This window comes from Mesoplodon densirostris, chromosome 3 (assembly GCF_025265405.1).
Source record: "Mesoplodon densirostris isolate mMesDen1 chromosome 3, mMesDen1 primary haplotype, whole genome shotgun sequence".
Taxonomy (NCBI): domain Eukaryota; kingdom Metazoa; phylum Chordata; class Mammalia; order Artiodactyla; family Ziphiidae; genus Mesoplodon; species Mesoplodon densirostris.
The window spans coordinates 157,149,253-157,204,907 of NC_082663.1; the positions used below are offsets into that span (position 1 = coordinate 157,149,253).

The following is a 55,655-nucleotide window of genomic DNA, read 5'->3' on the forward strand; positions in this document are numbered from 1 at the left end:
TGAGGCACTCAAGTATCTTGAATTCTTAGAATGCTCTGAGCCTTCTGGGCATGCAGAAGTAGCCTACTCTTCCCTGTAAAAGGCCAGTGCTGCCCACCATGCTTGAAGATACTGAGACTTCTGCTTCACAAGTCAGCATGCGCCTTACTCAGGGTCCTCCCACACCTCCCCTCAGGTGACCAACAACTAACCTGGCCAGGGAAGTCCTAGGCCTGTTAAGTGAAGAAAGGGACTGTGGGAAAAATAAGCTCCAGGACCTTGCCAACAAATACTGGTGAGAGCTGAAAGAGTATATATGGACCTGGATCCTCCAGGTACTAGATAAAGAGGCCAGGGTGAGCAGGTCGGTGAAACAGAAGCTTGGAAGAGGGAGAGTTTATCAATATGGGAGAACTCACCTGTGACACAGGATTTTAATATCCTGGCAAGGACCCTGAGAAGCAAAGCTAGTATGCTTCTAGAATTGTTCTTAGAAGCTTAGAAAAAGTGCCATTCACACTATGTAAAGTACAAATGCTGGAAATGCTGTGGAAAATGGTAGAGGAAGGAATCAAAAGACCCAGAAGTGGGCATGCTAGAGGGAACATATTCTATAAGACCATAAAACTCATCAGCTGACTACGTGTTGTAGGAGGGCCTGGAGGATGCTGCCTTTACTAAAGTGATAAGAGAAGTGCTATTGAGAGGGTCACCAGCATCACCAAGAAGCTCAGTGGTGAATATCCTCCAGTGACAGCACTGCCATAGAAGAAGTTATTCAGAAATGGAGCTCAGAGCAGGAAATGGCTATGTAGTAGGTCTAGGCTTCGGTGTACACAGCCCTGCCACTTGGGCTATCCAAGCTGGCTGACCTATTGGTATTAGAGGTATCTGTGGTGGGGAAAAATATGCTATGAGGGGAATTTGTGCTCTATTTCCCCACAACTCTATGCTCCGTTGTTCCAGAGGTCTTCATTCTCAGAGGGAGAGTGCTCCCACATGGACACAGAAAGAGTCCCATAAAACTTTAAGCTACGACTGCTGCCCATTCCCTTTGTGCTGCTTGTGCCAAAGTCAGAATACTGACCCCGACCATTAGGAGGAGGCAGGATTGCTGTTACACGATGGAGACAAGAAGAACATGTTAGACACTGAGATGATCCACTTGGTGTTCCTGGGACTCTATTTTCCAGTCTTGACAGTAAATGGACAAGTATAACAGCGATGACCTGAGAAGGACACAGTGACTAGGGGCTCAGACCACACAGGGTTGAAGGTCTGACTTACTTCACCAGGTGAGTCACCAAGATCAGTAAAGAAGCTAGCCAAAGACGAAGAGAATCTTTCTTTTCCCCTTGGTGAAATCTCTATTTTCCTACCTGGTATGTGAACAATGTGAACATGAGTCATAAAAGTCAGCTGCACTGAAACACTTCAGCCAGTTGTGGAGGAAGGAGAACATGGTTACCAGCTGTGACCTGGGAACCAGCTGTAGTGGAAGGTGCTATATATACTTCATCCCACTAGCCTACCTCTATTCCTCAGGAGAAGAGAACAACCAGAATCCTGGAAGAGTTGTTCTGGATGGAGTGGATTTATATGAAGGAGGTGGATCTGAGTAGTAGAAGAGGATAGAGTGCTACCCAGATCCCACTTCAGGACCAAGGCACTCGTTCCTCCAGCTGCTAGAAAGTCTGGGCTTTGCTGGCTTATAACTCATTCACTCTCCAGAAAACGCCTTCAGCCAAAAGAAGCTTCTTATCTGAAGTTACATGCTTTCCCTGGTGTCAGCCTACTTCTAATGGCTAGTCAATGTGTGAACATAAATATCTGGACTCAACTGGGACAACTGTGAAAGGTGACTTCAGATCTAGATTTCCTAAGAGGATCAGCTGGAGATCACCTCCACCCAACCCTGCTTCTCTTACATTTTTAGAGGTGTTATGCCCCAAAACATTCCTTAATAAACTTCTTGCCACAAATCTCAGCGTCTCGGGGTCTGTTTCCTGGGGGACCCAACGTATAGATTTCTGTTTCTGGGCTCTCTATTCTGTTCCATTGGTTTACCTACCTTTGTGCCAATACCATACTCTGTTAATGACTATAGACTTACTATAATATTAGAATATGTCCCCTACCTTATTCTCCTTCAAGTCACTTGGCTATTTGGGCCCTTTGTAGTTTCATAGATCTTTTAGAATCAGCTTGTCAGTGTACAAAAAAAGTCTCATTCTGATGTTGCTTGTGACTGCTTTGAACCTAATGGGTCAATGTTTAAAGAACTGGCAGTTTTTTAAAAAAAATTGAGTCCTTCACCCAGTGAATTTGGTATATCTTTATTTAGGTCTTTCAAAGGTATCTTAGTAAAGTTTTTATCATTTTTGCCATAGAGGTTTTATGCATATTGTGTTAAGTTTACTCTCAGCTATCTGACTTTTTAAAAATATTTACTTATTTTATTTATTTAGGCTGCGCCGGGTCTTGGTTGCGGCATGCAGGATCTTTAGTTGTGGCATTCAGACTTCTTAGTTGTGACAGCATGCGACTCGTAGTTGCAGCATGCGGACTCAGTTGTGGCAGGCATGTGTAATCTAGTGCCCCAACCAGGGATCAAACCTGGGCCCCCTGCATTGGGAGCATGAGGTCTTACCCACTGGACCACCAGGAAGTCCCTCAGCTACCTGATTTTTTATGTTAATGAAAATGGCATCCTTCAAATTTAACTTTCCAACAATTTGTTACTTGCATATAGAAATATTTGATTTTTTTTACATGATTTTACATCCATCCGACTTGTTCATAATTTATAGGTTATATGCATTTTCTACATATATACACTAACATCCACAATTATGATAGTTTGTTTCTTCCTTTGAAATTCATTTATTTCTTTTTCTTGCTTTGATGTGCTAGGATCTCCAGAAAAATACTGAGTAGTGTTGAAAAAAGCTTAAGGCAATGGAGAATAGCATAAGATGCAGCCAGATTTTGTAAAGCCTTATAGGTCATAGTAATGAATTTGGATTTGTTTTTAATTAAAATTTAAAATTATTGATAGCCTTATATAGAGTAATCAGTTTAATATTTTTCAAAGATTACTAGAACTTCTGTGTGGATAATGAATTAAAGGAGAGTAGAGAGAGACCCAATTTATTTCATGGACACAGATACAAAAATCCTTTTAAAAAAAGTTTGCAAACAACCACAATGACCAAAATGTATAGATATGAAAGTTTTATCAGAAATGCAAAGGTAGCTTAAGTTAGAGAATATCTAAATATAATTTTTATGTTACTATAAAAAGCATATGACCATGTCAAAAGAAGCATAAAGAGCAAATTAAATGCCTACGAAGAATGTGTGTGTGTGTTTGTAAATTAAGCAAATTAGAAATAGAAGGCAACCACCTTAATCTAGTGAAAAGTTGCTACCAAAAACCTGTTATACATATCTATCTTAATGGCAAAATCTTAGAAATATTTCCTGTAAAATCAGACAGGACAGTGTTGCCCACTATTACTGCTTCTATTTATAACTGTCTTAGACATCACAGGAACAGAAGAAAAATAAGTGGTGTAATGGTTGGAACAGGTGAACCAAGTCCATTATTATTTGCAGATGATATGGTCTTATATATAGAAAATCTAAAAGAATCCAAAGACAGAAAATTAGACATAACAAGAGAGTTTAACAAAGTGACCAGACATAAGATTGATATTAAAAATCAATTGCTTTTCTCTACTCTAACAAATGTTAGAGCTGCATGCTCAGTATAGTAGCCCCTAGCCAATATGCTATTAGACACTTAAATTGTGACTAATCCAAATTAAGATGAGCTGTAAGTGTAAAATATATATCAGATTGCAAAGACAGTATTTTAAAAAATGTAATGTATTTTATTAATAATATTTATATAACCAAGTCAACATACAAAACTCAGTTGCATTTCTATACACTAGCAATAAACTAGCTAAAAATAATCAAATAAAACACTCCCATTTACAATAGCATCAAAAACAATAACATATTGGGAATTCCCTGGTAGTCCAGTGGTTAGCAGTCTGTGCTTTCACTGCCGAGGGTGCGAGTTCAATCCCTGGTTTGGGAGCTAAGATCCCACAAGCCACGAGGCACAGCCAAAATAAATAAATAAATAAATAAATAAATACTTAGAAATAAATTTAACCAAGGAGGTGAAAGATAGCTACACTGAAAACTATAAGACAGTGATGAAAGAAATTGAAGAGAACACAAATAAATGTAAGAATATCCCATGTTCATGGATCAGAAGAATTAATATTGTTAAAATGTCCATACTACCTAAAGCCATATAGATTTGATGCAATTTCTATCAAAATTTCAATAGCATTTTTCACAGAAATAGATAAAAACAATCCTAAAATTCATAGGGAACCACAAAAGACCCCAAATAGCGAAAGCAATCCTGAGAAAGAAGAACAAAGCTGGAGACATCACACTTCCTGATTTCAAACTATACTAATAAAGCTATAGTAATTATGACAGTATGGTACTGGCACAAAAACAGACACAGAGACTCATGGGAACAGAATCAAGAGCCCAGAAATAAACCCACATGTATATGATCAACTAATACTTGACAAGAGAGCCAAGAACACTCATGGGGAAAGGATAGTCTCCTCAATATAGGGTGTTGTGAAAACTGGATATTCACATGCAAAAGAATAAAATCGGACCCCCCTCTTACACTTCTCACAAAAGTTAACACAGAATGAATTAGAGACTTAAGTGTAAGATCTGAAATCATAGGACTTCTAAACGAAATTACAGGAAAAATCTTCCTGGCATGGCTTGGCAATGAGTTTTTGTATTGGACACCAAAGCACCAAGCAACAGAAGCAAAAATAAACCCATAAGACTATATCAAGCTAAAAAGCTTCTGCACCAGACACACAAAAATTAACAAAATAAAAAGGCAACCTACTGAATGGTAGAAAATGTTTGAAGCCATATATCTGATGAGGGGTTAATGTCCAAAATGCATAAGAAGTCATACAATGCAATAGCAAAAAAACAAAAACAAATAATCCACTTTAAAAATTGGAAAAGGGCCTGAATAGACATTTTTTTTTCCAAAGAAGATATACATGGTCAACAGGTACATGAAAAGGTACTCAACATCACTAATCATGGAAGTGCAAATCAAAACTACAATGAAATATCACCTTACACTTGTTAGAATGGTTGTTATCAAAAAAAGAGAGTGAGAGAGATAAGTGTTGGCAAGGATATAGAGAAAAGGGAATCCTTGTGCCCTGTTGGTGGGAATGTAAGTTGGTGCAGCCACTATGGAAAACACTATGGATGTTCCTCAAAAAATTAAACACAGAATTACCATATAATCCAGAAATCCAACTTCTGTGTATACATCTGGAGAAAATGAATTCACTGTCTCAAAGAGATATCTGCACCTCCATGTTCATTGCAGCATTATTCAAAATAGCCAAGACATAGAAACAACCTAAGTGTCCTTCAAAATTTAAATGAATAAGGAAAATTTGATATATGTACAGTGGAATATTATTTGGCTGTAATAAAGGAGAAAATCCTGCCATTTGCAACATGGATGAATCTTGAGGGCATTAACTAAGTAAAATAAGTCAGACAGAGAAAAACAAACACTATATGATCTCACTTATATGGACTGTACAAAAGCCAAATTCACAGAAAAAAAAAAAGGTAGCTTGGTGGTTGCCAGGGGCTGGGAAGTAGGGGAAATGGGGAGATGTTTGTTAAATGGTACAAGCTTCTAGTTATAAGGTACATAAGTTCTCTGGACCTAATGTACAGCATGGTGACTGTAGTTAACAATACCATATTGTATACATGAAAGTTGCTAAGAGAGTAGATCTTAGATGTTCTCACTGCACAAAAAATAATGGTAACTATATGAGGTGATGAAAGTGTTAACTAACCTTATTGTGGCAATCATTTCACAATATATACTTGTAGCAATCATCACATTGTACAACATAAACTTACATGATGTTATATGTCAATTATATCTCAATAAAGCTGGAAAAACTATATAAGTTACATGTTTAAATGATACTTTGATATATTGGATTCAATAAAACAATTTAATATTAATTTTACCTGTTCTTTTTATGTTTTAAACATAAATATTAGAAAAATTTTAATTATACTCATGAAGAGTTTCCAGAAGAACAGATAGAAGACCTTGACAAATCTTTTCTCCAAAAGAAGCAACTAAAAAACTGATGAATTACTAGAAACAACCATTTCAGAACTCTGGAAATTAAAAGTATACAAGTTGAGAAACATTTATTCAAGAAAAACTACTGAGCCTCGGTAAGAACAATAGGCCTGTGACATTTTAACTTTGAAATTGTTCCATCCTCACTTTCCCCGACTCAGCAACATGGTATTATAGACCTTGCTGGTGCCAGAAGGGATTGATATGATTTGGAGTTCCAAGGAAAAGCCCCATGTCCACAGCTCTGTTAAAAACAATAGTGCTTGGTAGCAAACAGTCAAAGGCCAACACGGAAGCTGCCTAAGGCTGTAATAACAATAGGGGCAAGCAAGAGACCGGCCAAAAGTTTAAAATGAAGGGAATAAGACAGTTCAAATAAGGATATGAAAACTCTGACTTTTTCCTGCTGATTTGGAACGCTGTGCACATGGGTAGGCCTACATTCACACACAGGAAACACCAGAGAGGAGCCCAGTCTACTGTTCATATCTGACTGACATTTAGACCCTGTGCAAGCAAGAAGTGAAAGCCCAGGCAGACTTGTTAACTCCCTGAATTTTGAATGCATTCCCTAACCCATACATAGATCACCTTTGCACTGAATGGAAGCCTAACCAACTCAAAGTGATAGAGTAGGGTAATTAAATGGTTAATTTGAATATCCCACTGGAGGATTGAAGACAGAGAGAGAATTTTAAGGGAGTCTGCAAGACTGTTGTAAGCTAATGACCATGCAAGAAAAGAATCCAGTAACCTAGCAACAATCTACACTACTTGAAGGAAGACCAGGCACATTCAAGCACCAGGCACACTCAAGCCACAAGTCCTGATAATTAAAATGCAAGACAGTAGATATGGGTTCTGAATCTTGTTACATGAATTCAGGGAGTTAATGGTTCTTGAAGAGTAGCATTTCTGCATGTGGCCAAGGCAGGAATATAGGTGAGAGGGGAAAAAAACTAGGTGAAAGGGGACATTATACTGAAACCTGATATGAAGTACCATATTTTAGTATATGTTACCACCCCTCTGCTAATATACGTATGTTTAAATAGTACCATGACAGTCCCATTTAGACCATATAGGGCCAAAGGAGGAACTAATGATGTAAGCCTTGATATCTACCACAAAATGAGGAAGAAGGTGGTCTTCTCCCCTCCCCACTTTTTCTTTGATTATAAAAACATAGCCTGCTTTGTTCTTGGGGCTGCTGTGCTCCCTTGCCTGCCCATTTGTATCTCTCACAAGCATCCTATGCTAATAAGCTCACTCTGCCTATCACTTTGCCTCACACAGAATTCTTTCTGCATTGAGAAAAAAGAACCTGAGCTGCAATAAGTCCTGACACCAGGTGAGTAGTTTCAATTGAAAGACAGTGGGTGTGAGTCCTCTCCTAAGTTAGGGATCATGGGTTCAAGTCCCAATCTGAATTTTGGCTGAGTTCGAGTCACATTCAAGAAGGAGTGCGGTTTCAGCAGCATTCAATCTGACTGACTACTAAGCTATGCTGACCCAAGGTAATCCCTAGGAAGCCAGAAATGACAACAACCCCAGGAGGTGGTATCAGAACAATATATTGTCTAAAATGTCCAGTTTTCAACAACAACAAAAATAAGACGTGCAGATAAACTGGAAAGTGTGGCTATACACAGGATAAAAAGGCAGTCAATAGAAACTGTCCCTAAGAAAGCCCAGATATTGGGTGCAATACATAGAGACATCAAATAAGTATTAGAAATATGTTTAAGTGGAACCATATTTAAAGAGTTAAATGAAAGCTTGACAAAAAATTCACACACACACACACGACCAAATAGAAATTCTGGAGTTGAGAAGTAAAATAACTGAAATGAAAATTTTACTAGAGGGTCTCAACAGCACAATTGAGGCTGCAGAAGAAAGGATCAGCTGAATTTGGTGTAGATCAATGTAGATTATTCAGTCTAAAGAACAGAAAGTTAAGGGATGAAAAAAAAATAATGAATGGAGTCTCAGAGACTTGTAGGATACCATTCAGCATATCAACCAACGTGTAATGAAAGTCCCAGAGGAGAAGCAAGAGAAAAAAGGGCAGAAAAAATATTTGAAGAAATAATGGTTGAAATTTCTCAATCTGATGAAAAACATGAATCTACACACCCAAGAAGTCAATGAAATTCAAATAGGATATAATCAATGTTACAACACTTTGACACATCACTGTCAGACTGCCAAAGGACAAAGAGAGAATCTTGAAAGTATGTGGAGTATCTTTTGATGTGCTTCTCAGTCATTTGTATATCTTCCTTGGAAAAAATGTCTATTCAGATCCTTCACCCATTTTTAAATTGGGTTCTTTGCCTTTTTATTATTGAGTTGTAAGAGTTCTTTACATATTCTATATACAATGCCCTTATCAGATATATGATCTACCAATATTTTCTTCCATTCTGAGATTGCCTTTTCACTTTCTTGATAGTGTCCTTTGAAGCACAAATGCTTTTAGTTTTGATGAAGCCCAATTTATTTTCTTTTATTGCTTATTCTTTTGATGTCATGTCTAAGGATATATTGCCAAATCTGAGATCCTGAAGATATACCCCCATGTTTTCTTTTAAGAGTGTTATAGATTTAGCTCTTAGCATTTAGGTCCTTGATACATTTTGTGTTAATTTTTGTATAAGTTATGAGGTAAAGGTCCAATTTTATTCTTTTACATGTGGTAATCTAGTTGTTCCAACATCACTTATTGAAAAAATTACTCTTTCTCTATTGAATGGCCTTGATGCCCTTGTCAAAAATCAGTTGAGTATGGACCTATGAGTTTCTGAATGCTCAGTTCTATTCTACTGTTTTAGATATCTACCTGTATGCCTTTACCCTTCCCCCATCTTCATTACCATTGCTTTGTAGTAAGCTTTTATATGGAGAAATATGGATCCTCCAACTTTTTTTTCAGGCTTGTTTTGGCTATTCAAGGTCCCTTGCAATTCTACATGAATTATAGGATCAGCCTGTCAGTTTCTACAAAGAAGCCAGCTGGGATTTTGATGCGGATTCCATTGCATCATTAGATTAATTGGGGGAGTACTGTCATCTTAACAATACTGTTCATCTTCTGATGAACATGGGATATTTTTCCATTTATTTAGACCCTCTAATTTCTTTCAATGATATTTTGTTATTTTCAGTATAGAAGTCTTCCAATGTTTTTGTGAAATTTGCACCTAAGAATTTGATTCCTTTCAATGTTATCATAAATTGAATTGTTTTCTTATTTTCATTGTTAGATTATTCATTTAAAGTGCATAGAAATACAATGGATTTTTATTTATTGATCTTGTATCCTATGACCTTGCTGGACTCATTTATTAGTTTTAATAATGCTTTATTGGATTCCTTGAGATTTTCTGTACATAATTTCATGTCATCTGTGAATGGATATAGTTCTACTTCTTCTTATTCAATACAGATGCCTTTTATAACTTTTCCCTGTCTAAATTGCCCTGACTAGAACATTCAGTACAATGTTGAAGGAAAATGATGTGCACAGACATCCTTGTCTTGTTCCTGACATTAGGGAGAAATCATCCAGTCATTTTCCATTCAGGATCATGTTAAACATGAATTTTCATAGGTGCTCTTTATCAGGCTGAGGATGCTTCCCTGTATTCGTAGTTTCCTTCTATTTATATATTTATTTATTTATTTATTTATTTATTTATGGCTGCATTTGTTCTTCATTGCTGCTCACGGGCTTTCTCTAGTTGTGGCGAGTAGGGGCTACTCTTCGTTGTGGTGTGCAGGCTTCTCATTGCGGTGGCTTCTCTTGCTGTGGAGCATGGGCTCTAGGCACGTGACCTTCAGTAGTTGTGGCTCACGGGCTCTAGAACGCAGGCTCAATAGTTATGGTGCATGGGCTTAGTTGCTCCACAGCATGTGGGATCTTCCCGGACCAGGACTGGAACCCATGTCTCCTGCACTGGCAGGCAGATTTTTAACCACTGCACCACAATGAAAGCCGTATTCATAGATTCTTGAGTGCTTTTATCACATTGAATTTTGTTAAATGCCTGTGTCTACTGAAATGATTAAGTGGTTTTTATCCTTTATTCTATTGATATGATGCATACCCTTTTCTCCTCAAATAATTTTAAAAACAACTGCATAAAACAATAATTATAGTGCTCACTTCAGCAGCATGTATCCTGAAACAATTATGAAACATTGTTGGGCTCATAATGTTAAAGATATACTTTACATGAAAATAGCACAAAGGGGGGAGTAGGAAGAGAAACATATTTGAACAGTTTCTGTGTAATATTGGAATTAAGTTAACATTAATCTGAAATTGTTTTTTAACTTAAAATACATATTTTATTCCTCACTTGAAAATATCTGTTTAACACAAAAGAAGAAAGTAAAAGAGGACAGAGGCACCAAAAAAGATATGAGATATATCCAAAACAAATACCAGGAACACCCCACCCCCACCCCAGTCAAAGCCTCCGCCAGGCAGCACAGGTCCTGGTGGCCTGCGTGCTGCCCCCGACAAAGCCTCCTTTGGCCATGCAGGCCCCAGTGGGCTGTGAGCCATCCCCCTCCAAAGCCTCCTTTGGCCATGCAGGTCCCAGTGGTTTGTGCCATGCCCATGGAAGCCTGCACCCCAGATGGCTTACACTAGCACACATGCTCCAGGCCAGCTTCAGGAGCAGAAGCTGGTGAGAGGAACACACGCAGAGGTAGGTCTGACAAAGCAGGTCCAGAGACCTACCTAGAGGTCTTGCAGGGCTTCCTGGGGAGTCAGGGGTTGACTGTAGCTCTCTGTGGGTGCAAGGACAGTAATAGCGGAGGCACCAGGGAAATTTTTACTTTTTAAATTTTTTTTATCTTTTAATTTTATTTTTTACTTTTATTTTTTTTTTTTTTTTTTTTTTTTTTTTTTTTTTTTTTTGCGGTATGCGGGCCTCTCACTGTTGTGGCCTCCCCCGTTGCGGAGCACAGGCTCCGGACGCGCAGGCTCCGGACGCGCAGGCTCAGCGGCCATGGCTCACGGGCCCAGCCGCTCCGCGGCACATGGGATCCTCCCAGACCGGGGCACGAACCCGCATCCCCTGCATCGGCAGGCGGACTCCCAACCACTTGCGCCACCAGGGAGGCCCTACTTTTATTTTTAAAATATATTTATTTCTACTTTTTTGAACATAATCATATAACGCTTTTAATAAAGGCAAATAATATAACACAACAGGAGCAAGATAATTCAAAGGAACATCCAGGAACAAGCTTCACAATGTCCTTATTTGCCTGAAGACATGATTCATCATCTCTGAATGAAACTGCTGTTATTTGTGCTGATGCACATGTGCTTGTAGAAACTTGGTTTCAGGAGAGCTCAGGCAGAAGTTTCCTGCAGAGTCTAGTCACCTAGTGAAGATAGGATATCTAACTGATTACCTCAAGTGAAAATTATCAATAAACAAATTAGTCATACTTTCGACTCAGGAATTCTTTTTTTTTTACAACTTTATTACAACTTTATTGGAGTATAATTGCTTCACAATGGTGCATTAGATTCTGCTTAATAACAAAGTGAATCAGTTATACATATACATATGTTCCCGTATCCCTTCCCTCTTGCATCTCCCTCCCTCCCCCCTCCCTATCCCACCCGTCCAGGTGGTCACAAGGCACGGAGCTGATCTCCCTGTGCTATGTGGCTGCTTCCCACTAGCTATCTACCTTACGTTTGGTAGTGTATATATGTCCATGCCACTCTCTCGCTTTGTCCCAGCTTACACTTCCCCCTCCCCATATCCTCAAGTCCATTCTCAAGTAGGTCTGTGTCTTTATTCCTGTCTTACCCCTAGGTTCTTCATGACATTTTTTTTTCTTAAATTCCATATATATGTGTTAGCATACGGTATTTGTCTTTCTCTTTCTGACTTACTTCACTCTGTGTGACAGACTCTAGGTCTATCCACCTCATTACAAATAGCGCAATTTCATTTCTTTTTATGGCTGAGTAATATTCCATTGTATATATGTGCCACATCTTCTTTATCCATTCATTGGATGATGGACACTTAGGTTGTTTCCATCTCTGGGCTACTGTAAATAGAGCTGCAATGAACATTTTGGTGCATGACTCTTTTTGAATTATGGTTTTCTCAGGGTATATGCCCAGTAGTGGGATTGCTGGGTCATATGGTAGTTCTATTTGTAGTTTTTTAAGGAACCTCCATACTGTTCTCCATAGTGGCTGTACCAATTCACATTCCCACCAGCAGTGCAAGAGTGTTCCCTCTTCTCCACACCCTCTCCAGCATTTATTGTTTCTAGATGTTTTGATGATGGCCATTCTGACTGGTGTGAGATGATATCCCATTGTAGTTTTGACTTGCATTTCTCTAATGATTAATGGTGTTGAGCATTCTTTCATGTGTTTGTTGGCAATCTGTATATCTTCTTTGGATAAATGTCTATTTAGGTCTTCTGCCCATTTTTGGATTGGGTTGTTTGATTTTCTGTTATTGAGCTGCATGAGCTGCTTATAAATTTTGGAGATTAATCCTTTGTCAGTTGCTTCATTTGCAAATATTTTCTCCCTTTCTGAGGGTTGTCTTTTGGTCTAGTTTATGGTTTCCTTTGCTGTGCAAAAGCTTTTCAGTTTCATTAGGTCCCATTTGTTTATTTTTGTTTTTATTTCCATTTCTCTAGGAGGTGGGTCAAAAAGGATCTTGCTGTGATTTATGTCATAGAGTGTTCTGCCTATGTTTTCCTCTAAGAGTTTGATAGTTTCTGGCCTTACATTTAGATATTTAATCCATTTTGAGCTTACTTTTGTGTATGGTGTTAGAGAGTTAAGTGTCAAGACACTTTTTAAGAGGGACCTCATTAAAATGGAAAAGAATTTCTCATTTGACGTAGGTAATTTTTATGAAATTGCCAGGACTATCTTTTGAAATGGATTTTATTACTTGAAAAACTTTATTTTTTTTTTACCTAGAGTTTGATGAAGAGATGCTAAGTAATACTGAAGAATGGAAAGATAGTATTATGCACTTCAACAAATCAAATTGGTAGGTCAATTCTCAGTTACCAATTTTATGCCAACACATGTTCAGTATAGTGGGTCATAATGCTGATGATGAGAGTCTTTTTTCACTAAAGAATAGTAGTGGACAAAAGAATGAAATAAGGGACTTCCCTGGCCGTCCAGTCGTTAAGACTTCCCCTTGCAATAGAGGGGTTGCAAGTTCAATCCTTGGTCGGGGAGCTATGATCCCACATGCCTTGCAGCCAAAAAAAAAAACAAAAACAGAAGCAGTAATGTAACAAATTCAATAAAGACTTAAAAAATAGTCCACATTAAAAAAACTTTAAAATAATGAAAGTTTATGTACAATTTAAATGGAACACAGATTATAACTGCATTAAATGTCTAAGCAAATTCTACAAAACCAGGAACTGTTGAGATCCAAACCATCAGGGAAACATAATTAAAGAGATGTAATTTAGATATGTAGAGTTTGTTTCAGATAAACAATAAATTATTTTGTAGTAGAAGTATGTCCCATGTAATGTTTCTTTTATTTTAATATATGTAGTTGATTCTCGTTATTTGCAGGAATTAGGTTTTATAATGTTGCTGAAAACACTGAATTGGTGACTAGTTACTCATCACTCCTAGGAGAAATAAGGTTGGGTTTCTGTGAGCCTCTGGTTCACAATACTTTCATCAGCCAATCAGCCCATAATTTTTGAAATGTGGTTTTCTGTTTACAAATACCTCATCTAGGGCTTCCCTCGTGGCGTAGTGGTTGAGAGTCCGCCTGCCGATGCTGGGGACACGGGTTCATGCCCCGGTCCAGGAGGATCCCACATGCTGTGGAGCGGCTGGGCCCGTGAGCCGTGGCCGCTGGGTCTGCGTGTCCGGAGCCTGTGCTCCGCAACGGGAGAGGCCACAACAGTGAGTGGCCGGTGTACCGCAAACACAAACAAACAAACCTTATCTAATAAACCTTGTTGATTCATTAACATTCACCTCATGACCAAAAGCACTATTACTCATGTCTGAATGAAGCTTATCTAACATTCATATTTTCTCCATAAGGTGCATGATAACTTTCTTGCCTTTAGAAACACTACATAGCACTTCAGCACCACACTTAGGGGCCATTTTAAACAGGGAAGCCACCAAGAAAAAGCACAAAAATGTACTATTAAATAGACTGCGGAAAAGGCACTTCTTTTCAGTATGAGAACTGGAAAAGAAGGCAGAGCATTGCCTTGCTTGACTTCAGCTGGGAATGTACACATTGAGAAATTTTTTGCTGCTCTGCTCATGCCCATGAATAAGCATGAAGGCACTATGAGTATTGATTTGGGGGGTTACAAATAAATTTTAATGAGTAGCTGAATCCACCAATAATGAGGATTGGTTATATATAAGTATTAATTGGTATGGACCTATTTCCACAATACATTGAGAAGAAAAGTTACAACATGAAACTTAACTAAAACTTTAGAAGCATTCCCTTTACAAACAGGAATAAGGCAAGGATGTCCCTTATTGTTGCTTCTAAGAGAGAGAAGGTGGTGAAACAGAATAAAGAACAGAGCCCTTTGGGTCCAGGAAAAATCTCTCACTGGTGGTGAACTGGGATGAGGTTCAGATGGAGGTGAAACATCAGCTTATGCAATAGCTGGAGGCACGTGAATAGTATGGGGACAATTGCAGTTGTAAGAGTTATTGAGTTGTCTGCCTTTGGTCAGTTGTTTTAAAAGCTCTGAAAAAGGAAACTGAGAAGATCAGGTCAGCCAGCTGTCAACTTAAGGCACACTATTGACTCAGCTGTCTCCTGTAGCCACAGGGAAGACTGTGTTGAAAATTAGACCCAGGGCAACAAAGCTACAAAGTAAACTGAGTGCATAGCCTAAATGGTCTCTAGGCTAAAGTTCAGAACTCTGAGAAGCACGTCTCTAATGTATTTAATATATTGTCTTTCCAATTCACTCTCTAACCTTTAGTTAAATATATACGTATCCTCGAAAACATGTGGTGTAGTTGCAGTTTTTAAATATCTGCCTAAATGATATTGTTTTATAAATCACATTTTCTTCTTCATTCAACATTAACTTTTTAGGTCTATTTATATTGCTATATGTCAGTTTAGCATAAATTTAGCAAAATTGTTCATTGCTTTTAACTAATGTGTAGTATATATCCATTTTACTTATATCCATTCCCCTAGTTGAATCCTAAGGAGATGAAAGCCAGTAAGAAATTATGTGTGATAAGAAATGATTGGGACCTTCAGAATTGTGAATTCTGATACAAAATTTCAGTTCTTTTTGTTTCTGTGCTGTACCCACCCTCTGGTATTCTCAAAATTTTAAGCCTATTCCTCAAAAAAGGTACCTAGTCTTTGGAGAATCAAGGAGAAGTCTGTGTCAATACTTGGTACAAAATGTTCTGAAGCAAAGACAGCAACTGCAGATGAGATGGTATAAGGGAACTGAGGGATAGAGCCAGGAATGGGAATTTAGAGTGAGAGGTGACAGGAAGCCACCAGAGAAGTTAACACCTCTATAGAAATCATCAGAATACTCTGAAGGATACTGTACTTCCTACAATTACATGAAATAGGAGCTTGATATTTATACATTAAAATAAAAGGTAACCCCAGAAGATTTGGAGGCAAATATATATTACATGTTTTCATATGCTTATGTAGGATTCTACAATATTCATAGGAAATTTAGAACTTGGGAATTTACTTAGGCAAATATATTTTCCCTTCAGTGGTTTCACTGAATGGTTGATAGTTGAGACTATTGGTAGCAGGTGTTGAGAAACTAATTTATTAACCTAGTTCCAAAGCCCTTTCATTAGAGGTAGTGAAAATTGACAAGGAGATTGGAAAGATCAGCTTATCCTATTCCCCAAAGAACCTCTGAATTAAATCACTCCTGGCACCCCTCCACTCCCCACCTTTGATACACTGCAAAGTGCACTGTGTATCAGGGAATGTTTCTGGCACTGTTTGATGATTGGATCCTGCTTCATGGTGTGCTGTGTGACTCTCCTCACAACCAGTCTCAGGAAATATTGGAGAAACCTGGGATGTTATCCATCTTAGGCAGCATGGGATGCATGGGAGACCCTTTGTGACTTGCTGTTGAACAGTGAATAAGGCACCCTGGGACCTTTGATGACCTTGATGTGCTGGAGATAAACTGAGTCATTGTTTCATCATGAGGAGCCCTTGATGATATATCACCTTGAAAAGTGATTTTTTTAAGACGAACTCCTTTGATCTTGCTGAAAGATGAACTCAGCCTGGCTTCCCTAATGACTAAGTAAAGTAAGTTGTTTTGTACTTTGCTGTATGAGTTGAAGCAGCCAGTAGAACGGGTTAAACACAAGAGCTTTGGAGCAAGTAAGTCCTGAGATTGAATCTCGGTTCTGGTACTTGATAACTTGACTGCAAGCAAGTAACCAATGATCACTTTACAGTGTTGCTTAGATTATTAAATGAGATCATGTATACAAAGTAGTTAGCACCTAATGAGTATTTAATTGATAGCTAAAAACACAAAAAAATCTAATTAAATACAGATTGGTAATTATCAGTAATAGCAACTTAGAAATTATAAACCCATAAAGGTTTATACCTTTGTAAAGATTTCTCCATATAGCTGACAACTTTTGTTAAACGTAATTTACACAACAATTTAGACTTTTACTCTGGAACTCTGCTTTCAGGGATGACTGTTTCCTATATCTGAAGTTAAACTTGTAGAATGTCTGTGCTAGAATATATGATAAGAATATTCCTCTGGTTGCTCTTCAAAGCTAAGATTTTCTTTATATATGGTTTAACTGAAGGATTTCTTAGACATACTTGTTCTTGTGTTAAGAGAAAGTTACCAGATTAGACAGTTTTTAGGGTGTTAGTAGTAGATTCTGAGAAATTAGACAGACTTTTTATTAAATCCTCTGACACAAGGTATTCATTTTCCAGGTAACTGACTTAATAGAAAGGGTTAAGGTGCCAGGTAAGATTATTAAGCCAACTGGCCCAGGGATTCTGGGAGTAAGTTTCAACCTTTGATTTAATCCAACTTAACCCAACTGAGCAAAACAACCAAAAGCAGCTTCCATAAACAACCTACAAATATGTACTGGGTTGTACCACTGAGATACCAAAGATAATATAAATCAGGTCCTTGTCTCCAGTCGAAGCACATAAGCCACAGAGAGTAAATAGGAGCACCATACCTGTCGACCTCCTCCTGATCATGACACACTTTCAAATATTAGACCTTAATATTTAAGTGGCAGACAAACTTAAATATTCAAAAAGACACTAAAATAAGATAGCAGCAACTACAAAGCAGACTCCACTACTGGGTAACATTGTTTTGGGATGTCTATAAATCCCTCTGTAGGGGGCCTTTCCACTTGGCTGTCTTTTAACTTTATATTGTTGTTTGAGCAAAACTGTGCACTGTCCTGACCACATTCTCTTTTAGCCTCACAAGACAAAGATCCTTCATGTGCCAGGAAAAAAGGGGAACTTTTCTTTGCTGCCAGCTTAATTTATGCCTCTATATGCCTCAAGCTGAGTCCCACTCTACCTCGCAAGATGGCCCAGTCTACTCAGATAAACATTCCAGCTGATAGATGTCCCTGAAATAGTAGGTGTAATCAATTGTAGAACCAATACATTTCACACTATGGGCAAAATTGGTCATCATATTTTGGTGGTTCCAGGCACACCAGTGTGCCTTGGCCAACTGATTAAGGACCTCATCTCTAACCAGAGTAGTCAAGAGCAGGGAGATGGGTGGGAACTCATGTAGTCAGAGATAGCATCTTAGAGACAGACCTCAAAGGATGGGTAAGATTTACAATTGTAGATGCATAAATGGTGGCTATTCCAGGTGAGGAGAATAACGTCTGTTTCATTTACAGCATAAAGTATTTTCACTTCCAATTTTCCAATTATCTTTTCAACTTCACTTCTTCACTTCTTAACATGGGGTACAATCTCCATAACAATTCAATTTATCCAAAGTAGGTGGCACAAGTTTTCTACAATATTAGATCATGAAATGACAGGGCCCTCCTTTCACCTAACAAGGTACAAGGTACAAACCCACATGCTATTGGATTTATGCCTGCAAGAGTCCAACCGTGCCCTCCCAAATCTGATTTCTGACTTTCTCTTTTATCCATCGAATGTTTGTCAGAACACAAAATCCCCTTGACACTTTTCAGGACCAACCCTACCTGACTCCTTCCCAGCATTTGTCACTGTCAGCCTTTCCCTCATTTAAACCCTTCTCTCGCTTACTCTGACACCAAACTCTTGGTTCTCCTCTCCTTCTGATCATTCCTTCTCAGGCTCTTTTCCTCTGTCCCTTAAGTGCTCCCCAGGGCTCAGATTTTGGCCCTCTTCTCTCTTCTCACTCTACACGCTCACAAAGGGAAACTGTCTGGGGATCCTTAGAACTGTGAAATACCTTATTTGAGGTAAGCAAGCCCCTTAACGGGGCTCACTAGCTCTCAGACATTACTCTGCATTGGTTAAATAAAACTGACTCACAGGAATAAATAATGGGGAAAAGTTTGTTAGGGAAACTTCCAGCTTCCGAATCTGCCCAAGAGGCAGGGACCACAACAGGAAAAATTTTGTAAGGAGTCTCAACTGAAACTTATTTTTTTTGTTTTTATCAGGAACACAGGCCTTAAAAAGATAAGCACCTCTGAGCTTGTTTCCTAAGACATCTTATTTATCAGAATCCATTTTTAGACAGGACGTTCCAAGCGGGCTGGACTACACAATCGCGTTCACTGAGCTAACCCCAGCACCAGCCTGGGCCTAGCACCGAGCCGGTTAGGGGTTTGTCTATTGCACGGTGGCTCTGCCTGACTGTTCAGCCGTGCTGCGGCCCACTGGGGCGGGAGAGCAGGAAACGGAGCCAAGGTTGGCTCTGCTGAGAGGTGCTGCATTCAGAATAACTCCTCGAGTAGCAGCAGACACGTGCCACAGGCTTAAGTCGTCTCCTCCTGACTTCACCCAGGTTCTCCCGCAACGAAAACAATCTAAGGAGTCGCCTCAGCCACGGCACATCTCGGGGCCGGGACTGCTCCGCCCACACAGCAGCGTGGTGGAGGGCCGGGCGCGGCCCCGACGTCACACTTGGCCCCGCCCCTTAGGGGAGGGGCGTGAGCGCGTGAGCTCTGTTACATAGGCGCCTTCCTCCTATATAAGTGGTGCTAGAGGCTGACGGTGGGGTTTTGGGGAGATGGTTTTGCTGCCATTTTGTAGGGTGTTTGTTGCAGCGACAGGGAGAGGAGACGGCGGTTTGGAGACAGTTATTGGCCAAAGGGCCTTTTGCTTTTGAGGAGGTAAGGTTTCGGATAGGGTGTTCTGGGCTGGGCGGTTTCCCAGTCTTTTAGGTCTCGAAAGGCAGGTGTCGGAAAAACGACGGGATTCGGGGCCTCGGTGACCAGGGTTTCTTCGGGGCACAGCTCTGCTCGTGGCATTTGAAACCTAAAGTTGCCCCAGTGTCATGGTAGATTTAAAATCCTAGGGCGGAAAGGCCTCGGCTCTGCCGCTGACTCGTCTCAGAGAGGCCAGGCCACTCATATCACGGCTCCTTAGGCCCGTGACCCGTCCCACCGATCAGAGTGAGACCCTGCGAGAGCCTCCTAGAGCAAGTGTTGTCCTAGATCAAGCCTTACTCTGGGTCCCTGGCCTCGGCCGTTTGTAGCATTCTGGGATTTTCCGAGGTCAGACTTCTGCCTCTGAGTGCGCCAAAGGCCCTGGCCAGGTGCCCTGGTGGAGAGGCGGGGGGTGGGGACTGGGCGTCTGAGGAACTGCTAGTTTGCAAGTCCAGGTGGTGGAATTTAGCTCGTGCTTGTGAGAGGTAAATACGGAGAGGCTCATCCTTTGTGCAAACTGTTTTTGTCCTAAAGTGGAGCATAGTATTATTGCATCAGATGTGCATTTCTGATACTTTTGGATCACCCTGTCCTTGATTACTTAAGTAACCATGAAATGCTTATACTATTCTTAGGAAACAGCGCTCCAAACTGACCACGTCAACCACCTGGTCTTATTTTATAGGTATCTTTGTATGATTGTGCTCCATACATACACCCACAGGCTTCTTGTTATCCATTACATACAGTACTCTTGGAGCCATCTAATCATAACTTTAACCTTTATAGATATTTTTATATAGATAACGTCAAATTGTCGGGTAATATAGGGTGTTAAAGGGCAGTAGAGAATCAGGTTTCTAAGATGGATATAAACATCTGATGTTTATTGTATCTGATGTTTTTATTGAAGGACGTCCAATGATTCTAACATGTAGGATTCTTTGTTAATAAGAAATAGTGTGATAATTCTAGATAGTTTTTCTTTTTTTTTGTATGCGAAGGAACCTAATCTGTATAACCTGGATCTGGGATTCTTCTCTTGGCCCCCTGAGAAAATATCTCTGAACAGTAGTGGTGGTGGTGGGGGGACGGCTTCCTAACAGCTGAATTAAATTTAAAGTAATGAACTTGGCTAGAGAAATAAAAACCTTTGGCTCTCCCAAGATGCTTATTTTAATATTTGCATATTGATAACTGCGGTTATTTAAGAATTCTGCCTTGGTGAGCTAGTTATGGCCTACTGATAGTAGAAGGAAAAAAACAAAACTGAAGCAGACACACGTGTTTTGCAAAAAATGCATTATAATAATCATAGTAATAAACCTCAGTCATCAGATGTTGTAATTTTGCTTGCTATGATTTAAGAATGCTTGACTAAACAATTTTAAAGAGTTCCTATGTGGTTAAAATATAATTTGGGTAATTGAAGGGTTAGAAGAATTCCACTAGAAGTATAATTTTTTTGATGGCTTTTCTGATGGTCTTTTGGCTCAGGTTAATTTGTAATGTCATTTATTTCAGTTTCCCATATTCAAATGTCTATGTAAATCAGAATGCTCACTTATCAATTTCCAGTGAGAACCCTGACTAGAGTTTTAGGATTTTTGTTGGACCTAAGAATCAACAAGAGAAGTGAGTTGAAAGATCTAAATATTTGGTGGCTTCGGTCCCTGATGGCATGATACCTACATTTTCTTAGGGAATACCTCCCAGGAGATGCCTCATTTTAAAGTCTTTTAATTCATTTGAAATCTTTTAAATTTTTTACTTGAATTTGTTTGCTTGTTACTGAGTCATTTGGGCTAACTGAAGGAGGTTAACTAAGTTGGTTTTGCTCCATTTTACCTGTTTTCAGCTCCTTGCTGAGTTGTGAACTTCACCCTCTTCAACAGTTTGGACATCACTGTTAAAAACTTGACTGCTTTGTGAAAGAATTAAGATTTGAGGAGGCAGAATGGGATGACATTGTTAGAACACAGATCCTGATCCTGAATGGATCCTGAATGGATCCTGAATGGATCCTAGATGGAGCCAAGGAATTGTCACAATTATCTGATTTCAGTGTGACCATATTCATCCTTATAGGTTCATTTCTTTAGTCACCCCAGATCTATAACAAATATGTTTAATTTTAAGAATGGTTGCAGGATGATCTGAAAATAAACAGTCATCTCCTATATTCTATCCCTAAGTGTTTCTCTGACTTCAGTTATTTGTATCACTGTATTTCAACAAAGCTGCATGACACTTGTGATATTTGTTTTAAATTAGTTCACATTTAAAGTTAACATCAATAACTTAATAATTTGATTATATCAATAACTTAAGAGATTAGTAATAATTTACCATAGAAAGAAGGTAATGATAAAAATAAAACGAAAAAAGTTATTAATTTCTAGCTAGATATTGTTGTCTACTGAAGGCTGTAAGCCTGAATCCTGACTCTTTTTTTAAAAATGGCAGTTAGCGAGTGTTAGTTGAAGATATGCACCAAGCTGAGAATATATCCAGAAGAATGGAAAGAAAGTGCATTAAGGTCTCACAGTGTTATCATTTAATACTAGGTGTGTATGCCACTTAGAATCATCTGACATACCAGTGGGATAGTGCCTCCATGCCTTGGGAACCATTACCTACGAAGATTTTAGAACCTGTAGGACCCCATGTGCTGGGGTTTTTCTATTTAATTAATATTAATGTGAAATATTTTATTTACTAAATATAACCATCTGTAAATTCCACAACTCACTTTTCATTTCCATTAACAGATGAGTCATTCCAAAAGAACTCACTGCCCTGACTGGGATAACAGAGAAAGCCTGGGACATGAAAGCTATAGTGGAAGTCACAAACGGAAGAGGAGATCCCACAGTAGTACACAAGAGAACAGACATTGTAAACCACATCACCAGCTTAAAGAATCTTATTGGTAAATTACGCTTGAACTAGTACCATTTTAACACTAATAGTTGTAATGACTTGTCATTAGCTTATATAGCTTTCATCTGTCAGATTGTTTTATAAATCAGTCAACAAATACTCATTCAGAAAATATTTACTGAGTGCCTATTATATGCTAGACACTGCTGTGAATAGAACAGAGTTCCTACTCTCACATATCTGTGTCCATTTGGGAGCTGTAGGAGACAGTTGATGGAGTCCCAGCTGCCAGTAATATAGTTGTGGGAAATGAGACACACGAAAGTTAAGTAAGTGATTAAAGGACCAGTGAGTGCCTTTAACTTGTATGTAGTAGGGAGAGCTGTACGTTGGGGCACTTATTTAGGGTTCCACAAATGAGAGCTAATGAAGGGTCGGGAAGAGTTCATCCAGATGGAAAAATAGCATGTGGTGTGTGAGAATGTTAAAGTGTGTTGGGGATTAGTTGCTTATACTGTATTCTACAGGTTATATTTGTAGATAAGGCCAGTGGATATGTTTGGGATTTTTAGAAGCTTGGCTGTTGTAAGAAGGACCTCATTAAAAATTTCCAATGGCATGTGTCCTGTTCTGTTGTATTCTTACCAGTGTAAAATTTGGAGGTACTACGTTTATATAGAATTGAAGGAATTTTTCAAGTTCCTAAATGATTAAACAAAGCCTAGGTGAATAGAGTTTCTTTCATTCTGTCCTCCGTTAATTTCCCTTTCTCAGTTGTTTTTGTTGGTTCTATGTTTTCTCCTTGTTTTGTGCAGATGTTCCACTGGGACTGTTTGCCAGATTGCTTTCTAAATTAGCCAACTGGCGTTATTTAAAAAACAGTATGCAATTTTTTTCCTTCTCCATGCCAAAACAGACTTGTTCTGTAGAACAGTGAGCTTGTTGTTAATCAGTGCAGACTAATCATTCTTCACACACTATCATATGGAGGGAAGAGGGAGAATCTATGCCAGGATTTCAATGACCTGAGCTAATTAATGTATTATACAAGAATATCTGTACCCTATATTAAGATAACTACAAAATACTCTGTAAGGCTTAACATATAGTACTAACCATTCATGGATTTATTATGCATTGTATGTGTCGAAAGGAAGTGATATGAATGATGAACAGTTATTCATATTCACAATTAACCACATAAAGATGATACTGAGTCAGTGCAATAACCACTAGGCCAATAGTTTCTTCTTTGATATTGGCACCAGAGATGTCTGGTGGTAATTGCTCTCTGTAATCTGGAGTAATCTAATAGTCTTTTTCAAGATTCAAATCTTCATAAGAGTTTTTCTTTTGTAAAATTATTGGAAAAAAATGAAAAATACAGAAGCATATAAAGAAGGTACTCTTGGTGGGATGCTAGTCCCTCATTTGGATGTAAAGTTATTTCTTCTGAAAAATATCTTTGTATACAAATCTTTGCCTCTGAATATTTCCTGAAAATAGGTTCTAAGAAGGGACAGTTTCAAGTGAAAGGGTGTGAACTCTTATAAGGCTCTTGCTACATATTCACATATTTTTCCACATATTTTTCTAGAAAGTTTGTACCAAGTTACACTCCCTACGACATGCTGTCACCAGTCTTGTCTATTTTGAAATGCCAAGAATAGTGTTTTCTTTTCATTTGAATGTTTAAATTTCTGCTGAATTTGTCCTCTGTCATGTGCTTATTGAACACTTGAATATTTTTTTAATTGAAGTCTAGTTGATTGTGAACATTATTTTTGTATTCTTAGCCTATTTTTTCTATTAAAGCATATTTTTCTTATGATTTATCAGCGCTTTTATTGTATATCAATTATCTTACCTTTTTCCTATATATTTCAGAGTGTCTTTTCTTTCTGATTTGTAAGTAGCCTGTGAATTGCTCCCTCCCTACAGGCTTAATCAATTAATTCTACACAGGAAGACTGATGTGGCTGTGAACACTGTGAACACATTTTATATCCTTAAATGTCTTGTTGTAACATAGAGTATCAAGCCTTAAACCAGTGATTCTCAAACTTTAGTGTGAATAGAATCACTTTGGAGGTATGTTTAAAATGCTTATTACCAGATTATTCAGTGAGTCTGACCTGGGGTCCAGGGATCTTCATTTTTAAAAATTCAGTATTTCGATATTGTTAATAAACAGACCACCCTTTGAGAAACACTGTTTTAAGCCCTTTAGCCTGGCATGCAAGATTTTGGATGATCTGTTCCCAGCTTATTTATTTGCCTATGTTCCCCTATGTGAAAATTGCTCTTGCTGAAATTGTCTACTTACTATTTCCTAAGTAACATGTAGACAAACTCATCTCTAAACCATTCTGGCTAAAAGTACTCTATAAATGTAAGATGGTAATATGCCATTTTTCTTTCCTGGCACCACTTCTACTTCCTACTTTATCCAAATCCTGATGTCCCTATAAGATGCAACTCTTCCCTTCTTTTTCACGAAATCTTCCCTGACCATTTTAAGCATTATGAGTTTTTTCTCCTAAGCACTCATATCCAGGCTTTCGGCATTTCCTGCATGGTTGAGTTTTGTTTTATTTTTGTGTGAGTAATCTCAAATTGAACAGTTATTTGTTGGCAGGGATTTTGCCTCATATATTTTTTATCTTCCACAGGACCTGTGTGGAAATAAAAACGAATGCCCATAGCCTCATTAGTCTTGGCTGTTTTAAAGAACTACAGTGAAATATTCACTGGACATTCAGTGACTATTTTTAGAAATTCAATCAGTCTGTTCATCCTGTTCACTCTGCCCATATAGCCTTTATAATTCTGTAGACTTTGTTTATATAATCTCTAAGCCTCGGTTGTTGTAGGCTGAAGAGGTCCTCATCTTTTTAGTTTATCCTCATAGTATTACTTCACTCCATGTTTGTTATTCTATAGATTATTTATGGATTATCAGCAGCTCTAATTTCATGCACTAGTCCAGCTAAGGATTATTAGTGTTAGAGTTTTCCAATACATTTTAGACTTTTATGGGAAGGATGCCTTACAGAATTAAACAGATGCCCTTTAGAGTATGGTAATTTCTAGTTTGACGTATTGTAGATCTCTCCCTTAACGGTTCCAAGCAACTGATCAGATCCCTGACTTAGACCCAGATTTAGACCCTAATATCCTGAGTTGTTTCTCCAATGGCTAGAACTTAAGGCTGACACTGGGGAAAGGGGGTTTCTGCATCTCCCCAGCCTGGATTTGATGCCAGCCCTGTTGAGTAGCAGTTTTAGAGATGCTTCTCCTTTATTTTTGCATAAACCAGCCTCCTGAGAAAAAAGAATGACAACATATTCTGGGAAAAAGAACGAGGTTAGTGAGGGCAGTCTAGTTAACATCTGTCACTCCATTGCCTGTCAGGATTATTTTAGCTGGTGTGTCTGACTGGGCAGGTGTCCCCTCTCTCCCTCAGTGCTCCACGTGCATCCCTCTTGAAGCTTCACACTGTTGAAAAGGATACTCATCCCAGGTAGAGAGGGGGTCGGGAAACTGGGTCAGTTGACTCTGTCTTTTTCTTTCCATCAAATCAAGGCTGCTTAACTGGAATCCATTGACTTCCTGAGGTCCATGATCTCTGAAATTCCTTGCCAAGTTTTGTTTACACATTTGTGCGTTTCTTAGGGGAGAGGGTCCATACCTCTCAATTAGATTTTCAAAGGGATCTGTAGATTCAGCAGTTAAGCACTATGGGGCTTACCTGGTGGTGCAGTGGTTGACAGTCCGCCTGCTGATGCAGGGGACGCAGGTTCGTGTCCCGGTCCGGGAGGATCCCACATGCCACGGAGCGGCTAGGCCCATGAGCCATGGATGCTGGGCCTGCGCATCCGGAGCCTGTGCTCCACAACGGGAGAGGCCACAACAGTGAGAGGCCTGCGTACCGCAAAAAAAATTAATAAAAAAAAAGGTAAGCACTATGGCACCAGATGATGCTGTTTTCCCTGAATTCTTGTTTATTTCACAAGCAGGAGTGACAGGAAATTCAAAATGCAAAGGGAAGTAGGGGGTTGGGAAATCCTAAGCAAGCAATTACAAGAACCTTTTCTCATTTGAGGGGCATATATTTTGGATATTTTTGGCACATGAAGCAGCCTTCAAACACTGTGTTGACTATTTCTCAGAAAGATACAGGAAGCTCGAAATAGAGGAGAGGAGATGGAATAGGTGGTGTGTAGAATAATACTGGCACATACAATAGGATTTAGAATGTGCTCTACAACCATGGCAAATCGTTTTCCTTCTAGGGATCTCAGTGTAGTCATCTGTACAATGAAAGGCCTGAAATATATTTAAGATTCCTTTTAGCTCTAATACACCTTTGGTGAAAGAACTCTGTGTGCCAGAGATACCTAACTTACATTAAGAAGGAAAGGAATCCTGTTTTGCCTGCCTCATGTTGTGTGTGGCTCTGCAAAAAGGAAGAGAGCTTAGTTACAGATGCATATATCATAAGATTGATGAATTTCAGAAGAGCAGTTTTGTGAATTTTTGGTCTTAACTTTCACCAGAAGGTAAAGGGACACTTAATCAAGTAAACACTGAATATGTTGAATGATTTGACCCAAGGTTTGTTCCCTCATAGCAGTATATATTAATAGAGATATATGTACCCATTTGCTTGTTGGTTAAAGTAAAATTATTTAAGTTTTGTGAGTTAAGCATAAATTCTAATTCATCAATTTGTATTTTTTTCTTTTATTGAGTTAGCTGTTGAAACCAGGAATTCTTGAGAGAATGTTTTATTTTAACCACGTTAAAATGTGGTTAAAGGTTAAAGCGTTCTAGAATGAAGAGAGTAATTTTAAATCCTTTAATGTGTTTGCAGTCATTATTTAGAAGCAAGGTTCTTGAATGAGAGATATTATCGGGACCAGAGATACATTGATGAATACAGAAATGACTACTGCAAAAGATATGTTCTTAACATTGATGAATACAGAAATGACTACTGCAAAAGATATGTTCCAAACATTGATGAATACAGAAATGACTACTGCAAAAGATATGTTCCTAGCATTGATGAATACAGAAATGACTACTGCAAAAGATATGTTCCTAACATTGATGAATACAGAAATGACTACTGCAAAAGATATGTTCCTAACATTCATGAATACAGAAATGACTACTGCAAAATATATGTTCCTAACATTGATGAATACAGAAATGACTACTGCAAAATATATGTTCCTAACATTCATGAATACAGAAATGACTACTGCAAAATATATGTTCCTAACATTGATGAATACAGAAATGACTGCTGCAAAATATATGTTCCTAACATTGATGAATACAGAAATGACTGCTGCAAAATATATGTTCCTAACATTGATGAATACAGAAATGACTGCTGCAAAATATATGTTCCTAACATTGATGAATACAGAAATGACTGCTGCAAAATATATGTTCCTAACATTGATGAATACAGAAATGACTGCTGCAAAATATATGTTCCTAACATTGATGAATACAGAAATGACTACTGCAAAAGATATGTTCCTAGACGTTATCACACAGACGTTGAAAGCAGTTATCGAATCCACTGCAGTAAATCTTCAGTCCGAAGCTGGAGAAGCAGTCCTAAAAGGAAGCGTAATAGACAGTGTTCAAGTAATCAGTCACGTTCGGTATGATTGATTTTGTTTTTATTTTGGGGGGATACTTATTTGTGTGTAAAAGCTCTTACTGAGCCAATAAGTTTGAAAAAGTTTATAATACTATTTGAATATAATTGTGTTTATATTACTTGAATCCTTAAAGGAAACTTCCAAATTCTTACAACTAATCTGCATTTATTAGTTAGTCCTCATATGCCCACATTTACTCATTTTCTGCAGACCAGATCATGAGGTTCTTGATTTTAATGTTAAAAATATTTTTATCTTTTATAACATAATCATACGAAAAGATGAAGCACTCATCTTTTCTTTCATCTTAAACATTTTTTACTTTAAAAGAAACCCCTTTCCCAGTACTTGGAGACAAATGTAGAAAGTTGCACTGGCGGATACTTACCCTGTGTATAGCACAATCTGCAATTAGTTCCATTGGAGTTCTGAAAGTGGGTGCTGAAGGGGAAATTATTGTCCAGAAAGCCTGCCCTTTTTTTTACACTCATGAATCTTCACTTGTTTGCAGTAAACTATGAATTATTATTTTCCTCCCCAAGTTTTCTTCACTAGAACTATCATTGATTAGATCAAACATTGACATTAGCCTTTATTTTCCCCTTTTATTTTAATAAGTATGTTTAAAAATATTGCTAAGTATCAATTTGAACTAATCTTGACATTTTAAAACATCTTCTTGCCAAACTAGACATTTCAACTCACAGCATAGGCTATTTTATAACGAGATTAATAGATCATGACATTGCATTCTTTAAATTTCAGACTTCAATTAAGTCAGTATTTTAGAGACAATTGTGTTGTTTTTTCTATTGCCACTTTAAGTAACTTATCTGAAAATCTTGCCATGTTTTTCTTCTGTAACATAAACTGTGTCCTGTGAATTTCTGGGGACTGAATTTGAAATTGCTCCTGCCAACTGTTCGTGGCCTGGTTCTTATCTGAATGCCTGAATATCTCCCCGCTGAATGAATTGCGTATTCTGCCCTGAATTCACTCTGCTATATTGATTGGCTGGACGACCTTGGTGCTGCCCACTTGCCGTTCCAGAAGAGCCACCAAAGGAAAAGATCCAGGAGTATAGAAGATGATGAAGAGGGTCACCTGATCTGCCAAAGTGGAGACGTTCTAAAAGCAAGATGTATAGAATATTTTTCAACACTTTTTAAACTTTGCAGACAAAATAATCTTTTTAAGAATAGTTTGTCAGCGGGGGGCTAAAGAACTCTTCATTGCTTTTTTGTTTTGTTTTTTGTGGGTTTGTTTGTTCTTTTGTATTTCTTCTTTTCTATAGAGTTTAAATATTTCTACTCTAAAGTTCCAAAATAATCAGTGGAATTTGAGATTAGAGCAAGAAAGATAGCTCTATCTAAATTATTTTTGTAGCAGCTGAAAATAAAATAATTTGAGGGCTGGAACCTTAATTATGCTTTAATAGAGAGCATTTGAAAAAATTCCACACTTAAGCATTCATTATTTGAATAACTGATAATTTGTACTCATGTACTTACACTTCTTTCTCCCCCCTCACTTTAGATGAAATCGTGAACACTTTGGGAGAAGGGACCTTTGGCAGAGTTGTAGAGTGCATTGATCATGGCATGTAAGTTTGTTGTTTTTCTTTTTTGAACATTCTGATATTTTTGGTGGAGAAGGATCCATAATTTAGATGAAATGGAATTTAAGTGGTAGCTATGTGTTTTCCTGGGAGGTATAAGTATTCAAAAGTTCTTGAACTGTGTATGATTTATTTACCATAAGTATGGATTTTGACCAAGAATGCTGAAAATGTTTATCAGATGGAGTTCATTGAAATTAATGTCAGTGTTCAAGTGAAGACTTTCCCAGAACTTAGGTCCTTAGCTTTCTATAAGAGATTTGGAGTGCTTTACCCTACTTTTGAATTGCAGAGACAATAAATTAGCATGTCTAATCTTCTTGGTTCAAAAACTTTTATTTCCAAAGGATAATATTTGCACGTTAGGGTTAGCTTCTCAAACTATAAATAAATTATATTACTTGAAGCCTACAGAATAAAGTCCAGATTCTTTAATGAGTTATACTAAACTTTTTGTTATTTGACCCTCTCTGCTTCATTTTCATGTTTTCCTCTAGGATCTCTATTCTGCGGTTGCAAATTTTTTTGTAAGTGAACGTCTTACAACAGTTTAGTGGAAACTGCACATTTCTAAATTGACATCTCAACTTTTCATCATAAAATAGTTGAGGATGTAATTTCCAGCTTATTGTAAATGCTGATTTTTAAAAAAACATATTTCTCTTTCTAAATATGTTTGGGGGAATCTAAATACAAAAGCTTGATACCTCCTGTCATCCATGAACAAACTTTGCTTGAATACTTAGAAATGCTTTATCTTGAACTTAACTTTTACTTCACTTTTCATAAAGAATATTATCCTAAATGTCTTTTATTATCACCCTTTCCTCTCTATGACAAAAATGTGAACATAAAGTAAAATTTTAAGATATTTTGAAATACTTTGACTTAGGCAAGTTGCTAAGAATTCCCATCTATTTTTCACCCAGATTCCACAAATGTTAACATTTTACAGTGTTTAATCATTCTCTATATTTACATGTTATATGTATTTTCAAGTTTTGCCAGCTTATCTACAACCTGATTCACATTTCACTAGTTGTCCCATTTAGGTCTTTTAAAAATTTCTTGAGGTTCCAAGACTTGAGTATTTGAGATATTCCAATGAATAGTATTCAATTGATCAAGTACAAATCTGTTACAAATTTTGATACTTATTAGACCTAAAACATACAATGTAATTGAAAATATATCTTTTATTGAGATGGTTGGGGCCTTTAAAAAATGAGTTCCTGTGTCCATAGATAAATCTTACTGTTTTAACATTAAGTTTCCATTTTTCTTTTTTTTTAATTGACAAGTAATATGAAAGCTTATAAGTTTAAGTTGTATAACGTTGGTTTGAAACATTTATATACTGCAATATGATTACTATAGTAGCATTAGCTAACACCATTATCCATTTTTCATTTTTATAGCTATTAGCACTGTTCATTTTTATAGCATATTAGCAGTTAGAAAACTTGTCCATATGATGAAATAGATGAGACTAGAAGAAGTTTTGTCACAGCAGTTTTATAGTAATTCTTTTAAGTCTTGAGATATATGCTATACATCATAGGGAGATAAATCATTAAAAATTTATTTTGATGATTATATATCAGCCCACAACTTCATTGGGACCTTGTCAAAAGAAATGAGTTCGGAATAGGTTTGCTATCCAGCCACTAGAAAAATTTTTGCCTCAAAGATTTTTTTTTCTTTTTTATAAGCAGCCTAGGGCACAAACCTTGACATATTAATTTCACGTGCATGGGGTTCTCTTTTGTAATGTGGGAAGGCCATAGTGAAAAATGCAGGGTTGACTGCTGGCTTGTATTCAAGAAGATCAGGTTTAGAAAAGAGGACAGAAGGAAGATGACGATTTGGAAATCCTCTTCCTCAAAATCATTTACGGCTTTTTTCTTTGGCCGTGCCACGTGGCTTGCGGGATCTCAGCTCCCTGACCAGGGATTGAACCTGGGCCCACGGCAGTGAAAGCTCATGTCATAAACCACTGGACCACCAGGGAATTCCCTCTGCACTTTTTAAGAAGTACTACAGATGCCCCGGTCTAAAACACGCTGCCATACATTGTTGCTATTTATACCTATTCGCATCAGTGAATGCACTAAACAGTTTTTTGGCTTGATGACTTATTGATGGTGTCTCCTTTGCCAGAATTATCTAACAAACTGATAGTTGTCTTTCTTCTCTGAAGAAGTCTGAGCTCCCCTAACTCTGATGGTTAGGCTCTTTCTTCTCTCTATTCCTTATACCAGGCACTTCTAACCTAATGATAAGTTGTTCAAGTGTCTGTCTTTTCCGTTAGACTGTGAAGTACATGGGACAAGCTCTTTTTAACAGTGATTCCAATGCAACATCTGGCACAGTCGGTCTAGCCTGGTGAATGAGTAAATGTTTTCAGCAGTAGTATATTCAAGGTTTATATTTTTATCCTTTTTTAAAAAAAACTACTTATAAAATCTAGGTAAATTTAAACTTGGAAACAAACATTAACGTTCATAAGTATTAAGAGAAATCATCACTCTGTATAATGTATATTTTGTCAAAATGTTTTGAAAAAATATTTATAGATCTGCTATAATATACCCTGAAAGATTATTTTAGGAAAATAGCATAGAGTGATTGATACTTAACAAGATGATGCTTTAGAGCAGGGGTCCCCAACCCCTGGGCCGTGGACTGGTAAGAACTGGGCCTAACAGCAGGAGGTGAGCAGTGGGCGAGCGAGTGAAACTTCATCTGCTGCTCCCCATAGCTTGCATTACCACCTGAACCATCACACCCTCCCCCCAACCATGGAAAAATTGTCTTCCATGAAAACGGTCCCTGGTGCCAAGAAGGTTGGGGACAGCTGCTTTAGAGGATACATGTCTTCAACGCGCTTCTGTACATTTACCATTTTCATTTTGTTTTTAAGGGGTGGCATACATGTAGCAGTGAAAATCATAAAAAATATGGGACAATATCATGAAGCAGCTCATTCAGAAATCGAAGTATTGGAGCATTTAAATAGTACTGATCCCAATAATGTCTTGTAAGTAATAAACTTGGAACTGTGATCCATTATGTTACATGAAATAATCAGAATTCTGTGAACTGAATTATTTGTATTCTGATCTGTTTCAGCCGATGTGTCCAGATGCTAGAATGGTTTGATCATCATGGTCATATTTGTATTGTGTTCGAACTCCTGGGACTTAGTACCTATGATTTCATTAAAGAAAATAGCTTTCTGCCCTTTCAAATTGACCATATCAGGCAAATGGCATATCAGATCTGTCAGTCAATAAATTGTAAGTATACTTGTTAAATTTTTAAATACCAGTAAATTGGACAAGCAACATATCAAACCATTGTCACTAAAAATGCACGTTGCAAGTAAAGATGAAACCACTTTTGATCCCTACCTCTACTACGAATTCTCCTTTCCTCCGGTACAGATTAAATTTGTAAGTGAAACTAATAATGTCTTTTTGTTCTTTTGTAGTTTTGCATCATAATAAATTAACCCATACAGATCTGAAGCCTGAAAATATTTTATTTGTGGAGTCTGACTATGTAGTCAAGTATAATTCAAAAATGGTAAGTTACACTTGTTTTAATTTTGGTAGTTGTCTTTAAAATTAATTTAGCTTGGTGATCCTTGGATGAGGAATTTTACCTTTGAGGCTTATTATATCCTGACGTTTAACCCAAAAAGGGTAATCCTTTGCCTTTCTCATGGGGTTATTTTGAAAATCAAAAAGAGAATTCATGTGCAAGCCTTTTGGATAGTGCTATAAAATATTTCATATCTTTATTGATCTTTGTGTTTACTTAACTGTATCTCTAGAAACGTGATGAACGCACACTGAAAAACACGGATATCAAAATTGTTGACTTAGGAAGTGCAACATACGATGATGAACATCATAGCACTTTGGTATCTACACGGCATTACAGAGCTCCAGAGGTCATTTTGGGTTAGTAGATACCAGACTTCCTGATATTTTAATTGAAAAAGAGATTTTTTGTTCTCTATAGCTTTTATTGGGGGGCAGGTAGTTGGGGGATAGCTGTAATTTTCTTAGCAGTGTACAGAAACTGTTTTCTGTTTTCATAAAAGCTGTCTGGACATTGCTATAAATATTTTTCCTGAGTGGGAAAAATGTGATATCGTCTGTAAAGATATTCCAGGTGGTGGTTCTTTTTGAACAAGTCAGTCTTACAAGATCATAAGAGAACAAGCAGTATTGGCTAAGTCCATGACAGCAGTGTGATTTTGAAGCGATGTGGGCACCTCTTTTCGTCTCATCACAAAGCATGGTGCTGGGGAAAATGCTAAAGATTTGGCTGGCAGACGTCTAGATGTAGGGTGGATGGAGGTTAAGAGGAGAAGAAAGAGGGGCTAGTCTAAGAGGAGAGCTTCTTTGATCATCTTTGACATGGGAAAGCATGGAAAGGAAAATTAGTTAAGGTGCAGGGTTTTTCAATATTAATAAAAGGGAACTCAGTGAGGGAGAGCGCATCTTATGCCTCAAAATTTAAAAGTTCGAGACCGAGTCATGTTGATAGAGCAAGGAAGTCAGAGATGGATTTGGGGTCTTGGAGACAGTGGGAAAAATTCAGATCAGGTGATATTGGGAGATAGTTAAATGGTATAAGCATATTACTTTGCCAAAAGTAAGTTTCAACCGAGGTTGGATAGTAAAACATCTTTGTGGAATCAGTCTTTTCCACTTTTTACCTTTTGTCGAAGAGGACTTGGTAGTTGAGAATATGAGTGTGAAAGCAAACTAATGACGTTTACCTAGAGTAAAGAATTAGTAAAAGGGACAGGAAATTAAGAATAGTATGTAGTGCTGGCTAGTAGAACTTTCCATGATGATAGAAATGTTGTATATCTGCACTATCCAACATGGTAGCCATTAGTAGCCACACGTAGACTACTGTGTACTTTCAGTATAGCCAGTGTGACTGAGGAACTGAATTTTAAATTAATTAGACTTTTAGATTTAAATAACCACATGTGGCTAGTGGCTACCACATAGGATAGCACAGGTTTGGAGCTCATCTTTGAGATTGATGTTACTAGGATTTCTGCTTAGTATGGTCTGAAAGAAGCTGCTGTGTTGCAGTAGTTTAGAAAATGTATTCATGGTTGAGGACTGAAGGCTGCAATGAAGGTAAAAGAATAGAGTGTGGGAAGAGATTGTGGACAGAGAGGTATTTTCAGAGCTTAAAAAGAGATAACTTGCTGTGTTTTATCAATTTTAAGAAGAAGATTTTTCTCCACATTTTAACATGTGAGGAAACATAAGACAAAACGGCATTTTTTCTTGGTTATTGGTTCATAAAACAGTGGTGTATCTTACAGTTAGTTAATGGCCTCCTCCTAGATTGCATAAGATACAGTGATTCTTAGTAATAATACAGTCCCATGTGTGGCCAGGCTGGGGATAGTTGATATAAATCTGAAATTGGGGTTATTGGTCTTTAGGAAAAGAAATGAACAGATGGGAAGATTAGAAGGGTTCTTTGTGTGTTTGTGAAGTGTTACTCCTGAGGATTAAGGCAGAATTAGGTTGCAGAGGAAGATGTTGTCAGGTGCCACCACTGAGGAGGGCAGTTGGTCTCATGTCTTGGGTGTTGGTAGTAAACAGAAGTTGGTAAAAGTGAATGATGTGAAATTCCAAAGAGTATGAGAGCTGAGCCATAAGAGAATGAGGTAGTTTACAGTCACTTGGGAGAAAGCTGGACTGGGAGACAGGAGTGGCTGGAAAAGAAAACTTTCATCTTAGATCCAAGCTCTATCATTTGCAGATTTTGTATGTGTTACTGTAAGTAGAAACCATGCTCCATTATCCTTTTGTTCAAGTGATAAGTACCATGAGGGTTAACAAAAATGGCTAAATCATAGTCAAGTTCCTTGAATATATTGTTTCTTCCTTTGTCTTTAAATTCAGTAATGTTACTGAAAGTAATTGAAATGTCTTTTAAAGTAGGTTTTATTTGTACATTATTTTTTTATTAAAAACTTAATCTATAAAAGGTTAAAACATCTGTATGGTTTAGGTTTACTCTTTTCCTTTCTAAATAGATAGAGACTTAAGGCTAGGTGTTTTTTTCTTTTCTGAATAATGTTACTATTGAGAATTCTGAAGGAGAAAATATATGATCATGTATAGACAACCTGAAAGTACATATATAGATACCTCTCTATGTGAACTTTAAATATCTGTATAATTCTGCTTATGGGTGACACTGCTTATAATATCCATTATAATTCTTACATAATTTATGTGACACTACTAGTTCTTTTAATGGAAGAAATAAACTCAGATATCAAGCTGATGGTAATTGCTAAGGGGTTAGTAATTACACTCTGAGGATAATTATTGACCTATGTTTGCACTAATAAAATGTAAAATTTCATAGAACAACCGTTAAGTGGGTATAACAGTGCTCCTCATTGCACAAGCAATTCAGAGACTATGGAATATTTGCTAACCCCTCTTACTTTCCATAAAATGCCTCCTCCCCCAGGTTAAAATACTGTAAGTTGATACAAGGATATGGAGGACTCTGAAAGCATACTGAATAATGTTTGGTATAAAACTAAAAATGTAAACCCTGAATTTACTATCATATTCTCCTAAATGGGCTATATAAAGAGAGCACCCACATAGGAAAAGATATTGTGTATTGGCAATTAAAAATTGTTGCATACTAAAATGTTTGGTTCTGTTTTTAAATAGCTTTAGGTTGGTCTCAGCCATGTGATGTTTGGAGCATAGGTTGCATTCTTATTGAATATTACCTTGGTTTCACAGTCTTTCAGGTATGTATTTAGTAAATGTTACTTACTGATTCATAATGAGCTTTAATGTTAAAGGCATGTTAAAGTTTTTGTTTCCATATTGGAAAGTTGCCATAGTGTCATTATTCTTAAGATGTAAACTTCCATGTGCAAAATAGTCAACCTTCTCTAAAACCATAGTTGAATGAAATACTCTCAGTGAATGGTCATAATTCATTCTGCATGTGGAGCTTTTAAACACATGGTTCATATTGACTTCATATGATCCATTTGATTGTGATGCTCCTTCATAAATTTACATTAGTGTTACTATGGTCAGTTTTAATTCAGCTCTGGTTATGTTGCACTTTTATTAAAAGAATTCAGAAACAGTAAGTTGTATTAAGCATGTATGACACCCTAGGCACATTTCTAAGCACTGTGTGTATAAAAATGAAAAGACAGCATCTCTCTCCTCAAGGAAGACATACACAGGATAGACATGGGAAAACGTACAGTACAATATGATACTTGCTATAATGGAACAATGTAGAAGGGAACCCAGAAAAGGTGAACGGTTAAGTTTCCTTCGAGAAGGCATCACTGAGAAATAGGGAGTTTAATCCAAGCTATAAGGAAGAGTAAGGGTTTGTCAGAAAACTAGAGTGTGTGATGGCCATATCAGGAAGAAATGGTATTCATAAATGCAAGAGGCATAAAGGAAGCTACTCTAGTTGAGGAAGGATGAATAGTGCTGCCGGAGTGTCTTGGATAAATAGGAAAATGGTGTCAGTAGGCAAGTACTGATTCATAGTGGACTTGTTTGCCATAGAAAGGTATTTGTTTTATCCTCGGAGTCAGTGGTTTCCAAATGTAGACCGGTCTAAAATGAAAATGATTTTGTAGGGTTGCCGTCCTGGCTTTCATTTAGAAATTATCTCTCCTGTTTTTTTTTTTGGTATTAAAATGTTCTTTCTATGAAATGATAATAGTTATTGGCTTACTTGGCAGAACAAAAAGGAGAAAATGTTATTTAGGTCTCTACTTGTTTTCCTCATAATTTTGCTTATGTCGGAAAACGAAAAGTCTTGAAAGCTTCAAGTGGTGTAACCATTGGAGAACTTTAAGAGGGTTGTGATTTGATCAAGGTGTGTTGTTGGATGGGGTGAGGGTGGTTAGGAAGTTCCTGGCTAATACTGTCAAGGTTGCTTTGAGGTTATGGCAATGCAGGATGAGGAGGGAGGAAGCTGTGATGAATTATAAGTCACTTAGGTGGCTGTTGCAGAATATATGTGTTCACTGCTATGGGGCACCTCACCAAACTTCTGTCTACTCCGTAGAGATCTGTTAAAAGTACTCTGAGTTTGTAGACAAGTTTGATATCTAGAACATAGCTGTCGGACATTTCTAGGGGGTGGTGTCTGGTTTTGTGGTAGTAAGCTATAGGGTCAAGGAAAAAGTTGAGCACAGTGCATGCTTTCTTCATTCTGACACATATAAAATCCTTCAGATGGTTTTATGATTGTAAATCATTCTGAGATCTTAAGCGTCGATGATTAACTTTGGTTTGAGATGTGGTTTATATTTTAATTCCACCCCCCAAAATAGTCTTCAACTAAGGAACTTTTTGAAGATAATGGAGCTTGTATTATTTATTCCTGTCATGACTTAAGAACATTTTGAAAGCAGTGTGCTAGGCACAGTAGTTAATGGATTTAAAAAGCATTGCACATAGACTCTGCTCTTCAGAGCAAGGATTGGCAAACTATATCCTATCTGATGCCTGCTTTAAAAAATGAAAAAGAATATGTGGTGGAGACCATCTGTGACCATCCAAGCCTAAAATATTTACTATCTGGTCCTTTATAGAAGAAGCTTTCCAGGCTCTGCTTAGGAGTGTACCATTTAGTTTAACAATTTATTCTACTTTAGCCAAAGCTCTGTTACTGTGTAATTTAAGAATATGAGTTTTGACTTGGGTTCACAGCTCAGGTTTCCTCATTGATGAGCTATATGAGCTTGAGCTAGTATCTTAACCTCTTTGAAAGTTATGTTCCCATAGTCCTAGCTCAAGGTTGTTGTAAGAATTATTGGGACTGTATTTTTATTGTCTAGGATTAGTGTTACAAAGTTGCTATCCATTGGGTGATGGAGGTTAGTTAAGCAACCGATAAAATGAGTAGCCAGGTTTTTGGTAATCTTCCCAGTCATCCCTCAGTTAAACAGTGCAAGTAATACAAATAAGGAAAAACTGTTCTGTTTTACATTAAACAAATTATTCGAACATTGTAAATCAACTGTACTTCAGTAAAATATACTTAAAAAGTTGTTCCTCAATCAGCTATACAAACCTTACCAATTCATTTCAGAAATCAGACAATCAGTGTAGCTCATTCAGTTTTATTCCATCTTTGAAGTAGAGTGTAATATAAATTGTATAGCTGTCTAATCTAGTCCTTTTATGGAAACACTATTTTCTTTTTTTTTTTCTTAACATTTATTTATTTACTTTTTTTTTGGTTGCATTGGGTCTTCATTCCAGCACGTGGGCTTCTCTCTTTTTGCGGTACGTGGGTTTTCTCTCTCCACTTGTGGTGTGCAGGTTCCAGAGTGTGTGGGCTCTGTAGTTTGTGGCTCGCGGGCTCTCTTGTTGTGGTGGGCAGGCTTAGTTGCCCCGCAGCGTGTGGGATCTTAGTTCCCCGACCAGGGAGCGAACCCACGTCCCCCGCATTGGAAGGTGTATTCTCTACCACTGGACCACCAGGGAAGTCCCGGACACACTGTTTTCTTGTGTTATCCTTTTATGTGCGTGTAGGGAAATGGAAAGTGCTAAGTTTCTTTTTCCTATTTTTTTAGACTAATGATAATAAAGAACACCTGGCAATGATGGAACGTATATTAGGACCCATACCAACAGACATGATTCAGAAAACAAGGTATGCTTTTTAAGATTAAAGTCCTTATTGGGTACATGCAGTGGCCTATATTCAAACTATAGAAAACCCATCTTTGTTGTTATTGCTTATTCCAAAGACTGTAGATTTTGAATTATTTTTCATGAAGTCAAGTTTTTGAAAAGTAATGCAATATTTACTTTGTGATCCAGTAAATAAAGTGGTGTTTTTATACTCAGGTTAACCTTTGCATAAATGTTTTCCTAGGTTGATTTAAAAATAATACATAGAGTAGTAAAAAGAGCTTGATTTTGGAGTCCTATCTAAATTTGAATTCCAGACTGTTGCAAACCACATGTACGTCTTTGGACAAGAATACTATAAGTGGTTTCAAAACATAGCTTCACCGCAGAAGTCATCCAGGGAATTGTTAACGATTTCTAGCCCCATTCCAGATCTAGTGAAATCAGAATTTACAGGAATGGATCTAGGAACCTCTGTTTTTGAAGCTGGCATTGTTTCACCTATGGTACAACTTAGGTGGGATACTAAAACTTCAGAGGGTACAAGATTAGGAAAAATACCATATAAGGTAGCCGATATAATTATTGCTGAGATTTTTAGAAATTGTATGTTTATGTATATATAGAGAGATGTCTATGGTTCCATCTTTTCCCCCAATCCCCTGTTTGGGGCAGGGTAAGAATGTGGGTTTGGGGTTTCTTTTTTTCTTAAAATTTAATCCAGACTTCTCTTTCCTATAGGAAACAGAAGTATTTTCTTCATAATCATCTAGATTGGGAGGAACATAGTTCTCCTGGTAGATATGTTACGGGACACTGCAAACCATTAAAGGTAAAACAAAAAACAAACAAACAAAAAAAACCTGTTTTAACTATTTTTTATTGTCTTTCTTAAACAAAGTCATTTTTCCCCTCAGGAATTTATGCTCTGTCATGATGAAGAACATGAGAAACTGTTTGACCTGATTCAAAGAATGTTAGAATATGATCCAGTGAAAAGAATTACCTTGGATGAAGCATTGCAGCATCCTTTCTTTGACTTATTAAAAAAGAAATAAAATGGAAATCAGTGGTCTTACTATACTTCTCTAGAAGAGATTATTTAACACTGCGTCAGTCAACTCTAAACATTCTAATATTTTTATAAACCTTAAATTATTTTGTACAGTTAAGTGTAAATGCTGTATGTTTTGTATCAATTGCATAATTATCTTGTTAAGCAAATATGGTCTTGATAATGAATGAAATATAAAAGCTAAAATTAATTTTCCTTTTTTGAGATTAATTTCCATTTTTAAAGACCTTTGGAATATCCTTTGTGTCCAGTGATTGATCTTGCCTTTTTGTACATGGAGGTTGACTCTTGGAAGTGATTTTTGTGTTTTGTTTTTTGGTTTTTTTTTTTGAGTAAAAGGAAATCTTGACTACTTCATTCTTAAATGAATATTCTTTATTTACCTCAAACTTTCCTTAACTTTAAAAGATTTTTTCTGTAATTGTTGAACAGGTAATAAGTATTATTAACTTTAGGTAGGCAGGTATTAGAAACCAAAACCCATAGGAACTGTTTGCTGTTGGAATTTCATTAAATTGTAAGTATTGTGTTCTGTTTCATTGGTTGATGTCAGTGGTGGTAAGTAGCATTCATGGAAAGACATCCAACTTGTGCATCGTAATAGATTAATAAAACCACATACACACTTCGTTTAAGATTAAAGTCTAACTGGAAAGTTAGCTTGGAAAGTCCTGTTTTCCAATGGTTATTTATGTAGTTAGTCACAAACGTAGAAATAGGAATTCTGATGACTGAGGTTTTTGTTTTTAATGCCAAATCTTCAGGAGTCTAGAAATTGTCCAATATCTGTCTCCTTACCATATGAAGTATAAATACTTAAACCTCAGCCTATGAGACTTTATGGTTATTATTAAACAATTTGTATTTATGTTACTGTTCACTGGAAAAAAAAAAAAAAAGATGATTTGATCGGAGAACACTTGGGAAGGAAACTGCAGAAGTTTCCAGACCCTGATTGGTTAACATAATGAACTTTTTGTTTGTCTGTAGGTATTTTTTTCTGCTTACCTGTTTACACATGAAAAACTAAGTGGTAGGGGCTTCCCTAGTGGCACAGTGGTTGAGAGTCCGCCTGCCGATGCAGGGGACACGGGTTCGTGCGCCGGTCCAGGAAGATCCCACATGCCGCGGAGCGGCTAGGCCTGTGAGCCATGACCTCTGAGCCTGCGCATCTGAAGCCTGTGCTCCGCAACGGGAGAGGCCACAACAGTGAGAGGCCCGTGTACCACAAAAAAACAAAAAACAAACAAACAAACAAAACTACATGGTAAATGTTAATTTAGTAAAAACAAAACAAAACAAAACTATTGATCAGTCTGCCAGGTAAAAATATTTTTTGTTGTAGAATTCATGATTGCTTATCCAGATAAAGTTTTTTGTTAAAAGTATTCCCATTTCTGAAGTGCATTACCAAAGATTTGAGTTTCATCTGTATTCTGAACACAAGATGCATGTAATTTTTTGGTATGACAAATGGTGATACCAAGTGGGTTTCTCTACATGATCCGCTGGTAGCATTTGCACATATAGTAAAGCTATGTTCCTGACATTGACTAGGAATTTAAGAAAGCTGAAATAAGTTTTGCCATAGAATCACTGCCTAAATTATTCTTAGGCCTCTGATGCAGTCCACATATAGTTCAACTATGTTATATGTTATAAGGTTTTTTTTTTAAGGAGCATTTGATGTAAAGAAAAGGTTTTTCCTTAACACAGCAATCTCGTTATAGAGATTAAGAAGTCAGCCATCCTTTATTTTCCTCTCCATTTCCATACTGCTAGTGCCACTGTACTACCGAAGCCTCCTGACCTTTCCCTACAAGTGCTCCAGGTTCCCAAATTAATGTTTACTTTCTCCCCCATCAGAAACTCATTCCTTTGGAGTAGCTGATCTCAGGATATAGGAGGAAAGAAAACTATCCACACTCTTTCTTACTAAGAAGTTAATGATTGCTAACCCCTTTCCCTGCTGAAAAGTATTTACATTCTTCACTAAGGGTATTTGCTAGTTCCCAGGCCTAATTCATGGAAGTTTAGGAATTAAAGTGAAACTTCAGTGAATTAGGTAGGATAGAAGAAAAGTTTAGTGGTGAGGATGGTACCTCTGGTATCATATGAGTGTCTCCTGCTAACCTTCCTTCCCATCTTTGGTGAACTCTCAGGTTCCTACTCTTATTTGCCTTTTTCCTTGTACTTCTGGACTCAATTTCTGAAAGCACCAGGTTTTTATTTGACAGTGTTGGGAGCTACAGCACTAACAGGAAAGGTTTAGAATGGCCAGTGTATAAATATGGATCATTTGTAACTGGGTATTTTCCCTCATGATTCGATGTCTCATAGTTTACTATTTCTAGAAATTCCATTGACGTCAAACCTAGTTTTAAAAGTGCAGCTAAATAGGTTATTTCCAGTGTTTTCTGCTACTGCTTATTTGCTCAGGTGTTCTCATCCATGCATTCATCAAAATTTTTGGAGTAGACGAATAAAATTGACTTATGCAGTTGACAGTAGAAAAATAGCCAGTGGAGTTTTGTAGTTCGTACAGCTGAAAACTATTCCTCTGAATAATCTTGAAGGGCTTGATGCTAGAGAAATTAGAAATGACTCAGCCACGACTCCTAATAATTGTGGCTGAATTGTGACTTAAACTCAGGTATCCTAGATTCTAGCATTGTGCCTTCTTGTGATAATACACTTTACTGAGTTAAAAACTTCAGTTTGATTCTTGTTCATGGTTCTGTGAAATGGGATGAAATGAATGTAATGGCTAATAGTTTAATTACTTGGATTCCAGTTTTCTCACGTTTTTCTTTAGTAGTGGATACATAGCTTCAACCATCAAAATGGTTAAAATGGTATGATAATTTGAAAATATACTCTGTTTTAAGTAGATAGGCAGATAACCTATATTTAAACTATCTTGACATCCTGGAATGAAGAAACACTTTGTCAGTTAGTGGCCTGGCTTTTTAACTCATTTCCACTGATTCCCACAAAATTTGGTGCAAGTAAGGTATTTTAAATTTAAACATCCAGGGACTTCCAGGGTGGTGCAGTCGTTAAGAATCCACCTGCCAATGCAGATGACGCAGGTTTGAGCCCCGGTCCGCGAAGATCCCACATGGCGGAAGCACCTAAGTTGGTGTGCCACAACTGCTGAGCCTGAGCTCTAGAGCCCGAGAGCCACAACTACTGAGCCCATGTGCTGCAAGTACTGAAGACCGCATGCCTAGAGCCTGTGCTCCTCAAGAGAAGCCACCGCAATGAGAAGCCTGCGCACCGCAACGAAGAGTAGCCCCCACTCACCGCAACTAGAGAAAGCCCACACACAACAATGAAGACCCAACACAGACAAAAAGAAATAAGTTTTAAAAAATTTGTAAATTTGAACATCTAGTACTTCATTTAACAAGCTGCATTTTCAGGGAATTCCCTAGTGGTCCAGTGGTTAGGACTCTGCTTCCACTGCAGGGGGCACTGGTTCAATCACTGGTCAGGGAACTAAGATCCCACATGCCAAGCAGCCAACAACAAAAAAAGACAACCTTTTCAAATAGAACAGAAGAATTCATGAGTCATTAACAGTATTAATAGCGTCAGTAATTGTTGGCTTAGTAGATTGCACGTTTGCAAATAAATAGGTAGAAACAATTTTAATTCTTAAAAGAGTTGATCAAATTAGTTGGTTAATTGGTTTTATTTTTTCCATATTTTCATAGAGGGAAGGTAAAGTTTTAAGTCAGGTTGGCTTTACAACTCCTTGGCCAGTCTAGCCTTTGCGGACAGTTTTATGTTAGTGATTTTTTAAAATAACATGCAAAAGTTGAATAATGAACCTCTAAATATATATAGCCCAGCTTAAAAAATCAAAAGCATTTTGCAAATTTTGTTTCATCAGTTCCCCAACTTATTTTCCTGTTGCATTTAAGTACAAATGTCAGATACCATTTCATCCATATTTCTGTACTGTATATCTTTTACCATGAGTTTCTAATGCGAGTATCACACCTAACAAAATAATTCCTTATCTGGAAAGGTCTATAAAGTTTCATGATTGTCTAAAGAGTTATTTTAAGTTAGTATGAATCAGTACCGAGTCAGGGTCCACACATAGCTAATTTGTCTCAGATCTCTTAATCACTATGTGCCTTTTTCTCCTCTTTTTATTTCTTTGCTAATTGAAACTTGGTCATTTGTCTTTAGAGAATTTCCCATATTCAATATTTCATTGGAGTGGTGTCCTTTCCTCTAGTCCCCACTTATCCTGTAAACTGAGAGTTAGTGAAGTTTTTTTTTATAGTATTCCCTCTGATAAATACAGAAGGGATGTTAGAAATACACTGTGTTGCTACTCTTTATGAAATACTATATTTGGGCACCAATCATCAGTGGATGCTAAAAGCATGAGGGGAAAACTGATGGAGAACTTTAAAATGAAGGGATCAGGCTGAACCTCAGGTTGGCAACCAGATAGATGTGTTGATATGCGTCTGAGGTGATGCAATAGGAAATACACAGCACCTGTGGGGTATCACTGCCTTTAAAACAAAAACATTGAATTTGGATCTAGTCAAGCCTGTACATTGAAATTGAAATATAAAGAAGCATCCCGACCCTTTTTGTTCATTTCTTACCTGTCTGTTAAATCTTTGGGGTAGCAGTTGAATGAATTAAAAGAGCTCAGACTTCTTACTAGCATGGTTTCAACTTTAGTCCTAGGTCTTCTCTGTGTTTGGAGGAGTAAGTTACTTTAAAGTAACTGTACTTCCTTACTTGGAATTACTGAGGGATAATATCTGTTATCTAATAGCCAATGCAGGGGACACAGTTTCAATCCCTGGTCCGGGAAAATCCCACATGCCATGGAGCAACTAAGCCCGTGCGCCACAAGTACTAAGCCCACGCACTGCAAATACTGAAGCCCATGCACCTAGAGCCCGTGCTCTGCAACAAGAGGAGCCACAACAGTGAGAAGCCCGTGCACCACAACCAGAGAAAGCCCGCACTCAGCAACAAAGACCCAACACAGCCAAAAATTTAATTTTTTTTTAATCTAGCAGATTACCTGGCTTTTAGTAGACCCACTAGTAAATAGCAGTTATGTACTTTGTTTTCTATAAATTTTTTAACCCCTAGTAAATAGCAGTAACTTTGCTTTCTATAAATGCTTTAACCCAGGTGACTTCATGTTTTTTAAGTTTTCCCAGTAATGTTGGTTGTTCCTCTTTAGGGCACCAGGAATTACAAAACTATCAAGAATTCTACTTTTTTTTTTCTTAAGGAGAAGTAACAACTGACACTGCAGAAATACAAAAGATCATGAGAGATTACTACAAGCAACTCTATGCCAATAAAATGGACAACCTGGAAGAAATGGACACATTCTTAGAAATGCACAACCTGCCAAGACTGACTCAGGAAGAAATAGAAAATATGAATAGACCAATCACAAGCACTGAAATTGAAACTGTGATTAAAAATCTTCCATCAAACAAAAGCCCAGGACCAGATGGCTTCACAGGCGAATTCTATCAAACATTTAGAGAAGAGCTAACACCCATCCTTCTCAAACTCTTCCAAACAATTTCAGAGGAAGGAACACTCCCAAACTCATTCTACGAGGCCACCATCACCTTGATACCAAAACCAGGCAAGGATGTCACAAAGAAAGAAAACTACAGGCCAATATCACTGATGAACATAGATGCAAAAATCCTCAACAAAATACTAGCAAACAGAATCCAACAGCACATTAAAAGGATCATACACCATGATCAAGTGGGGTTTATCCCAGGAATGCAAGGATTCTTCAATATACGCAAATCAATCAATGTGATACACCATATTAACAAGTTGAAGGAGAAAAACCATATGATCATCTCAATAGATGCAGAGAAAGCTTTCGACAAAATTCAACACCCATTTATGATAAAAACCCTGCAGAAAGTAGGCATAGAGGGAACTTTCCTCAACATAATAAAGGCCATATATGACAAACCCACAGCCAACATTGTCCTCAATGGTGAAAAACTGAAACCATTTCCACTAAGATCAGGAACAAGACAAGGTTGCCCACTCTCACCACTCTTATTCAACCTAGTTTTGGAAGTTTTAGCCACAGCAATCAGAGAAGAAAAGGAAATAAAAGGAATCCAAATCGGAAAAGAAGAAGTAAAGCTGTCATTGTTTGCAGATGACATGATACTATACATAGAGAATCCTAAAGATGCTACCGAAAAACTACTAGAGCTAATCAATGAATTTGGTAAAGTAGCAGGTTACAAAATTAATGTACAGAAATCTCTGGCATTCCTGTACACTAATGATGAAAAATCTGAAAATGAAATCAAGAAAACACTCCCATTTACCATTGCAACAAAAAGAATAAAATATCTAGGAATAAACCTACCTAAGGAGACAAAAGACCTGTATGCAGAAAATTATAAGACACTGATGAAAGAAATTAAAGATGATACAAACAGATGGAGAGATATACCATGCTCCTGGATTGGAAGAATCAATATTGTGAAAATGACTCTACTACCCAAAGCAATCTACAGATTCAATGCAATCCGTATCAAACTACCACTGGCATTTTTCACAGAACTAGAACAAAAAATTTCAAAATTTGTTTGGAAAAACAAAAGACCCCGAATAGCCAAAGCAATCTTGAGAACGAAAAAAGGAGCTGGAGGAATCAGGCTCCCTGACTTCAGACTATACTACAAAGCTACAGTAATTAAGACAGTGTGGTACTGGCATAAAAACAGAAAGATAGATCAGTGGATCAGGATAGAAAGCCCAGAGATAAACCCACGCACATATGGCCAACTTATCTTTGATAAAGGAGGCAGGACTGTACAGTGGAGAAAGGACAGCCTCTTCAATAAGTGGTGCTGGGAAAACTGGACAGGGACATGTAAAAGTATGAGATTAGATCATTCCCTAACACCATACACAAAAATAAGCTCAAAATGGATTAAAGACTTAAATGTAAGGCCAGAAACTATCAAACTCTTAGAGGAAAACATAGGTAGAACACTCTATGACATAAATCACAGCAAGATCCTTTTGGACCCACCTCCTAGAGAAATGGAAATAAAAACAAAGATAAACACATGGGACCTAATGAAACTTCAAAGCTTTTGCACAGCAAAGGAAACCATAAACAAGACCAAAAGACAACCCTCAGAATGGGAGAAAATATTTGCAAATGAAGCAACTGACAAAGGATTAATCTCCAAAATTTATAAACAGCTCATGCAGCTCAATAACAAAAAAACAAACAACCCAATCCAAAAATGGGCAGAAGACTTAAATAGGCATTTCTCCAAAGAAGATATACAGACTGCCAACAAACACATGAAAGAATGCTCAACATCATTAATCATTAGAGAAATGCAAATCAAAACTACAATGAGATATCATCTCACACCAGTCAGAATGGCCATCATCAAGAAATCTAGAAACAATAAATGCTGGAGAGGGTGTGGAGAAAAGGGAACACTCTTGCACTGCTGGTGGGAATGTGAATTGGTACAGCCACTATGGAGAACAGTATGGAGGTTCCTTAAAAAACTAAAAATAGAACTACCATATGATCCAGCAATCCCACTACTAGGCATATACCCAGAGAAAACCATAATTCAAAAAGAGACATGTACCAAAATGTTCATTGCAGCTCTATTCACAATAGCCCGGAGCTGGAAACAACCTAAGTGTCCATCATCGGATGAATGGATAAAGAAGATGTGGCACATATATACAATGGAATATTACTCAGCCATAAAAAGAAACGAAACTGAGCTTTTTGTAATGAGGTGGATAGACCTAGAGTCTGTCATACAGAGTGAAGTAAGTCAGAAAGAGAAAGACAAATACCGTATGCTAACACATATATATGGAATATAAGAAAAAAAATGTCATGAAGAACCTAGGGGTAAAACGGGAATAAAGACACAGACCTACTTGAGAATGGACTTGAGGATATGGGGAGGGGGAAGGGTAAGCTGTGACAAAGCGAAAGAGAGGCATGGACATATATACACTACCAAACGTAGGCTAGATAGATAGTGGGAAGCAGCCGCAGAGCACAGGGAGATCAGCTCGGTGCTTTGTGACTGCCTGGAGGGGAGGGATAGGGAGGGTGGGAGGGAGGGAGATGCATGAGGGAGGGGATGTGGGAACAGATGTATATGTATGACTGATTCACTTTGTTATAAAGCAGAAACTAATAAAAAAAAAAAAAAAAAAAAAAAAAAAAGAATTCTACTTTTTTTTCTTTTCTTATTTTATTTATTTATTTTTTTTTTTTTGCGGTACGCAGGCCTCTCACTGTTGTGGCCTCTCCAGTTGCAGAGCACAGGCTCCGGACGCACAGGCTCAGTGGCCATGGCTCACGGGACTAGCTGCTCCACGGCATGTGGCATCTTCCCGGACTGGGGCACAAACCCGCGTCCCCTGCATCGACAGGTGGACTCTCAACTACTGCACCACCAGGGAAGCCCAAGAATTCTAGTTTTGACTCCCTATCATAGCAGTTTTTATTGTGACATTTCACTGAAACTGGAAGGGGGAATAGAATTTTCAAAGAATTTTCAAAGAATTTTTCTTTTTTTAACCAATTAAGAATGGTCAACTATTCAGGTATATTTTATTATATTCACTTCTTTCCTGGTTTCAGTTTGTTTTTAAACGTTGCAATTCTGGGGAGAAGTTATATATAATTAAAAGACTTTAGCACAGATTTAATTGTAAAGGGACAATTTGTTGTCCCTTTGGGATATTTAATCCTAAATCCTAAATATCCCAAAGGAGCAGACACCTCATAGGTCTAGTTCTTTAGATACTATCAACAGCAGTTACATGTAATGAGATTAAAGATTAATTGTAGATTTGGAGGAGTTCCCATGCTCCCCCTCCTCCCAGTGACTTAAAATGTTTCCCATTACAAATATAAGTGAAAATTAAGGTTTTTTTAACTTAAAAAAAACAGTGCTCCTTTTTTTTATCATGAGCTTTGAATTTTATTTTTATTGAAGTATTAGTTTTAAGTATACAGCAAAGTTATTCAGTAATATATATACATATATATGTGTGTGTATATATATATATATATTACTTTTCAGATTCTTTTCTATTATAGGTTACTACAAGATACTGAATATAGTTCGCAGTGCTATACAGTAGGTCTTTGTCATTTATTTTATATATAGTAGTGTGTATCTGTTAATCCCAAACTCCTAATTTATCCCTACCCCACTTCCCCTTTGGTAACCATTTATTTTCTATGTCTGTGAGTCTATTTCTGTTTTGTACATAAGTTCATTTGTATCATCTTTTTAGTTTCCACATATAAGTGATATCAAGATATTTTTCTTTGAATTATTCACTGAGTATGATAACCTCTAGGTCCATCCATGTTGCTGCAAATGCCATTTTTCATTCCCTTTTCATGACTGAGTAATATTCGTGTGTGTGTGTGTGTGTGTGTGTGTTTGTGTGTATCCACTCATCTGTCGATGGACACTTTGGTTGCTTCCATGTCTTTGCTCTTGTAAATAGTGATGCTATGAACATTGGGGTGCATGTATCCTTTCAAATTAGAATTCATTTTCATCTTTTCTGGGTATATGCCCAGGAGTGGGATTGCTGGATCATATGGTAGTTCTAGTTTAGTTTTTTGAGAAACCTCCATGCTGATTTCCATAGTGGTTGCACCAAATTATGTTCCCACCAACAGTGTAGGAGGGTTCCCTTTTCTCCACACCCTCTCCAGCATTTATTTTTTGTAAACTTTTTGATGATGGCAATTCTGACTGGTGGAGGTGATACCTCGGTAGTTTTGATTTGCGTTTCTCTAATAATTAGCAATGCTGAGCATCTTTTTGTGTGCCTGTTGGCCATCTGGATGTCTTCGTTGGAGAAATGTCTATGTAGGTCCATTTTTTGATTGGGTAGTTGGGTTTTTTGTTATTGAGTTGTACGAGCTGTTTGTATATTTTGAAAATTAAGCCCTTGTTGGTCACATCATTTGCAAATATTTTCTCCTAGTCCATAGGTTGTATTTTTGTTTTGTTTATGGTTTCCTGAATCATAATGTTGTACACCTGAAACAAAAATAATATTGTTAATCAATTATACTTCAATTGTTTACAGTTTAAAATATTTTTTAGGGCTTCCCTGGTGGCGCAGTGGTTGGGAGTCCGCCTGCCGATGCAGGGGACATGGGTTCGTGCCCCGGTCCGGGAAGATCCCACATGCTGTGGAGCAGCTGGACCCGTGAGCCATGGCCGCTGAGCCTGCGCATCCGGAGCCTGTTCTGCAACGGGAGAGGCCACAAAAGTGAGAGGCCTGCATAATGCAAAAAAACAAACAAAAAAAAGTGACCATTCTTGATTGGTTAAAAAAAGAAAAATTCTTTGAAAATTCTTTGAAAATTCTATTCCCCCTTCCAGTTTCAGTGAAATGTCACAATAAAAACTGCTATGATAGGGAGTCAAAACTAGAATTCTTGGGCTTCCCTGGTGGTGCAGTAGTTGAGAGTCCACCTGTCGATGCAGGGGACGCGGGTTTGTGCCCCAGTCCGGGAAGATGCCACATGCCGTGGAGCAGCTAGTCCCGTGAGCCATGGCCACTGAGCCTGTGCGTCCGGAGCCTGTGCTCTGCAACTGGAGAGGCCACAACAGTGAGAGGCCCGCGTACCGCAAAAAAAAAAAAAAAAAAAAGAAAAGAAAAAAAAGTAGAATTCTTGATAGTTTTGTAATTCCTGGTGCCCTAAAGAGGAACAACCAACATTACTGGGAAAACTTAAAAAACATGAAGTCACCTGGGTTAAAGCATTTATAGAAAGCAAAGTAACTGCTATTTACTAGGGGTTAAAAAAATTATAGAAAACAAAGTACATAACTGCTATTTACTAGTGGGTCTACTAAAAGCCAGGTAATCTGCTAGATTAAAAAAAAATTAAATTTTTGGCTGTGTTGGGTCTTTGTTGCTGAGTGCGGGCTTTCTCTAGTTGTGGTGCACGGGCTTCTCACTGTTGTGGCTCCTCTTGTTGCAGAGCACGGGCTCTAGGTGCATGGGCTTCAGTATTTGCAGTGCGTGGGCTTAGTAGTTGTGGCGCACGGGCTTAGTTGCTCCATGGCATGTGGGATTTTCCCGGACCAGGGATTGAAACTGTGTCCCCTGCATTGGCTATTAGATAACAGATATTATCCCTCAGTAATTCCAAGTAAGGAAGTACAGTTACTTTAAAGTAACTTACTCCTCCAAACACAGAGAAGACCTAGGACTAAAGTTGATACCATGCTAGTAAGAAGTCTGAGCTCTTTTAATTCATTCAACTGCTACCCCAAAGATTTAACAGACAGGTAAGAAATGAACAAAAAGGGTCGGGATGCTTCTTTATATTTCAATTTCAATGTACAGGCTTGACTAGATCCAAATTCAATGTTTTTGTTTTAAAGGCAGTGATACCCCACAGGTGCTGTGTATTTCCTATTGCATCACCTCAGACGCATATCAACACATCTATCTGGTTGCCAACCTGAGGTTCAGCCTGATCCCTTCATTTTAAAGTTCTCCATCAGTTTTCCCCTCATGCTTTTAGCATCCACTGATGATTGGTGCCCAAATATAGTATTTCATAAAGAGTAGCAACACAGTGTATTTCTAACATCCCTTCTGTATTTATCAGAGGGAATACTATAAAAAAAACTTCACTAACTCTCAGTTTACAGGATAAGTGGGGACTAGAGGAAAGGACACCACTCCAATGAAATATTGAATATGGGAAATTCTCTGAAGACAAATGACCAAGTTTCAATTAGCAAAGAAATAAAAAGAGGAGAAAAAGGCACATAGTGATTAAGAGATCTGAGACAAATTAGCTATGTGTGGACCCTGACTCGGTACTGATTCAAACTAACTTAAAATAACTCTTTAGACAATCATGAAACTTTATAGACCTTTCCAGATAAGGAATTATTTTGTTAGGTGTGATACTCGCATTAGAAACTCATGATAAAAGATATACAGTACAGAAATATGGATGAAATGGTATCTGACATTTGTACTTAAATGCAACAGGAAAATAAGTTGGGGAACTGATGAAACAAAATTTGCAAAATGCTTTTGATTTTTTAAGCTGGGCTATATATATTTAGAGGTTCATTATTCAACTTTTGCATGTTATTTTAAAAAATCACTAACATAAAACTGTCCGCAAAGGCTAGACTGGCCAAGGAGTTGTAAAGCCAACCTGACTTAAAACTTTACCTTCCCTCTATGAAAATATGGAAAAAATAAAACCAATTAACCAACTAATTTGATCAACTCTTTTAAGAATTAAAATTGTTTCTACCTATTTATTTGCAAACGTGCAATCTACTAAGCCAACAATTACTGACGCTATTAATACTGTTAATGACTCATGAATTCTTCTGTTCTATTTGAAAAGGTTGTCTTTTCTTGTTGTTGGCTGCTTGGCATGTGGGATCTTAGTTCCCTGACCAGTGATTGAACCAGTGCCCCCTGCAGTGGAAGCAGAGTCCTAACCACTGGACCACTAGGGAATTCCCTGAAAATGCAGCTTGTTAAATGAAGTACTAGATGTTCAAATTTACAAATTTTTTAAAACTTATTTCTTTTTGTCTGTGTTGGGTCTTCATTGTTGTGTGTGGGCTTTCTCTAGTTGCGGTGAGTGGGGGCTACTCTTCGTTGCGGTGCGCAGGCTTCTCATTGCGGTGGCTTCTCTTGAGGAGCACAGGCTCTAGGCATGCGGTCTTCAGTACTTGCAGCACATGGGCTCAGTAGTTGTGGCTCTCGGGCTCTAGAGCTCAGGCTCAGCAGTTGTGGCACACCAACTTAGGTGCTTCCGCCATGTGGGATCTTCGCGGACCGGGGCTCAAACCTGCGTCATCTGCATTGGCAGATGGATTCTTAACGACTGCACCACCCTGGAAGTCCCTGGATGTTTAAATTTAAAATACCTTACTTGCACCAAATTTTGTGGGAATCAGAAATTTCAAACTGGAAATGAGTTAAAAAGCCAGGCCACTAACTGACAAAGTGTTTCTTCATTCCAGGATGTCAAGATAGTTTAAATATAGGTTATCTGCCTATCTACTTAAAACAGAGTATATTTTCAAATTATCATACCATTTTAACCATTTTGATGGTTGAAGCTATGTATCCACTACTAAAGAAAAACGTGAGAAAACTGGAATCCAAGTAATTAAACTATTAGCCATTACATTCATTTCATCCCATTTCACAGAACCATGAACAAGAATCAAACTGAAGTTTTTAACTCAGTAAAGTGTATTATCACAAGAAGGCACAATGCTAGAATCTAGGATACCTGAGTTTAAGTCACAATTCAGCCGCAATTATTAGGAGTCGTGACTGAGTCATTTCTAATTTCTCTAGCATCAAGCCCTTCAAGATTATTCAGAGGAATAGTTTTCAGCTGTACGAACTACAAAACTCCACTGGCTATTTTTCTACTGTCAACTGCATAAGTCAATTTTATTCGTCTACTCCAAAAATTTTGATGAATGCATGGATGAGAACACCTGAGCAAATAAGCAGTAGCAGAAAACACTGGAAATAACCTATTTAGCTGCACTTTTAAAACTAGGTTTGACGTCAATGGAATTTCTAGAAATAGTAAACTATGAGACATCAAATCATGAGGGAAAATACCCAGTTACAAATGATCCATATTTATACACTGGCCATTCTAAACCTTTCCTGTTAGTGCTGTAGCTCCCAACACTGTCAAATAAAAACCTGGTGCTTTCAGAAATTGAGTCCAGAAGTACAAGGAAAAAGGCAAATAAGAGTAGGAACCTGAGAGTTCACCAAAGATGGGAAGGAAGGTTAGCAGGAGACACTCATATGATACCAGAGGTACCATCCTCACCACTAAACTTTTCTTCTATCCTACCTAATTCACTGAAGTTTCATTTTAATTCCTAAACTTCCATGAATTAGGCCTGGGAACTAGCAAATACCCTTAGTGAAGAATGTAAATACTTTTCAGCAGGGAAAGGGGTTAGCAATCATTAACTTCTTAGTAAGAAAGAGTGTGGATAGTTTTCTTTCCTCCTATATCCTGAGATCAGCTACTCCAAAGGAATGAGTTTCTGATGGGGGAGAAAGTAAACATTAATTTGGGAACCTGGAGCACTTGTAGGGAAAGGTCAGGAGGCTTCGGTAGTACAGTGGCACTAGCAGTATGGAAATGGAGAGGAAAATAAAGGATGGCTGACTTCTTAATCTCTATAACGAGGTTGCTGTGTTAAGGAAAAACCTTTTCTTTACATCAAATGCTCCTTTAAAAAAAAAACCTTATAACATATAACATAGTTGAACTATATGTGGACTGCATCAGAGGCCTAAGAATAATTTAGGCAGTGATTCTATGGCAAAACTTATTTCAGCTTTCTTAAATTCCTAGTCAATGTCAGGAACATAGCTTTACTATATGTGCAAATGCTACCAGCGGATCATGTAGAGAAACCCACTTGGTATCACCATTTGTCATACCAAAAAATTACATGCATCTTGTGTTCAGAATACAGATGAAACTCAAATCTTTGGTAATGCACTTCAGAAATGGGAATACTTTTAACAAAAAACTTTATCTGGATAAGCAATCATGAATTCTACAACAAAAAATATTTTTACCTGGCAGACTGATCAATAGTTTTGTTTTGTTTTGTTTTTACTAAATTAACATTTACCATGTAGTTTTGTTTGTTTGTTTGTTTTTTGTTTTTTTGTGGTACACGGGCCTCTCACTGTTGTGGCCTCTCCCGTTGCGGAGCACAGGCTTCAGATGCGCAGGCTCAGAGGTCATGGCTCACAGGCCTAGCCGCTCCGCGGCATGTGGGATCTTCCTGGACCGGCGCACGAACCCGTGTCCCCTGCATCGGCAGGCGGACTCTCAACCACTGTGCCACTAGGGAAGCCCCTACCACTTAGTTTTTCATGTGTAAACAGGTAAGCAGAAAA

General features: G+C 37.7%; 1 protein-coding gene across 2 annotated transcripts; it reads left to right on the top strand.

Moving 5' to 3' along the window:
• The first annotated feature begins 19,612 nt into the window (after positions 1–19,612).
• On the top strand, positions 19,613–40,627 carry LOC132487169 (dual specificity protein kinase CLK4-like). Of its 2 annotated transcripts, XM_060094920.1 has the most exons (14): positions 19,613–19,637; positions 22,445–22,605; positions 27,433–27,487; positions 28,073–28,240; positions 29,291–29,381; positions 29,777–29,843; positions 32,782–32,898; positions 32,991–33,157; positions 33,352–33,446; positions 33,697–33,826; positions 36,602–36,684; positions 39,499–39,578; positions 40,301–40,391; positions 40,477–40,627. In XM_060094920.1, the coding sequence occupies exons 2-14, from the start codon at positions 22,445–22,447 to the stop codon at positions 40,615–40,617; spliced, it is 1,446 nt and encodes a 481-aa protein (XP_059950903.1). In that variant the 5' UTR covers positions 19,613–19,637; the 3' UTR covers positions 40,618–40,627. The 2 variants fall into 2 exon arrangements, with proteins under 2 accessions (XP_059950903.1, XP_059950902.1); XM_060094919.1 differs by lacking the exons at positions 19,613–19,637; positions 22,445–22,605; positions 27,433–27,487; positions 29,291–29,381 and having other exon boundaries at positions 28,161–28,240.
• Positions 40,628–55,655: the final 15,028 nt, after the last annotated feature.

What these genes read in the sequence shown, in the direction of transcription:
- LOC132487169 (XM_060094920.1), top strand. Translation starts at nt 22,445, where the DNA reads ATGAGTCATTCCAAAAGAACTCACTGCCCTGACTGGGATAACAGAGAA. An exon ending in AGACGTTCTAAAAGCAAGAT is followed by an intron (nt 29,382 to 29,776) that starts GTATAGAATATT and finishes CCCTCACTTTAG; the next exon opens with ATGAAATCGTGAACACTTTG. An exon ending in TTGGTTTCACAGTCTTTCAG is followed by an intron (nt 36,685 to 39,498) that starts GTATGTATTTAG and finishes CTATTTTTTTAG; the next exon opens with ACTAATGATAATAAAGAACA.